The sequence below is a fragment of the Panthera uncia genome, chromosome E3, assembly GCF_023721935.1.
Source record: "Panthera uncia isolate 11264 chromosome E3, Puncia_PCG_1.0, whole genome shotgun sequence".
Classification (NCBI taxonomy): Eukaryota; Metazoa; Chordata; class Mammalia; order Carnivora; family Felidae; genus Panthera; species Panthera uncia.
Window position 1 is genome coordinate 25,321,478 of NC_064815.1, and position 70,212 is coordinate 25,391,689.

The 70,212-nt window shown below is 49.7% G+C and overlaps 3 protein-coding genes across 3 annotated transcripts in view; 1 reads left to right on the top strand and 2 right to left on the bottom strand.

Annotated features, from left to right (window-relative positions):
* Window positions 1-4,785: 4,785 nt before the first annotated feature.
* On the top strand, window positions 4,786-6,295 carry HSPB1 (heat shock protein family B (small) member 1). The gene is made up of 3 exons (XM_049639229.1): window positions 4,786-5,277; window positions 5,805-5,868; window positions 5,975-6,295. The coding sequence occupies exons 1-3, from the start codon at window positions 4,914-4,916 to the stop codon at window positions 6,162-6,164; spliced, it is 618 nt and encodes a 205-aa protein (XP_049495186.1). The 5' UTR covers window positions 4,786-4,913; the 3' UTR covers window positions 6,165-6,295.
* A 13,536-nt stretch (window positions 6,296-19,831) lies between these two features.
* Window positions 19,832-48,008, bottom strand: YWHAG (tyrosine 3-monooxygenase/tryptophan 5-monooxygenase activation protein gamma). Its single transcript, XM_049639226.1, has 2 exons — window positions 47,681-48,008; window positions 19,832-23,317 (listed from the first exon to the last, which is right to left on the bottom strand). The coding sequence occupies exons 1-2, from the start codon at window positions 47,765-47,767 to the stop codon at window positions 22,661-22,663; spliced, it is 744 nt and encodes a 247-aa protein (XP_049495183.1). The 5' UTR covers window positions 47,768-48,008; the 3' UTR covers window positions 19,832-22,660.
* A 21,397-nt stretch (window positions 48,009-69,405) lies between these two features.
* SSC4D (scavenger receptor cysteine rich family member with 4 domains) overlaps window positions 69,406-70,212 on the bottom strand; it is a 12,772-nt gene continuing 11,965 nt past the window's right edge. The window contains exon 11 of the mRNA XM_049639236.1: window positions 69,406-70,212. This exon is cut by the window's right edge and continues 328 nt beyond it. The gene's annotated coding sequence lies outside the window, so the exon portion shown is untranslated.

The window sequence follows — 70,212 nt, forward strand, 5'->3', positions numbered from 1 at the left end:
AATAGAAAACTCCAATTCTGCACCTGGTAGCAAGGGGTGGAGGGGATGGGGCGGGAGGAACCTCCCCAGGATGTGGGCCTTTGGGATGTTGTAGGTCCTCTCCTGGTCTCTCTGCAGATGGGGGCCTCGGGGACCCCTCTAACCTTGTGCTCCCAATACGGTAGCTGGGAGTCAGGCTGGGCAGGGCTTCCCGTGTTGCGTTCTGGTGGTGTTTTCCCTTCTTAATTGGTTTCCCGCAGTCCCAGACCCAGGGTAGCGAGTCACAAGAGTACACGCCCAGTTTGGGTGTCCCAGATAGTGTCTCCCATCCCCTGCCTCTCTGAGATGCTCTTGAAAGCCCCTTGGACTCGCACCGGCCTCTCGGCTGAGAGTGTGTTCAGCAAACAGGCCCGATCACAAGACACCTGCCCTTCCTTCACCAGGCCCCTCTCCTGCACTCAAGGACACCCAAGACATGAAGGCGCTCCGGCTGTAGGGCCTCCCACCTCCACAGACACCACAGGGGATGCCAGGTCCTCCCTCTCTGCCTCCCTCCACTCACCACACACACACCCCTTCCAGCAGTATTAGATGGCACAGCGGGCAGTGCGGAGGGGCTGGGGGAGTGAGGGCGAGTGGAGGAGAAACTGTTGATTCACCACGCTGGAAGGAGCCTTCGAGAACATCCAGTCCAATGGTCTCATTGTACAGATGAAGAAAATGAGTCACGGGAGCCGGCTGCTGGCCAAGGTCACAGAGCCAGAGACACTGCAGGTCCCCAGACTCCCAGACTAGACAGATTCTTTCTGCTAGACAGCAGGGCGGGAGGGGCCAGGGGATGGATCCCCAGCCCTCCCCACATGGCTCCTCCTTGGCCCCCTTTCAGTGGTGGTGGGGTGAGGTGACACCCAAGGTTAGCCAGAAGCCTAGGGGGCGGGCAGGTTGGAGAGATACTCCCAGAGGGGCAGTATCTAGATGCTTCCAGAAAGATCCAGTGCCCCCCACCCCCATGTGCTCTAATTACTGCTGCCCATATTTTTAATTCCCAGTAAGCCCAGCGACTGGTACAACCCATCAGCTGTCAGGCCTCTCCAGGGAGCTCGGGCAGCTGCCTGAAGACTCTCGAGCTTTCTCTAAGGCTGAGCCAGGGAGGGAGGGGCTGGCTCAGCCACAGTTGGCAAAGGCCTGTCAAAGGTGTGGCTAGTGTGGCCAAGGCCTTGGGCTCAGTGCCAGGCAAGGAGGCTCCGAGGCTGGTCTTGGGTTGCTGCAGAGTACCGCAGACTTCGGGGCTAAGGATGAGGGGAGGGGCCCCTCTGATCAAGGAATCCCAGACCCTGCAGTGCCAACCTCCCCCCCCCCGACTCCCCTTGTGGCTACTGGGAAATCTCTGGGGGTGGAGTTGTCCTCTTAATCCCAGAAAGCCTAGCCCTGGCAGCTCAGTGCCCAGAATGATACAGTAGAAGATTGTCAAAGAATATTTGGGCAGGTAGACAAGTAGGGGCTGACATTCAGCCTTTGCTTCCCTTGCCCTGTGCCCAGGGAATAACGGTGTGACCTCCCGAAAGGGGGCCTGGTCAGGGCAGCAAGGGACTCCAGAGAGGCTGGCCCGACCTTCCCTCCCCCTTGGCTGCACACCTCCCCCTGCACCCACAAGCTCACAGACCACAGCCCTCCCTGGACAGCTCGGAAAGTCTCTCCCCTCAGTCAGGAGGCTTGAGTTCCAATCCACTCCCCCACCACCCCCTCCCGCCCCCTTACCAGCTTTGTGACCTTGGGGCAATTCTAACTCTGTTTTCTCATCTCAGAAACGAGACTTTGATAAGATACTTGGACCTGCTCTAGAATGCATACAACTGGGTAATTCACATTAGCCTAAATCTCAGTATCCAAAATGAAAGGACCTCTTTCCTTAAAAACAATGAGCACTTACTGAGCGCCAGGCACTTTCTATACATTACTACATTTGAGATTCACCACCGCCCGGCAACGCGGGTGCCTTATTATTGCCGACGCTTTGCAGATGGGGTCGGCGGGCTCAGAGAGGTCACCAGGCCAGTGAACAGCAGCACCCAGATTCAAGCCCAGCCTTGTCTGACTCCAAAACCCACTTTGTCCCCCACTCCACCCCCTTACCACCACCCAGAGCCACCCACGTCCCTTCCCTTGTGATTGGCAGGGTCCCTCAAGAACTGACCCGCTGAAGATTGATATGAACTCTCAGTCCTGCCCTCCCCCACCCACCATGGGCAGGGTGCTAGGAACTGTTGGGCCCTGGCTTACACAACTTCCCTGGCTGGGGCAACAGGAATGGACCCTCCCCACCCTGGCTTCGGGCAAGATGCAGGGAGCTACGAAGGGAGCTTCTGTCTACAAAGTGTTGGCAGGGAGGCAGCCCAGCAGCCCCCACCCAGAACGTGGCTGGGCCGGGCAGGACCACACTTGAAAGCATCCATGACCACATCTGACAGCTCCCTGTAGGGTGGGGCTCCTGGGCTCCAGTCTGGGCCAAGGTGGGCAAGCAGGGGCGGACAAGGGCCCTCCCTGGCTCCTGACCTCACCTCCACTTTACAGAGCTTGGGATGGGTGGGCCTGGGAGTGCCAGGGAGTGAAGGCCTGGGGCTCGCTAAAGCTGAAACCCTTGTGGGCCGGGGGTGGGGGAGGCAGCCAGTAGCTCCCAAAGGAGACCCACTGGGCCCATGACATGACCCAGCAAGGGAGGTGGAACAGAAACAGGGGTTCCATCTACCTTGTACCCTTGGCCCACAAAAGTCCCAGGAGCTCAGAGGTGACCAGAACAACCTCAGACTCATGCCCTGGCCCCTGCTCTTCCTAGATGGGGAGGAGATGGAAAAGAAAGAAAGAAAGAAAGAAAGAAAGAAAGAAAGAAAGAAAGAAAGAAAGAGAAAGAAAGAAGGAAAGAAAGAAAGAAAGAAAGAAAGAAAGAAAGAAAAAGAAAGAAAGAAAAGAAAGAAGGAAAGGAAGGAAGGAAGGAAGGAAGGAAGAAGGAAGAAGGAAGGAAGGAAGGAAAGAAAGAAAGAAAGAAAGAAAGAAAGAAAGAAAGAAAGAAAGAAAGAAAGAAAAGCATCCAGGAGCTCTCTCCTGAAGAGGAAACACAGAGAAGGCATGAGATTTGTTGCTACCCTGAGCTCATTAAAGCAAGTGGCTGGAGTCTGGCTTCTAGTTTCTCAGGTATCTACAGGGCTCCCTGTAAAACTGGTTGGGGTTCAGCCTCAGCACAGCCCTGGGAAAGGGGCATTAAGCAGAGTGGGCCTCCTAAAGAGCAGAAGTGGAGGACTCCAAAGCAGGAGCCTCACAAGGGTAAGAGCTAGGGCACTAGAGAGGCAAGAGGCTCACTGTGCTAGCGTCTCACAGGAGACAGTACGCCAGTCACTATATCTCTTTGAACTCCAGTTTCCTCATCTAAAAAGGAGGGATAGGGGCACCTGGGTGGCTGAGTCAGTTAAGCATCTGACTCTTGATCTCAGCTCAGGTCATGGTCTCATGGTTTGTGGGTTTGAGCCCCGAGTCGGGCTCTGCACTGACAGCATGGAGCCTGCTTGGGATTCTCTCTCTGCCCCTCCCCTGCTTATTCTCTCTCCCTCTCTCAAAATAAACAAACATTAAAAAAATAAAAAGGAGGGATAATAGGGTATAAATCAGGAGAAAGAATGGAGGGGGGTCATGCCTATGAAAGCAGGAGACAGGGAATGTCAGGATTATGGCAGGAGCCTAGGTGCAGCACCCTCTCCCAGAGGTGGGAGGTGGGGGCCTGGATCTCACAGGTGGTCAGACAGGAGGTAGGGGCCCAAGGGCAGGCCTCAGGCTCCAAGCAAGTTTGAGAGAAATGTACCGCCTAGCGCTCTCCCTCCCTTGGTCCTGTGGGAATCATAAACAAAAGGGACTTTGAGATAATAATCTACAAAAAAGGAAACTGAGGTCTGGAGAAAGGAGGGGACTTGCCCCAAATCACAGTAAGTCAACAGCAAAGCCCAGGCTAAATTCAGAGTTACTGCCTTTCAAGTTCCCGGTCCAGGGCTCCTCGAGGAAAAATAAGATATATGGGGGGATTTGCAACAACTTTCCTCCTGACCCCCTGTCAGCACTGGGTTTCCGACCTGGGTCACTGCCTCTGCAACAGAGATACATAACACACTCTCCTTCCTCTTCCCCCCTTTAACTGCAGATAGATAAAATAACAACAATGAACAATGAGCAGGTACCAGGCCCTGGCCCTGGCCTAAAATCTCTACTTGCTTTAAGTTGCTGAATTCTCACATCAACCCAACGATGTAAGCATTTTTATCATCATCATCATCATCATCATCATCATCATCACCATCTCCATTTTCCAGATAGGGAAACTGAGGCACAGAGTCTGACTTGGGCACATTCACCCAGTTAGTGGCAGAACCAGGATGTGAAGTCAGACAGCCTGGCTCCAGAGCCCACACTCTCATCGACGACACCACACTGCTTTTAAAGACATTATTTCATAGACACCTTGTGGTTCAAATCCCGGCTCTGCCACTTTTAGATACCCGTGGCCTGGGACAAGTAGCCCAGCTTCTCTGGGCTTTGTCCTCCAGGGCAAAGGGATAGGACTGACCACCAGCCGCGCCACCCAGCGCTTTACCGTCCAGGCCCGCGAGTGTCCGGCAGCGGGCACTGCACCAGCACCGGTGCTCCAGTCATTTGTTTTGTCAAACAACAGAAGGTTCCAGATGTGGGCAGGGCCTTCCTCGGCCCGCCCCCGCCCCGAGTGCAGGGGAGGAATGCAGGGGGAGGGGCTGCCCCCAGCCCGTCATTGCCTTTAATAGAGACCTGAAACACCGCCTGCTAAAAATACCCGGCTGGAGACGCATAAAAGCGCCGCGGGGCCGCCGCTCCGCACTTCTCTCTCCAAGCCTCAGCCAGACGCGCGGAGCAGAGCCAACATGACCGAGCGCCGAGTGCCCTTCTCGCTCCTGCGGAGCCCCAGCTGGGACCCTTTCCGCGACTGGTACCCGGCCCACAGCCGCCTCTTCGACCAGGCCTTCGGGCTGCCCCGGCTGCCCGAGGAGTGGGCGCAGTGGTTGGGCCACAGCGGCTGGCCGGGCTACGTGCGCCCGCTGCCCGCGGTCGAGGGCCCCGCCGCGGTGGCCGCGCCCGCCTACAGCCGCGCGCTCAGCCGGCAGCTCAGCAGCGGCGTCTCGGAGATCCGGCAGACGGCCGACCGCTGGCGCGTGTCCCTGGACGTCAACCACTTCGCCCCCGAGGAGCTGACGGTCAAGACCAAGGACGGCGTGGTGGAGATCACCGGTGAGCCCCCGGCCCTGCGGGGACCAAGCGGGCGGGGTGGGAGGTTGAGCCGTGGGCGCGGGGGAACTGGGCAGGGAAACTCCACCAAGGGACCCGGAAGACTTGGGACTCACCCTGCCCCCAGGCTCCGGCTCCGGCTCTGGAAAGGGGACTGCGTGTGCTTCCTCAGGGCCCTTCTGGCCCGAAAAGTGCTCTATTTGAGGGAAGAAATGGCCCCTTCCGGAGGAGACCTCCAGCCCCGCCCCCAAATGACCAGATCTCCGCGGGGCCACCCGCAGGCCCGGGGAAGAGGGAACTGACTGGCTCTGGCCCTGCTGCTTGCCCTAAGCCCGGGTCCGCAGAGGGGGCGTGTGCGCTTCCTTGGCGCCGAGCCCAGCCCCACCCTACTTTGAACCCAACTTTCCAGAAGCTTCTGAGGGGCCTTGGGCTTAGTCTGGCCACTCACTGGGGCATGTGTGGATTTGGGCGGGCCCCTCCCCGCAGCTTCTGACCTCCTTCTCTTCCCCCCCCCCCTCCTTCCCCCCTAGGCAAACACGAAGAGCGTCAGGATGAGCACGGCTACATCTCCCGGTGCTTCACTCGCAAATACACGTGAGTCTTGGCCCCAGATTGAGGGGGGCGGGAAGAGGGGTGCGGGGCGGAGGGGGGCAGTGAGGCATGGGGGTGTAACTCTTGTCTTCCTCCTCTGTCTGTCTAGGCTGCCCCCTGGTGTGGACCCCACTCTGGTCTCCTCCTCCCTGTCCCCTGAGGGCACGCTCACCGTGGAGGCCCCCATGCCCAAGCCAGCCACACAGTCGGCAGAAATCACTATTCCTGTCACCTTCGAGGCACGTGCCCAGCTTGGGGGCCCAGAAGCTGGGAAGTCGGAGCAGCCTGCAGCCAAGTAAAGGCCTTAGCCCTGCTGTCCACTGCCCCCTGCCTCAGTAGCCATCACTGACCATCCCCACCCACCAACCTGTATGCTCTTTTGATACGTTAACCTTCTGTTTTTCTCAAATAAAGTTTGAAGCAACTGCCAGCCTCTGCCTCTGCCTCAGATCCAAGCTTCTCCAGGCCTTTCCCTGATTTTCAGTTGGGCCCTCTCTAATGGCCTGGGGTTCCGTGCCATTTGCTGGCTGACACACTGATCACTTTTGCCCAGGGTCTCCTGTGTGCCGAGCCCCATGCTAGGCCCTGAGTCCACGAAGAGAGAAGAAATGATTGTAACCAGCTGTGATGGGGGAAACCAGGTCCAGGCTTGGGCAGTCAGGGACTCAGAGGCTGCAGTCAGGTGCAGAGGGACAGAGCAGGGCGGGGGGAGGGGAGCTTCTTGGGAGCTCGGAGTCCCTTGCTGACTTCAGTGAGACTTCACTATTCTCCCCAGGAGGGGCAGGACCTTGTAGAAGGTATGGGAGGTGTAGCACTCCAGGTGACTTTCTGAGAGGAGGTTGACCTTGTCGAAGTTTCCACCCCCCCAGTGCCCACGCACGCAGGAAGCAGGCCTGGGCTCTCAGGTCAAGGGCGCTCTGCAGACGGTGAGGGCAGTGCGGCCCAGGCTTTGATGGAAAAGAGGCAAAGACCCTGACAGGGAAGACGTGCACTCCAGGAAGGGCCTGCCTTGACGAGCCCAGGTAGGAAGAGTCACACCTACCTGGGTCCTCTCCTTGGCCCTCGTCCTACCCACCACCCTCTCATCTCACCTGGCCCAAGAAGGGTTCGGAGGGATCTGGGAGAGGAACAGAGCAGATGGGGGTTTGGGAGCCCAGGGTGAAGTCTCTGAGAACTTGAGAGATCCCACACCATCTCCACCTACAAGGTCACGGAGCCTGAAGCTGCGGCAAGACACTGTGACATTCTGAGCCCACAGCCCAACTTGCCCGGGGTCTGTGAGAACAGCCACGCGCACACATACACACGAGTGCGTTACCCTCAACACTGCGCAGCTCCTTAATTGCCACTGCTTGGTGCGGGGCTCCCTGTTGGGATACCACAATCTGGAGCAGGCAGGAGGCCAAAGCGGGTCCCTGGCTTTGAAGGCCTCGCTGGACCTGGAGGGCAGCCAACAAGGGAAATAAATAAACACATGGAACGAGGATTGTGCTGGCCCGGCTGGCAGCACAGGTCTGGGCCTGTTGGCCAGGGCACTGCCCCATCTACCCAGCCCTACCACTATTCATTTCTTGAGCTCCTATCTCCTCAATCTGCCATCCTCCTCCCTGACAACACGCATGCCGCATCTCAGGTGTCTCCTGGACGTGTCCACATTCCTGTGGTCCCAACTGAATCAGCCCGTCTGGGGCTCGCCCTCACTCTGCTCGCCAGCTCCCATCTGGCTGGCAGCAGGATGGCCCTGGCCTCCAGGGGTGTGGCTGCCTCCTCACGTCTTGTCAGAGTGGGAGCAAGGCTGCCAGCGAACTGGAAGTGTGGGAAAGCTGGTGCCAAGCTTTGACAAGGTAATCCTCGCGTCAATCCCCGAGTCAAGAGGTGTGGCTGGTCCTGCCTTCCACCTGGGCGCCGCCAGCCTCAAAGAAGTGAATGGACTTGCCCGGGTCCACATGGCTAGTCCTGGGGGGGGGGGGGGGTAGGGACATCAGTGTGGCCCTGAGGCAGGGGAGGGCAGATTAGCTCAGACAGGAAGGCTGGAGAGGAGGAGGGCATATGGAGTTGTCCCACACTTCAAGCTTGAAGTACAACCGAAAGAGGCTCGGTGGGGCCACAGCAGAAGGGGGATGCAGTGAGCCTAGGGGCCAGGGCTGCTCGAGGGGGCTGAGGGATCCTAGTGTCCAAGGCCATGTCCTGGTGCAGGTAGAGGTCAGCGCTCAGGGGACTGTCAGTGCCTACCACAGGAGTGAGTCCAAGGGCAGCAGCTTTGAGGTCTTGAGGGTTCAGGCCATCACTTGGGACACAGCTGGGCACAGGGTAGGTGGGCGGGAAGGGATTCAGTTCCTGCAAAGGAAACAGGCCCCAGTTTCCAGAGGAAACGAAGTAGAAGACAAGGAAAACTGTAGCCTGCCTGGGCCACCATGGGGCAGAGGCAAGAGGGGAGTCCGAGGCTGGGCTGGCCCTATGCCCAGAGCACCACCACTCAGATATGGGGTCTGGGCCAGCACCCCTGGGTAGACTGGCTGGCTCATGTCTGCAGGTTTCCACCGGGACAGGCTGGCACTGGGCACTGGGACACCCGCTGTGGTCCAGGAGCATTTCCAAGCTTCTCCAGGCCTTTCCCTGATTTTCAGTCGGGCCCTCTCTAAAACCCTCGGATGTCCTTCAGGTCTGCAGACTCCAGACATTGGCCTTGATTCAGTGAATGCTAGCAATAGGGCCCCACTGCTCAGCAGAAGGGTGCCTGAGAGGCAATGCTCTGTGCTCCAGGCTAATGAGGACCTCAAGTCCCCGTGGCCACCTCTCACCAGCTCCAGCCTCCCTAGGATCTGTGGAGTGCACAAGCCATCCTCAGTTCCAGGCCAATCCCTGGGTCTCTCCTTTTCTCTCTCCCTCCCAGTTGTGAAATCTGCATCCCTGTTGGCCCTGCCTCTGGGCATAGGACCCAGCCAGTCAGTCTGAGTCTCTGCTCAAGGGACCAAATGGAGGAAACCTCTCAGTGACAAGCAGTATTATACCGTTAGAGATGGGGTGGGGGGTGGGGGGGCAGGACATCCTGTGGGGTCTTAGTGGAGTAGGAAAAAGGGATTTCCAGAAGTGACCCTCGGATAGGCAAGGGGGAATCACATAGGCCAGGGCTGGCAAACTGGCAAGGTCAGGCTGGAGGAAGGAGAGCAAGAGGGCAAGTGAGGGAGGTGAGTGGGGCCCATCTCAGAGGGCCCTGAAGGCCACGCTAAGTGTAGGCAACCACAGTGGAGAGGTTTAAACATCCTGCTTTATTTATTTATTTTTTTAAGTTTATTTTATTTCTTTTGAGAGAGAGAGAGAGCGGGGTGGGGGCAGAAGGAGAGAGAGAGAGAATCCCAAGCAGGCTCCGTGCTGTCAGCACAGAGGCGGACATGGGGTTCGATCTCACAAACTGAGATCATGATCAGAGCCGAGATCGAGAGTCAGACGCTTAACAGACTGAGCCACCCAGGCGTTCCCTAAGCATTCCTGCTTTAGGAAAAAGGGTCCAGATCTTAGAGGAGAGTGGTTGGCAGGAACCAGTCAAAAGGCAGGGGACAGTGTGCTGCTGAGGTGTAGTGGGCATGGGTCCCGCCAGGGGGAGAGGGAAAGGAGGACAGATGTCAGGATGTGGCAGCAGCAGGCTCCGTGGTGTGGGGTAACAGACCGCAGTGTGGGGATGTGGGGGGCAGGGAAGAAAGGGATCCGCTGAGGCTCTGAGCCCTTGACTCTTGTGGCTTCCTGCCCAGATTGCTGATCTCAGCCTCCGTAAGTCCAGGCAGACCCCCAGACCTCTGCTGCTGGGGAATGAATTGTTTCCAGATAGCATCATCTTCCTTGCTACAAAATCGACTCAGGCAGGGTTTGCCAGGCACAGACTTCTCCATGGAGACGTTGGGGTGGGAAGCAAAAGCCCGAAGAATGGCTGCAGAGGACCCTAGTGCTGGGTCCAAAGGGCATGGTCAGAGCACCTGTGTGATGGGGAAGGGGCAACCAGGCAGAGAAGGGAGAAGGCAGGACCGGAGCCTGGCCCATGGTTGATAGAGACCCCGGACCCACTGGTCTGTTGGCAGCCACCCAAAGTCTCCTGGCAGAGCCTAAGACAGGGCAGGGCTCAGGCTGGTCAGGGTCCTATTGGCTCACTTTACCTTGGACTCCCCTACACCTCCCTACCCTGCCCCACCACCCCATGCAATTGGTGGGACCTGGGAATCTGAGACAGCTCCGGAGCTCAGGGCTTGGCCTCTGGCCCAGACTTGCACAGCAGCAGTGAGCTGCCAGCTCAGGACCAAAGCAGGGAGGAAGCTGCATAGGTGAGGGCAAGCCTAGGCTGGTCTTAGCCAGAATCTGGCACTGGGCCTGGCAGCTCAGACCCAGTGAAATGGGGGCTAAGCCCCACTCCCCCTCCCATGCTGCCCTCCCAGGAAAGTGGCCCCCCACCCCAAAATATATACTGTCTGTCCACCAGACAATGCCCCTGTGTGCCAGTCCTGAGGAGCACAGGGTTGCACGGGGGGAGACCCACACGTGAGCAGGAAATATCTCCATCCCCAGCACAACCCTCTTAGCTAAGGGCTCTGGGTCCTCCCTTCTTCCATCTGGCCAGGTGACTTTGGATTTCACTGCGTGCATCTCACTCTGTATCCCAAGGATGAGCCATGTTCTCATGGGCTTCTCACGAGACAGTTCTGCCAACCATTCCTTGTGCTGGGAGAGCTGGCAGCGTGAAAAATGCCAGGAATCCCAGGCTTGGTGAAGAAGGGACAGCTTCAGATCAGTAACAGAACCGCTGGATGGTTTCATGTAGGAGCATGGAGGGCAGAAGAGCCCTGGCCAGCCAGTCACCTCCTTCTCTTCCGAGGGGCAGACTGAGGGCAAAGGAAAGTCAAGTGCCCAGCCAGGGCTCCCAACACCCAGAGAGAAAAGGTCACGTCTGGGGACCCTGGGGAAACCCACCAGCCCTGGGAGGAGTCTCTGTAGCATAATGGCCCCTGCCACCCTTCCTTCCAGCCTTGTACACCTACCAGCCTGATATAACCACCCTGTCCAGACTATGGTGGCAGTAATTGGATCAAGATGTGGCACCAGTGGTCCAGGGGGCTGCTTCAGAGGAAGAAAGTCTACCCCCGCCCCTTCCCCTAGGCCAAACAGGGCAGAACTTACTAGGAAGGCTTGGATTAAAGAATGGATTGAGGGGCGCGTGGCTGGCTCAGTCCAGGGAACATGCGACTCTTGATCTCGGGGCCGTGAGTTTGAGCCCCGAGTTGGGTGTAGAGATTAAATAAATAAAACTTAAAAACAAAATGGATTGAGGTGGCATAAGCAGTTGTGTTCAGGAAAAAGCACTGGGCTGAGGCCAGCTCCATCCCTGTTGGAGATATGGTCTGGGGCCCACCCTGCTCTGGGCTCAGTTTCCATTTTGAGAGTCTGGGTGACCTCTGAGGCCCCTCTTGCCTTGGGTTGTCAGTGTTGTCAGCCCTATGCAGAATGGGCATCAAGGGAGAATCGTGAAGATTGGCAGCTGCCCAGGGTCTCCTAACAATGGTAGGAAGGCCAAAGTCCCAGGGGCGCCCAAGGATATAAGGACAGCTCTCTGCAGGACCAACAAGGCCTGGCATGGGGAAGGAAGGCCTTCCTTCAGTCTTGGCCCTGACTCCAGGGCAGGTCCGGCTAACCCTTCCCTTCTCACATCCTTCCCCTCCACAAGATAGTTTGAAAGGTTTTCTGAAAGTCCCTCCAGGATGGCTGAGTCTGAGTGTTCATTCAGGCTGGCAATGGGACAGGGACATTGAGGACTTACTTAGGTGAATGAATGACCAGAGAGGTCAGTGAGCCCTCTCCCCTAAGCCCCCTCTCTCTCTGAATTCTCCCACCCTCTCCCAGACCCTTCCAACCTTCTGCTGCCCTGCTGGCCTTCCCTGTCTCTCTCACTGCACCCCCCCCTTACTCAGACCCACCCCTCACTGCATCCCTCCCCACCCCCAAACCCCTTCTCCAAACCTCCCCCCCTTTCTCAGAGTTCTTCCATTTTCACTGAACCCCCACCCTCCATCGCTGTACTTTCTCACTTCATCATGCCCCCTTCCATTCTGAGCCCCTCCCCATCTGAACTCCACCCCCATCTCTCTCTGAGCCCTGGTGGGTAAGCTATCTTTTGTACAATCCCCTCAGTGGGCCTGCTGAAAACCCCCTTCTCTAGGCCTGAGCAGCCTGAAAGCCTTGAACCCTAGGCGTGGCCCCACAGGCCAATCTTTCAGCAGGGGTCCTGGAGCCTCCTGGGTAGAAGAGAGGTTGTAGAGGAGGAGAAACCAATCCCCACCAAGCATGCTGCAGGCCCTGCCAGCTGGGGCCTTGGGCTGGTGGTACTGGCCAATTCCAGAAAGGAAGCCCAGCCTAGGCCCCACCTGGGAGGGGGGACGGAGCCAAGTGCCAAGCAAGGCAGGCTCTGACTGCCCCCTGCCGGACCTTCTGGGGCTGGGCGTCCTCACCCTCCCCTCCTCCAGGCCCAGAGAGGACAGTCAAGGACTGCCCCCTGGTGCTCTCCCAGAGAGCCAACACTGCCTACCCCAGAACCCTCAGGAGTCTCTGCCCTCGTTCTAGGTCCTGCCAGGCCCAGAGCAGAAATGGGGCAGGGGACTGGCGCCCTCAGCTCCGCGCCTTCTGTACCTTTGGCCCTGTTCTCTGCTCTGGGCCTCAGTCTCTGAGAGCCCTCAAGCCTCCTAGAAGCTCTGGTCTGGAGGACCCAGCTCACCCCCAGCCACCCCTTTCTCTGCCTTTGCAGGGTTTGGCAGCCAAGGCCTGGAGGCCCCTTCTCTGCCCTGCCGCATAGATACTCGCCACCATTTCTCTTATCACAATTGGCAAGCACTGGGCACCTGCTAGCTGTCAATCACTGCTTAGCTTAGGAAACCCTCGGAGCAACCCCATGCCACTGAGAGGCAGCAGAGGATTGTGGTTACGACTTCTGCCTCTTGCGTCAAAACTGCCTGGGTCAACCCCTCATTGGGCCCACATACTAACTGTGGGAACTCAGGCAAGTTACAAAGTCTTGGTTTCTTCCTCTGCAGAGTGAAGCCGACTACACGGACAAATACAAGTCTTGGACACCCAGCCACACTAGGCATTTTTATGAGGTGGACTGTATTAGTCCCATTTTACAGATCAGGAAACTGTCGGCCTGAAAGGCTAAGGGACTTGAGAGATTACACCACACAGCTAGGACGGGGTAGGGTGGGCATTCAAAGCCCGGCCTCCTAAGCTTTCTGCCACTGACACAGCCCTTCCTTTTGGAACACGACAGACATGGCTGAGCGACAGAAATTTCACCTTCGAGAACCGTAGCCAGCCACGCTGAAGCTGACCCAGCCGTCTCCCCTCCCAGGCCCTCAGGCTGAATTAGCTCTTTGCTTGGGGAGATGTTTGGGGCAGAGATTGGGGTGCGTGCCCTCCTGAACCTTTCCAACGTCCGATTCTGGGGCTGGCCCTGGGCGGCCATCACGCAGTTCCAAGTTGGGCGTCTCTCTTTAAAGGCGTTGGGAAAGAAAGGGCTTTTTCAGGGGTGGAACAAGCACTGGCCGAAGGAGGACGAGGCTGTGACGTGAGGCGGGCGGCAGGTGAGGCTGGAGAAGCCTTGAACGCCAAAGACAGGCCGGGCGGGGGGGGGGGGGGCGCTTCGTTGCATCTGGACGCCAGGTTACGGGGCCACGGGGCCAGCATGTGCCAGACCCAAGTCGCCACCAGCCCTGAGCCCTCTCTTCAGCTGTGCGGGTCGAGCCGGCTGTGTCGAGCCCGGCTTCCTCCTCTGCAATCTGCGGGAAACGTGGCCCGCTGGGGCCGGCGCCGCATGACGGCTGCGGAGGAAGACAGCACCGCAAACCCGCACAGGGCATCTGCGGTCGTGCCGGCCGTTCACAAACTGAGGGGCAGGCACGGGGTCAGGGGGAAAGCTGACGCCTGAGGCCCTGTCCCCTCCAACGCCCTCCCTCCACCGACCGCGGCAATGGACAGGGCCCGGAGACGTGACCAATCGCCTACACGGCCTCAGAACGCCCCGCACAGCCCAGACCCCCCTGCTCTCTGGGTGACGACCGCGCACGAGGAGAGTGGAGGCGGGCTGGGGGAGGGCGGAAGAGGGAGGACCGAGTGGGAGGGGCGCCGGGTCGGGAGCGAATCGGACCTGGGCAGCTGCGGGGGCAGATCGGGGAGCGGGGCTAGCAACAGGCCGACCATTGGAGGAACGGGACAGACCGGCCCGTGATTGGCTTTCGCCACTGCCGGAGATTGGAAGGCGGGCCGTGTCCCGCCCAGCTCCCATCCGGGTATCTGGCCGGTCCTGGAACCTTCGCGATTCCTGCTGGTCAGACGCCCTCCCCCTCCCCACCCCAGTTCTTGACAGCGCGCGCGGGCTCGTTCTTAGTCCCGTGGCGGGACCGTGGTGGGGGCGAGCACCTGCGGGGGGCGCGCGGGGCTGTGCGGCTTACTCACGCGGCCTCGCCCGTGTGCCCGCGCAGAACTGAGGCCTGGCGGGCCCGGGTGTCTGGGATGGGAGGCGACCCGAGAAGCCGGAGGATGGAGCTCCTACGTGGGTTGGCGCCGAGGCGGCCCTGAGGTCTGGGTCCAGCCTCGGTGTCGCAGAGGCTTGCAAGAAGCAGAACCCGGGGGGATCCTGGCGGAATCCCGGGGTGGGTGGGGCTCCGTAGACGCGGACCTGCTGCAGAGCCGGGCGGGGCCCAGTTGGGGACAGCGCTTAGGCGGGGCCGGGCCCAGGTAGATGCCGAACCCTCCCCCACCCCCCAACCCGCTGCCGCGCGCGCGCGCGCGCCCCGGGCACAGCAAACCATTCAGCACCCCAAAGTAATGGTGCGAGAGCGGCCTGACCACTCGTCGCTGGTCAATTCTGGGGGGAAGCCGTGAGGGATGGGCCAAGGTTTTGTTTTTGTTTTTGTTTTTGTTTTTTACTTCTGCTATGCAGGCTTATTTTGGCCCTTTCCCCACCAGGCTAAAGAATACTTCGGGGAGCAATTATTATTGCTCCTTTTGCTTTTGCCCAGCAGTGGGATGTAGTAGATGGTTGGATGTTGGGGATCTGGACAGAATTTACGGAGACTGCATGGGAAGGGACTCCCCCCAAATGAGTCAGCCATAAAAGCTGCTCGTCCTTTATACCCGGCTACCCAGCCATTATTTCCTACATCTCTCGTCTCTATTTTCAATGCGATCTTCAAATTTAGGGCAAGAGAATTATGTTTCACTCTCAGTCTGCCTACAATCCAATGCCCTGCATCTTGGAACTCATCACTGAGGGACCACAACATTCCCCAAAAGAAATGTTTTCAGGGGCACCTGGGTGGTTCAGTCCGTTTAAGCGTCCAACTCTTGATCTCAGGATTCTGAGTTCAAGTCCCACACTGGGCGCAAAGCCTAAAAATTAGACTGTTTTAAAGACTAAGCAGTTTGCAAATGGAGAAGGCAAAAACCCTGTAAACCATGATGACCTTATACTTCCATATTTGGGGAGGCAAGGACTTTTGGAAGGCAATATGCTTTGATAACCTTATGGAACCCAGAATCCCACTAGGCTTTAAGGAACCCACCAGCTATCAAAACCCCATCCCTAAAATCTGTATGGGCTTAGTGCCTAAGAGGTAGAAGGAAGGGTTTGAGGTCTCTTCCTGGTCCCTAAGAGTCAGTAAGTAGGGGAACTTGTCCATCATTGTAGGAAGAACCAGTTTATACCAAGGTTGGTTTAAAACGAGTCTAGATTTATTCTTCTGATGTACATTCATTCAGTATGAAGACAGCCTCTCAGACATGCCTGCCTGTTCCTGAGAACTCCTGGGAACATGGTGGGCGACACTGTTTTGCCACCTTCCCCAGGCATAGGGGGAGAACTGCAGACCGCCAGGACTCACCCTGTGGGGTGCATGTGTGCTGGCTTGCGAAGTCAAAATGAGACCGGGTGCCTACATAAGACTTTCTCCATCTGGGGGAGGCAAGAGAGGGCTGAAAGGAGGCAAAACATCCTAGCCTAGAAGACTCAGGTTCCCTTGGGCAGCAGGCACTCCCTCTCAGGCCCTGGTGCTGGCTACTGCTTAAGATCACCTGATTCTCAGTAGAGCACTATGAGGCTCCCATTTAATTTCACGTAAACCATTGAAGACTGGACGGAGGGGCAAAGCAAAACCCTTGTGCAAGGCAAGTGCCCACACAGGGCTGGGAACAAGTTAAAGGACACAGGAGGAAACTGGACAAACCTGCGATGTGGGACATTCCATAAGACCATCTCTTGAGGGGCACCTGACTGGCTCCATCAGCAGAGCTCTTGATGTTGGGAGTGGTAAGCTGAAATCCCACACTGGGTGTAGAGATTACTTAAATGAAATCTCTAAAAAAGACCCATCTCATGAAGATGCCTGGTTTCTTGAAAAAGTCATTATCCTAAAAGAAAAGAGGTGGAAGGAATAGAGGCTAAAGAAACCTAATAATGAAATCCAGTTAATGAATTAATTAGATCCGAGCTGGTGGTGGGGAAGGCATTGTGGGGATAACTTAAGGAAACCTGAATATGGGGTGACATTAGCAATTATTGATTTCCTTAGGTGTGATGACAATGGGGTAGCCATGTGAGAGCATGTCCTGATATTTGAGAGAAATATGAATATGGGGAGTAAATGTCATTACTCTCAAAGTTCCACAAGATACAGTGGGTATTTGGTTATACCATTCTTTTCAGCTTTTTTGTCTGAAATTTCTCAAAATGCTGGAGGTTCAGTGCCCCACCCAACACCACCTCCATTTAAATGGAGTTATATCTTTAGAGTAATTCCCCCCCCCCCCAAGCTTACTTATTTTGGGAGAGAATGAGAGGGCATGATCAGAGGAGGGGCAGAGAGGGAGAGAATCCCAGGCAGGCCCCACGCTATTAGCGCAGAGCCTGACGTGGGGCTCAAACTCACAAACCCTGCGATCAGGACCCAGCCGAAATCAAGAGTTGGATGCTTAACCGACTGAGCCACTCAGGTGCCCCTAAACACGGTTAAAGTATCCAAGTAAGAAGTACTCACTGAGATCACCAGATTTCAATTAACCGTATTTAAAATCACAAGGCAAAACCTTCTTTGGACCAATAGTCACTGCTCGGAAGCAGAAATCCTTCCATCTCAAAGCCAGAGTCAACTCTACTGTCTCAAACTGAGCCAGGTAAGAATAGAGAACAGTGGTTTACCTCTAAGAGGAGGAAACGGATGGCTGGGAAAAGGGTGTGGGAGAGTGAGTTATTGATGAACCAGGGGTCACCCAACTACTAGCCAGATGGTAAACATTTTAAGTTTCGTGGGCAATATACTGTCCCTTTGCACTTTTTTTACAACCCTTTTAAAATGGAAAACCAGTCTTAGCTCAAAGACAATACAAAAGCCTGTTTTAGACTACACCCTGGTGTACTTTCATGTGCCTGCACTACCTACTGATATAAAACCCCCAAAACCAGCTAATGCTCCCCAAATTCCTGACTTTCCTCTCCTGCAGGTGGATAATTGAATGCCACCTCAGAGTACTACTTAAAATGGGAAATCCTGGCCCGTTTGTCTTGCCAGGTGTGGATGAAGTACAAACACAAGATACCAGCAAACTTGACCTGGTACTGAAGGCTCTTGTCACCTTGACCCAGCCACTCTTGCCCCCGCCCTCCCTCTCACGGACCACAGGTGTCTGGTTCATTAGAGGCAGGGTTTGTGGCCGTTCCCATTCTACCATTTATCCCAATCCATACCAGAACTGTAAAATTCAAACCAGCAGACTAACGAGCAAGCTGGTATACCACACTGTAATGTTCTGATTAGGCTGGGTTACCGCTCACTGTCAACTCCGAGAATTAGACAAGTGTTACCCGGCTACTTTTCGGCAGGCTGTTTTTCCACGCTTGGAGAACTGTACACCCAGGAGGGGGCCGCCACTCTCAGCCACTCCGATCAGCCAGCGTTGGTCAACACGCAGTCTCAGCTGACCAGCGCAGAGGCCAACGCGTGTGGTAATTACACATAGAGTGCGGGAAAACTGCACTGGCACCGAACAGCAACTCGCTTGCTACACTCAAGTGCCCTGCCACTAAATCTCGTTTGACAGCCCTTCCGCCCCAGCCTTGGAATGGAGAATTCTGCTTTACGGGGACGCCCCAAGTAGAGTGGATCCACTCTTCCTAATTGCTCTCCTACCCCTACCCATCACCGTTATTTAATTGCTTCACACGATGTTGTTTTTAACACTCTGGAGTGCACTGAGGAAGAGGACTTCGATCATTGGTGCCTCACATGGGGCATCCTTCAGTTCCTGACCTCTTTAAGGCCATCCACTTCCAACTACTTCTTTTTTTTTCCCTTTCCAAATACTTCAGCTCAAAAAAACATCACAACAGATCGAGTGCAGGAGCAGGTATAGAGAGTCCAGCTGACCTCTACTAAGAGATCAGGAAAACTGTAAAAACAATGCTCTTTTTTTTGGCGGGGGGGGCACACAATTACTGTTCTTGAAGTTATTACTTAACATGTCATGGGTTTTTATTAAACAAATGAGTTATTTTTAATATCTGGTTTTTGATATTCTTCGAAACTGGATAGAAATGCAGCAACAGACAGCGTCCTAGCTCAAGAGAAATTTAAGTGTCCGTCCAAGTACTCTGAGCAAATTCCAGGCACTCATAATGGGAAGTTACACAGAAGAAACAGGAGTATAATGGCAGCACCTTCCAGGAGCTAACCCTTCTTTCTGATGAGCCTTGGTGAGCCTGTTATACTTAGCCCAGTTTGACTGCTCTGATGATGCCCGAATCTCTACTGTCCTATTGGCAAAATGTCGTCTGATGGTCTATACCCTCAATATCTCCTGCACTGAAAGAGCTCAATCACCATGTGCTGATGCTGGCTGACGCTCAGTTTCTTGGTCTTCCTGGCTGAGCAAAAGCAGCCTGGTGTTTGTAGGCCAAGTTCAGGAGGGCCCAGGACTGGGGCTGTGACATCTTGGGAACTTGGGCACGGCAGCCACTTCTATTTCCACAGCTATGCCTGCGGGGGCACTCTCAGGGTGGTTCTGAGTGACAAACGAGCCAACAGGGGTGAATTCATCCAGCACGTGGCAAAAACTCGGTCACACAAATTGTTATTCCTAAAATGTGAATTCTGATTACTCAAAAAGTTAAAACAACAACAACAAAAACCCCACAACCCTCCACCTCTTTCCTGGAGCAAACCCAACCTGACGAGGAAAGCCTTTGTCCTGGCATTCTTCCTTCCTACAGACAAATATCCCTCCCCACAGTGATCAAGGCAGGACACACCCCACACACCCAGGGATGCAATTCTCATGGTGGCCACACTCTGACAGCTGCCATCAGCCAACAGTGGGCTACTGAGAGCTCAGCCCACACCAACTAAGGCTGCTGGCCACCTCAGAGGGGCTAAAACCACAAGACGGTTTTACTTACCAACACCTTTAAGTGCAAAGAACCACCTCATCTAAGACTTCATGAGATCTCCAACAATACTGGGAAACTAATGGAGTTACCAAACCAGGCACGTGACCCAGTTTTCATTCACACCCACACCCCCCCCCACCCCCAAAGCTCAGAAGTTCTGTAATTTGCCCGAGGCCCAGAAGGGAGCCAGATTCAAACTCAGGTCTGTGCTTCTACCAAATGATACCCCCAGAAGGACCTTTAGAGATCTACTTGAACGTGCTCGTTCTTGTAAGAGAAACAACGGAGGCTCCAAAGGTGCTATGGTTTTTCAAGGTCAGCAAACCCGGTCTGACTCCTAGCTAGCGGCGCTTTCCGATACAGTCTTGTCCCTTGCCCCCAGTCCAACTTCATTCTTTGAGCGGACAGGGGGACAGAACCCCCCCCCCCCCCCCCCGCGTCCAAGCAAACCTTCAAAGGCAAATTACACTCATTAAATAAAACTAAGTGGCACTGACATCAGATCTGTAAGTTTATTTGCTCAATGTACGACAGCTACATAATGACTCACATTCATGATATTCCATCACTGAGGAAAACTGCTAAGAATGGTCCGTGTGTGAAAGAATTCCTTAGAGAAACACGGAGTTGGAAAAATAATCACTGATTAGACCTTAAAAATAGTTCACTGCATAACATGACAAAAAAGCACAGAGGCTCATTCAGAGAACATCTTCATTGTTCTCCTACACTGTAATAGTTATAATTTCACCATGACAAACACCAGACATTAAGATTAAGCTAACACTGGTGTTTCTTTTGCTCCCCCCCCCCTTAAAAACAAAATATATAACTGCATGTCACTATAGCAACATCCAAAACAGATCAATTTGTTACGATCACTATTTGGTAGAGCAAACTGTACCCCCAAAAGGAAAAATTAAATTAAAAAAACTTTAAAAAATTTGAAGACTTAATTTTTTTTTGTCATAGGAATACATAACACCTACAGTATAAGTTAATAAATTTCAAGCTACTGTATAGAAATACAACACTAGCATGCACAATATTGTATCAATAGAGTAATGGAGGAGTAATCATTTCACTGGAGAGACAGTATCAGAGGCAAGTGCATTTCTTTAAAAATAAAGAAAAGAAAAGAAACCATTCAAGCTGCTTAAATATCAAGTCTCCCATCCCCTCTTCATTTTTAGCCCTCGGGTATAATTTTATCTTGCATTATTCTAAAAAGCAGCCAGAGCCAAAGCTGAAATTTGAAAGAAAAAATAGGTTTTGTAATTCCAGTAAATCATTTCCAAATGCTACAAGAAAGGACACAACACTGCTCACTGGACATGAAGATAAGTTAAGGAAAAGCCCCACCTACCCCCTCCCCCCACCCCCAATCTTTTCCCATCCATGGCATTGACTTTAGGCCCCAGTGATGGCACAAAAGCTGTACAGCTCTCTTCTAGGAGTTTACTGCTAGGGTTCAGTTAATTGGGACTTCTGCTCTAGCGTATGGAGGGAACCTTCTAAGGAAAGTCACGCTGTATAAACTGTGCGATGCCACAGAGCATCAATTCGTCGTACTTCTGGTCTTCACGGTCACCTGGATCCTGTCACACGTATCCATTTCCTAACCGTAAGTTCAATTTTGGTAACAGCAAAAGCAACGGTCAGTGTTTCCTCAATTATTACTCATACCTCTCCTTGACTAAATAAAACAAAAGAAACAGACAAAACAAGTCTGGCGTCATTACCTGTCTCGGGAGTTCACACGGTTACTGATCTTCTAAAAAAGACTGAACACATACTCAACGGTTCGCGTTTTCAGAAAGATTTTTTCCAAAATGAGAAATGAAGGACCGAAGGCTAACTGAGAACAAATTTGTGGAAAACAGCAAGGTCGTTTCCCTTCAATTCCAAATCATGCGTCGACCACGCGCGAGAGAAAAGGACTCTCCAGCTTCGATGCTTTCGTTAAAAAGAAAAAAATATAGATATATAGAAAAAGTTTTGGTCAAGTAGGAGTTATTTATTATCCGAGGATGATTTTAGTTCATCTTCCTACAACAATTACTCAGGGAAGGAGTGTTTTCGGGGAGGAAAAGACTGACATGCTTACGGAGGCTCCCGCCATTGGACAGAATGTGTATGACTAGAAGAGCTCTTCCTTCTGGATTTTTCTACCAGTAAGCTTCTAGCACCTGAATTTTCACACACTGCACCGCAGACTTTCTCAGGAGGACGGCCCAGCCTTTGCAGCCCCACAGCGTCTCCACCCCCTGGGCGCCGCCAGCAGAAGGTACAGTGGGGAGCACTCAAGTGAAGAGTGAAATGGCAGCATGATCCCTGAGGAAGGAGCTGTGGCAGCTTAAAAATCAGGAGTTCTCTGAAAATATCAACACAATAAATGACATACAGACCTGAATTTTCTCTATTTTTGTGGTGTGTAACGTTTCTATTAAAGCGAGTAATCCATTTTTGTGGCGGATTGAAGTTAAGAGGAAAGAAAGACAAAAATCCCACAGCCACCTGCCAAGCACCTATTAACCAAAACCTAAAGTAGCTCGGGTTCTCCTCAGGCAAGCCTTTTTGGCCTAGGAGACAGGGAACAGCAACACCAACCCGGGTAAAGGCTGACTAAGGACGGAAAGCCAAAAGAACCAGCAAAGAAAAACGCACACTCGATGGCTTGATGTTACATATGGCTGTCATGTAGAAATACTGTAAACTGCAATTTAGTGTTAATACTGTCGACTAATCGGAGACTTCAGAAAACTGGCAAGGCCTAAAACCACAAGGATAAATATACCTTCTGTCCCAAGTCTGTCAGTTTGGGATTTAAACTATTCCCTGGCTGGTCGAGTGCACCCTGAAAAAAAAACACAACGGAACAAAACAAAAACGCACGGCTAAAAACAGATGAGCTAGGAAGTACCCAGAACTTAAGATTAAGAGCGTATGTACATACAAATCCTTACTGGAACCACAGAACTTCCTGAATGAGGGCCATTCCATTTTTCAGTTTTCTTTTGGACTCCAAACCCTACTCTGGCAAGAAGTTAGACTCAAGACAGACAGCTCCACCTGCATTCATCTCCAGAACAGTCCGTATGCCAGTGTGAGGCTGCTATTCCAATACCAGCACAGCTAACCTGACTTTCCACTAGTGGTGTTTTGGCAAAAACGTCAAAGAGGCGATCAAAGACAGGACAGGTCGTGGGCTTCTCCCTGGGAAGGTCGTCCCTCCCTTCCCCTCCCCCACCCGACCCCCCACTCATGGGAAAAAAATAAAGACTGCGGTAGGAGCATCAGCGTGCGCTGCCAGTCCACCTGGGGGCCTTAGTTGTTGCCTTCTCCGCCGTCGTCGTCTTGCTGGTCGCTCGTCCAGAGCGTTAGGTTGTCGCGGAGCAGCTGCATGATGAGAGTGGAGTCCTTGTAGGAGTCCTCGTTCAGAGTGTCGAGCTCGGCGATGGCGTCGTCGAAAGCGGTCTTGGCCAAGTGGCACGCCTGCTCCGGCGCATTCTGGATCTCGTAGTAGAAAACGGAGTAGTTAAGAGCCAGGCCTAATCGGATGGGGTGAGTAGGCTGCATGTGCTCCTTGCTGATCTCGTGGGCCTCGCTGTAGGCCTTCTCAGAGGACTCCACGACAGTCGCCCTCTTCTCTCCAGTGGCCACTTCAGCCAGGTAGCGGTAATAGTCCCCTTTCATCTTCAGGTAGAACACTTTGCTCTCGTACTGGGTCTCGCTGCAATTCTTGATCAGGTAGTTATCCAGCAGGCTCAGCACGTCCTGACACACCGCTTCCAACTCCTTCTCGATCTTTTCGCGGTAAGCACGGACCATCTCTATCTTCTTCTCATTGCCATCTGCAGAGGTCTTCTGCTCAATGCTACTAATGACCCTCCAGGAAGAGCGGCGGGCCCCGACTACGTTCTTGTAGGCCACGGACAGGAGGTTTCTTTCTTCGTTGGACAGTGGCTCGTTCAGCTCTGTCACCTGTTAGGAGGAGAGAACGAGGAGTCGTTATGGTCCAGATGACGGCAGTGGATTAATCCTATCTCTGTGCCACTAAAACACAAACAGACTCGTCGGCTGATTAAAGTGATTAACAGCCGAGAACTGAGGCCGTGTGGGTGTACGGAAGGGGATGGAGGCGGACCGAACAACAAAGAAGGAAAACACTGCTGCTCATCAGTGGTGCCTGAACCCCTGCTTCCTCCCCGGGAAAGGACACATGCTTAGCACATAGCTGTTCCGAAGAACGATCAAAGTCGAGCTCCTAGAGGACAAACCAAAATTTGATCTACGTGGCAAAAGGTCAACAGATCTCTCCTGTAACATTACATACCTACCTACCAAATCCCGGGGGTCGTTAAGCACAGGTGGCCAACCTACCTCAACAGTTTTTTAGGAAATCAGACTGACCCTTTCCTTCTAACCTCGTCCTGTCTACTCAGTTCCGTCCCTCTTCAGGGAGAATATTGTGAGTCAACTTCAAGTTGACATTTGAGAAATGAGAAGGCTTTTCTGCTCTTGTGTTAAGACCGTATGAATTACAAATCTCAGAAGGGAAATCAAAACCACCGGGGGCAAGGGACTGAGTCTGGCCACGGAGATACGTCAGCAACTGGGAGAACACGGACCTGTTGCTGTGTTCGGCCTAATGCTACGAGCAACACAAAAGAATGGAGAGATGAGCAAGGTATTTCTAAGCTGAGGTGGCCAATAGGAATTAATGCTTCTTTCCATGTGGGCATTTCGACAAGTTTCGATCTTCATCACCCCAAAGATTAATCACCCTGAGGAAGGTAAAGCAATGTCCCACCAATGATCTGTATTTTTAGGACTAGCACACAACTGCTTAGAATAAAAAAGTCAGTAACACTGCACTGACTTAATTTATATTACCTGATGTCTGTCATATCAGAGCCAGACACCGCTGTCTGACAACATGTGAAATAGAAAATTTTACAAGGATAGGGCTTTTTATTCCTATCCAAAGGCACATTTTTTATTTGTCTGGCTATCCTATCTACACTGGTAGTTATACTAAGTCAATGGCTAAGCCACAACATCAGGAACCACGATTCATTCAGTATTTCATAAAGTCTTACAGAGGACCTTGTCCCGTCCTCTCCTACCTGTGGCTCCAGTCATGACACCTTAATTGCAACTAAACAAAACAAAAACTTCGCACTTCTGCCCTTTGTTCTTCCCTCCCTGAAATACTATACAAGTGTCAAGAATCCAAGTTAAGGGGCGCCTGGGTGGCTCAGTTGGTTAAGCATCCGACTTCGGCTCGGGTCACGATCTCACAGTTTGTGAGTCTGAGTCCCACATTGGGCTCTGTGCGGACAGCTTGGAACCTGGAGCCTGCTTCGGATTCTGTGTCTCCCTCTTCTCTCTGCCCCTCCCCAGCTTGAGCTCTCTTTCTCACAAATAAACATTAAAAAAAGTTAATATCCTCTATTCGTATCCTCTCTGAAACCTTCCCCGTCTCTCCCTCCAACCCCAGTTAAAACTGGCCACTCTAGGGGCACCTGGGTGGCTCAGTCAGTTAAGCGTCCGACTTCGGCTCAGGTCATGATCTCGCGGTCCGGTCCGTGAGTTCGAGCCCCGCGTCGGGCTCTGGGCTGACGGCTCAGAGCCTGGAGCCTGTTTCAGATTCTGTGTCTCCCTCTCTCTCTGACCCTCCCTCGTTCATGCTCTGTCTCTCTCCGTCTCAAAAATAAATAAACGCTAAAAAAAAAAAATTTAAAAAAAAAAAACAAAAAACTGGCCACTCTACATAGTGTTATATTACTTATAGATGTGAGGAGTGGGGGGAGGACATAATCCAAAATGATATACCAAAACTATTTTGAGGAGTTGGGATACCAAGAGACTTTTTCGTACGTGTGAATCATTCACATTCGGTCTGTATGGCACTTTTATAAACTGGGGAGGTGGGGAGGGTTATGCTTAGTGCAACTGGTTGTATAAATTAAACAGTATCTCTGAGGAGATAATTAAATCAGAACACAAACCAAATCATGCATATTAATTTACGGCAAGCAATTCATTCTTTGAAAGAATTAATCACGCTTTGCTCGCTAATTCCCACAATATCCGGCAAATGACCTATCTGCAAGTATTTCTTAAACTCATCAGCCGCTTTTCTTATGTTACCCTTTTGCTATGCATTACTGGTTCCCCATTATAATGCTGGAGAACAGGACCTTCCCCAGACATGGCCTACATGAGACAGAGTGAGGAGACAGGGTTTTTGTGCAGAAGGAAATCAGGACACAGGTGCTTTCTGTTCCATGACCTCTGACCCCTGTGGCCCTGTGGAAACTCCACTTCTCCAGAATAAGGTGGCTTGTATCGTCTCCCGTCCAATTCTTTATATGTTCTAGGCTCTGGAGACACTATTCTCAGCCCACAGACCACACTGTCACTCCTGATGATTTGAGGCATATTCAGATAACCCAGAAGATTGGGGTTTTCCCAGGCCCACCATTTTACTAAGTGACCTTGGGTGCAAGCATTTCATCCTCCTGGGCATCTCATTTTCTTATCCGTTAAAATGAGAGTTCTGCCTCTTTCATAAAATTACTATTAAGAGTGTATCAGATGAGGGGCGACTGGGTGGCTCGGTCAGTTGAGTGTCTGACTTGGTTTCCACTCAGGTCATGCTCTCACGGGTCACTGCCTCGAGCCCTGTGTCAGGCTCTGTGCTGGCAGCATGGAGACGGCTTGGGATTCACTCTACCCCACCTCTCTCTCAAAATAAATAAAACATTAAAAAATTTTTTTTAATTTTTTTCAAAATTAAAAAAGCCTATCAGATGAACGGTAAAGTGCTCTTGACTCAATAAAGTGACAAAGAGGTGAGCAATTACTTTTGAGAATGCCTTGAATAGTTTTCCATTTTAATTCTCAGCATAAGAAGCCTCTAAATTTCTTACATAACAATCTGCTAGCTTACATCCCTCTATCAAGTATCGCTTCTCCATTTCATCCTGTTCTCTGTTCAAAGCTGAAATTTCTTTAGCTACCTTACATCACTTCCTTTCCAGAAACTTCAACATCATATAGCCTGAAAAAAAAACAAAAACAAAAACCTCCCCAGACTGGCTTTCAAACAGGCAGAGGCCTCCGTAAGCCTCAGGCACGCAAACCATAGGACTCCAGCCTATATTCACTGGACACTCGCCTCTAGTGCAACCTGATAACTGTCTCCGATGCAAAAAGAAGCCAGAGTGCCTAAGGCCATTGAGATCCAGTTCTGGCCTTTCCCCTAAATCATGCTGTCCTTATTTCCAGAGCCGGCAACTATTTAAAGCTCAAATGACCTCACCAGTACCCTATACTGTCAGGTCTCCTGCTGCAAATGCAGTAGGGCTGCAGAGCCCACGGGCAGCAATGTGCTTATGTCAAGACGGCACGGTTGCCCCAGACGGGCACACGGAGATTATGAAACGGCAGTATCGCCCTTAGATATAGTAACTCGACCACATTTGGAACATACCCAGATGTTCTCTGCCACTGAAGAACTAAGTTAGAGGGAAAAACCTTGAACTCTTAAAAAGTCCGCTCAAAGGAAAGATGAGGTTCCTCTAGGAGCCTTAAACAAGCACTTCAAAAACTCCTTAAGATCAAAATGACTTGTGTGAGAATTAACCTGTGATTTTTACGTTCAAACAAGAGATCCCAAACAGGCTAGTTTTAAGAGTCAAGAGAACTTTTGAAAAGGGGAGAAAAAAAATTATTCTCATAGTGTCCAAAAAAAGGTTTAACCAAGATAGAAGGAGAGTGTTCGATGTGGGAAGATAAGAGAGATGTATCATCTGGGAAGGGAGAGACTTATTTTTCAAAAACAGTCACTGAATTGTTTCTACGAATGCAACACATTTAAATATGGTCCCCAAAATATACTGTCACGGCTGCTGGAAAATGTAGAAAGTCTGTATTCTCTGGCGTGTCACATGTTCCGCTTAAAAACAAAATGAAACTTTCTGTCTTTTCAACTCCTAGGATACTAGTCCAAGTTCAAATTTCTTTCGGTGAGTTCAAGATAAACAGAGGAGTAAAAAGACCCAGAAAATCTGGTATTCTCAGACAGGTTAAGAACTAGAACTCCCCAAATCCCAGCTGCTAAGGAATCAGATATTAATTAGTGTCAACTGTTCTCCCCTAAGAGTTGATGCAGAGACTTTTCAACCAAAGATCAGCAACCCTCAAGATTCTTGGAAAGCTATTTAGAGGACTTTCTGACCCCAAGATTCAGAGCACTGAGTCATTTACAATTTCCTCAACTTCTCTATCAAGGACCTTAAATTGTAATGAACACAACTTCAAATGTTTAATCTTCTTAAATAAGAAAAAACTTGAATCAGGCTTACTTTATTTAAAATCTATTTCTATTGGGGCACCTGGGTGGCTCAGTTGGTTGAGTGTCTGGCTTCCACTCAGGTCATGATCTCATGGTTTGTGGGTTCGAGCCCTAGATCAGGCTCTGTGCTGATACCTCAGAGCCTGGAGCCTGCTTTGGATTCTGTGTCTGTCTCCCTCTCTCGCTGCCTCTCCCCTGCTTGTGCTCTCAAAAAATGGACAAATAAACATTAAAAAATATATAAATAAATAATATCTATTCCTATCTTGCAGAAGCTTACAAAGAAGTTACAAAACAACAGTTATGCGGGGCGCCTGGGTGGCTCAGTCGGTTGAGCGTCCGAGTTCAGCTCAGGTCACGATCTCACAGTTCGTGAGTTCGAGCCCCGCGTCAGGCTCTGGGCTGATGGCTCAGAGCCTGGAGCCTGCTTCCGATTCTGTGTCTCCCTCTCTCTCTGCCCCTCCCCCATTCATGCTCTGTCTCTCTGTCTCAAAAATAAATAAACATTAAAAAAAAAAAATGAAAAAAAACAAAAAAACAACAGTTATGGTGGTGACCACAAGACATCTTGATTTAAGAAAGCTGAAAATCTCCAGAAAGAACTGAGTTCACATCCCCAAAAAATAAGACAGAAGGGATGAACAGGTGGAAAAAAGGATGTTTAGGGCATGAAACTATTCTGTAGGATACCCTAATGGCGAGTACATGTCATTACACACTCGTCAAAATCCATAGAACATGCATCACCGAGAATAAACCCTAATGTAAACAAACCATGGACGGTAGGTCTAGGCCCACTGACTCTAACAGACCAGTCAAAAGACACTGACAGCACAGGACACTGTGCAGGCAGGCGGTGGCAGGGCAGGTAGGGGGCACATGGGAACTCTGTGCTTTCCACTCAATTTCGCTGTGAACCGGAAACTGCTCTTAAAAAAAAAAAAAAAGAAAAAGAAAAAGTCTATTAAAGAAAAGTAGAAAGAAAAAAGAGGGCTAGCAGACACTAGGTATAACATTTGGCCCCGTCTTCCATTTTTTAGGGCCCTCAGGTGTGGAGTACTAACCACCCAGAAGGGCCAAGAAGAAATGAAAAAGATAAACACAGTGACTGCTGTATAGGAACATCCTATGCCAAAAACAGAAAAAAACAAGGTGACAACGTGCAGGACGGGCATCAGCGTCCATGTAACGGACACAGTATCTATATGTTGTACAGACAGAAGAATAAACCATTGGAAAGAAACACTTTCAAGTGTTCTGCTTGAATACAGAACTAATCCTGTATTCTAGAGATGACCAGTCTACTAAATAACTACAAAAACTTTACAAAATAACCTGAAGCTATGTCTCGCCTGAGTAAAACGCCTTTAAACTTGAAAAACTTGAATTATAGTCTGCGTGGAAGAGTTAACTGGAGACTGCTATCTTTAGAAAGGTCTGCTGGCAAAGCTGACCCCTGGCTGGCATCTGAGAACTTGAATTTTGGAAGGGTTCCCATCATTCCCAGATAAGAATGGCTCCCTGTCCCTAAACTGTTTGCGCAAACAATGTGGTTCATGGTAAACACCTGTTTTCCTTCTAGGAGTCTTCATTTTTGGTATGTGCTAGGCAGGAAGTACTATGTGAATAGTCCCAGTAAAACCCGTGGTCACTAAATCTCTTATGAAACTCCTTGGCAGACACCATTTCACACACACACCCTACGTAGGAGTCCCTAGCAGGAGTCCCCTGGGGGAGAGGATTCTCGCTTGGGCCTGGTTTACTCTTTGCCCGAGGCACCTTTTTGCTTTGCTGATTTCGCTCAGTATGGCTTCACCGTAATAAATCAACAGCCCTGAGCACAACTGTAGTACACTCATTCTGGAAAACTTGATAGAACGTGTCCTGTAAGGTCTGATGACAAGGAAAATGTACTGAAAGCCATGCATCAGATAATCCACCAGACATTTGTTGAGCATCTATCTAGCACGTGTCCCACGCCACCACTCTGCGAAGACAAAACAGACATCCTGGAGGGGGCACACACTTATTCACTTTACGTCACCAGCCACACAGGTGGATCTTCTGAGAGTAGCACGCTACCTGGGCAGTTTAGAGGAAATTTTAATTAGAAAATAACATCAGCTGGGCTTTAAAAAAAAAAAACAATCCTACAACAGTCATGTAACTTCATATTCATCAGGGCCAACTGCAAGGTCTCACAGGTGACAGGAGAGCTGGCCAAGCACCGGGGCTTTTCTGACAGCCACCAAGTCCTGAGTTTTTTTTCACAACCACTCTACAGAGGCGGACATCACACTTACTTCACGGGTGTGAGGCAGAGATACGAAATGATTTTTCCCCCAAAGCACACCACAAACACACAGCAGAGACGGGACATAAACGTGGGCCCTGTGGCTTCAAGCCCTGTGTTCTTTGACGATATAAACGTTGCTGACACATCACAGAGAAAGGGCTGATTTCTCTAATACAGACCTAAAAATGAATTTCAGACCAACCAGCAACAGCAAAAGGAGTAAAAGGAATGGACAGTTGAAAGAAAGGGAAACACAAGCAGAGCACCCAAACCTCATCCATCACAAATGTTCGTTTTTTCTCTGATCAGACGGGCAATATCTCAAGTCAGACGACTTATGAAGGTGATGGCATGGGTAAAGCACTCGCTTACAGTGGGAAACTATAAACTGGCAAAACCTTTATCGGAGGGCAATCTGGGAAGGACTATCAAAATTACAACTGCTCAACAACTTTTGACTCTGCAGCCCCCACCCCTCTTTTCAAAGTAAGCTCACAACCCCAAAATCAAGAGTTGCGTGCTCTACCGACTGAACCAGCCAGGCGACCCTCTGCAATTCCCTTTCTTGAAAGGGATTCACTGCGTTATTGCTAACAGCTGAAGTCTGGAGCCACCTAAATGGTCTTCGGTAAGAGACTAGTTATTAGATTAGGACACATCCATACAGTGGAATTAAGACAGCCAATCAGAAAGTATTTGTGTAGGGGTGCCTGGGTGGCTCGGTTGGTTAAGCGGCCCACTTCGGCTCAGGTCATGATCTCGAGGTTCAGGAGTTCGTGCCCCACATCGGGCTCTATACTAACAGCTCAGAGCCTGGAGCCCACTTCAGATTCTGTGTTTCCTCCCTTTCTCTCTCAAAAATTAAAAAAAAAAAAAAGTATCTGTGTATTCTCAGTGTACTTTCTAGAAAGGTCTGAAAACAGAGTGGCTGGGAGGCAGTCAAGATTGAGAAGGTTGAATTTTGACCCATTACGGTATACCCAAACAAACCCGCTCCACAATTTACCCTGTTAATCAGATCTACAATTAAAGTTTAAAGCCAATTCTGAAAAACGAGTTTAAAAAAAAAAAAAAGCTGAAGCCAGTAATTTTATATAAACTAGTTTATTGATATAAATGATTGTATATCTGCTGGTTAGTGCTCACTACCCCACCCCTACCAAGAACAACTTTTTTCCATTCATTTTAGTTGTATAAAAATCTTCCACTGTATCTTTATACAGATTAGGACCAGTATATAGTATATATACCATAGATTTCAGCCCTGTCATTAAACCAATTATTATTTCGTATATTTTCCCATTTTATTCCCTACATAATCTTTGTTAAATCCAACACTTTTCTGAATTTTTAAAAAAATATTTTAATGTTTATTTTATTTTTGAGAGAGAGAGAGAGAGAGAGAGAGAGGGAGACACAGAATCCGAAGCAGGCTCCAGGCTCCGAGCTGTCAGTACAGAGCCCGATGCGGGGCTTGAACTCACGAACCATGAGATCATGACCTGAGCTGAAGTCAGACGCTTAACTGACTGAACCACCCAGGTGCCCCTATTCCCTACATAATCTTCTGGTTTCCAAGTGTCACTCTCTTTCCCGTAGTTATACTTCCTATACTTGTAATCACATCTTCCTGCATGCACAAGGGCAATGTTACTATCGCTGATCATGGGCATCTTTGTTTGGTTGTGAATTTAATGGAATACTTCCAGTGTTTCATTCTTAAATACTCACTTTCGCTTTAAAAGAGATTTCTCTACCATGTTGAGAAAGTATCCATCTATTCCGTATCTTTCTAAGTAACTTTCGTCATATCAGAAATGGGTTCTTTACCAAATTGTAACTTCTATTTTGGTCCTCCAGATAACGCTTTATGATTTAGTACTGTTATTCCCATTTTAAAGTTAGGAACATTAAGGCTCAGGGCCCCAGAATGGAACCCATACCTAATGGCTCAAAATCCTATATGCCTTCCACTATAGGCCTAGTTCTTAACCAAGGAAGGGGAAGCTTTTTTAAGGTATCTCCCTCCGCAGCCCTAACCCTTGAAGACTCAGTAGTGTGTGGAATCCATACTTGTGTTTCTCCGGGTTAAGAACTGCGGCACAACGTTCCTCAAAATGTGGAGTTACCACGTGACTCAGCAATTCCACCCTTTGGTAAGTACAGAGGAGAGTACCGACAACATAACGTCCACACAAAAACTTGTAAACAAATGTTCACAGCAGCACTAGTCAAAACAGCCCCAAAGTGGAAACAATCTCATTGTCAGCTGGTGAGCAGACAAAATTAAATGCAGTATTATCCAAACGACAGAGGAGGGACACAGGCTACAACATGGGGGACACTGGAAATGCGATGCCGAACGAAAGAAGCCCCTCACAAAACACCACATACTGTAGGTTTCCAGTTTTAGGAAATGTCCCAAACAGGCGAATCTCTAGAAACACAGACTGCTGGGTAGCTTAGGGCTCGGGGGTTTTGGGGGCAGGGGAGTAGGCAGTGACTCCCAATGGGTACAGGGTTTCTTTGCGGGGAATGACAATATTTATTCCAGGACTCAGACACTGGTGCCAGTTACACAACCCTGAACATGCTAAAAGCCACTGAGAGGTGTCTGGGTGGCTCAGTCAGTTAAGCGTCCGCCTTCGGCTCAGGTCATGATCTCGTGGTTCCTGAGTTCGAGCCCCAAGTTGGGCTCTGTGCTGACAGCTCGGAGCCTGGAGCCTGCTTCGGATTCTGTGTCTCCTCTCTCTCTGCTCTCCCCTGCTCGTGCTCTTGCTCTCTCTCTCAAAATTAAACATTAAAAAAAAAAAAAAAAAAAAAAATCACTGAATTGTACATTTTCAATGGGTGACTGGTAGGTGGATTTTACCTCAATAAAGCTATAAAAATAAAACCGCTGCACTGTATCATAGTCTACACAGCACTTTCACACATACCAGCAATTAAACATTAACTCACATGTTTGAGGAGTTCAGAATTCCAGATACTTCGTGCTTCATAATACATGGGCTTATACAAAGGAAAGTAACTATAACAGAGCACAAACCTTGTGTTTTTAATTCTCCTCAAAATGAGAACAAGAGTACTGTGTTATGTTTATTGCTCACGCATACTTACATAAACCTGAAAAGGGCTAAGAAATTTACATTCCCTACCACAGGTTATCTTTCCATTATGATAATAAGCATCCAATCCCGCCATTAGGCGAGGGAAATGCCAAGGAGAGAAACACACTAAGATTACTTAACTTCCCGAAATACAGACAATCCACACGAATAGCAAACCAGAGCTCCCTTCCCTCTTACAGACCGAGTGAATGTCTTCTACCCTCTACCTGCATGCTTTCCGGGAGAACTCAGCCTAAACCCACCTTTAGAGATTCACTTCATGTTAAAACCTAGTTCATCTCCCTACAACTGCCACGGGCTAGCCTTAAGAATTTTATCTTTTGGGGCCAGAATCAATTCCTCATACAGGTGAAGAGAGCCCTCCTATCTCTGGATCTCGCCTGCTTACTATTTTCTATGATCTGGATACAATTCCCCTGCCCATCCCGACTCTCTTCCCCCAAAGAGGCTCCCTGGTCACTGCCCTTCAGCCTGCTACTTAGAATACAAGACTGCAAGCTTCAGCAAACAAATGAGCTAATATTTATAACTGCTGCTTTTACGACAGATCTGTGTTTTGGTGGGAAAGGGGGAACTCCCCCAGCTGAAAATGAAACAAACTGGCGTGTATGAAAGTGCTGTATAAACTATGGTACAGCACAGCAGTTTCTTGAAAACCACTCTACTGAGATATTACCTATCGGGCAAAGGCCAGAGATGCTATTGCCACACAATATTCAGGACAGCCATCCTACAGGAGCGAAGAATAATACGGTCCAAATATCGATGTAGAAAAACCCTGCACCAAGTTACCGACACTCGGGTCATGATATTCACATTCTTCCTCATACCACACACTTCTGTGCTCTCATGCTTTTCCAACCACCTAAACACACTTCCAGAACCCATAAAGAAAAATTATATATCCAGCAGGTCCTAATTCAAATACTACATACGCTTCTTGAAAAATTCTCAGGCAGCTCTAATCACTGCTTACTCTGTGTAACTTTTACCTTCCACCTTTTATACTGGGTTTTTTTTGGTTTTTTTTGTTTTTTTGGTAAATTTTTATTTATTTATTTATTTATTTTTGAGGGCAGGGGGTGGGGGAGGGCAGGGGAACAGAGAGAGGAAGACAGAGAATTCCAAGCAGGCTCCGTGCTGCCAGTGCAGAGTCCAACACGGGGCTCAAACTCATGAGCTGTGAGATCATGACCCGAGTGGAAATCAAGAGCCAGACACTTAATCGACTGAGCCACCCAGGCGCCCCAACATGCTGCCGATTCCTAACGCTTTGTACCGTTAACTGTATACCTTTCCTTTCCCCAAGAAGACTGAAGTCCTTAAGGGGCAGGTACCACCTTGCACTCACCAATGAATCACCATGTTACCTAACAGTCACTTCTGAATGTGTAAGTGACATGAATTTACACATGATGTATCAAGCCCAGACTGTTTGCAAAAGTGGCAATAATATTTCTTCCCAACCCTGTACACATCTTCCTTTTCACTATCATTTTGTAGCTCCTCCTATGAAGAAATGGAATACAGTTCTCCACCCCATAGGCTGCACTCGGTCATGTGACTTACATTAACTAGTGGAATATTATCGAGTATAATAAGGCAAGCAAAGGCCTGAAAAGTGCTCGAGAGTCAGGAAGGGCTTGCTGCTAGGAAACTTCCACGGCCACTGTAGTTTCATCTGGCCAAACTGAGGCTGGCCTAAACCAAAAATACTTGGCCAAACAAAAGAATCATGAGAAATAAGAAATCTTTGTTTGGGGTAATCTGGTATCAACAAAAACTCACTTATATACTTGTTTTAATATTATCTTGCAGTGTTAAATTCTGCTTAAATTAACTTCTGAAAATCAATCAGACTGAATTCCTACTGCGATCTCAATCAACACCCTAGGTCTCTTTGCCCCCAACAGGTGCGATTGTTAAGTGCCATCTGCACCACATGGAATAATGAAAAGCTGAATTTGGGGGCCAAAATACAAGACTTTAAGCAAAAAAAATAAGGCCATTTCATTACCCTAGATTCCACCCACTGCTCCAGTCTGATCTCACTTTCTAACAACTAGGACATTTGTCAAAACTTTGCTGTGTAACCCCACATAGGAGGAAAAACACCTGACCTGAATGTCTTGAAAAAATTCAGGTATACATATTCCAGTGTTCCCTTGGCTGGTAGTCAAATAACCCTATTCTAAAAAGTAATTCAATCAAAATTAGTTAAAAATTAAACAGCTTCTTCTACAAACCCATACTGACTTTCTTTTACAATAAGTTCCACTTTTAGGCCTTTTCTTTGCTTCTACAACTTCTCCCAGAATCAACGTCACGTTCACTTTCGTTGGGATTGTTCACCTACGTCCATATCTCTTGTTCCACCTCCATTATCCAAGGCTATTCCCCCAAATCCATTATGAACAATAGTTCAGCTATCTCATCAAATTTGACAACTTCTCACCCAAGCTACACCCTTGACCTCTTTGTTCAGAATCACTCACTTTATTTTTTAAGTTTTTACAAGTTTGCTTATTTATTTTGAGAGAGGAAAAAGAGCACAAGTGGGAGAGGGAGAGCCAGAATACCAAGCAGGCTCCATGCTGTCAGCATGGGGCCTGATGCAGGGCTCAATCCCATGAACCATGAGATCATGACCTGAGCCGAAATCAAGAGTGGGACACTTAACTGACTGAGCCACCCAGGCGCTCCAGAATCACTTGCTTTTTTTTTTTTAAGTTTATTTTACTTGTTTTGAGAGAGACAGTGCAAGCCAGGGAGGGGCAAAGAGAGAGGGAGAGAGAAAATTCCAAGCAGGTTCCATAATACCAATGCAGAGCCTGATGTGGAGCTCGAACTCACAAACCATGAGATCATGACCTGAGCTGAAACCAAGAGTCAGATGTTTAACTGACTGAGCCACCCAGGCGACCCCCAGAGAAATCACTCACTTTTAAAATCAAACTCTTACAACCTCCAGTAATACCAGTCCTCACTCCCACCTACTGGCACTCCCACTGTGCTCTTGAATCCCATCCTTTCTCTTCCCCTTCAGACTTTACTCCTTTCTTCTAAGATTCACCAATTCCATTGTTTTTGTTTAAATATACACTTTCCTGTGCCTTGTCCTTCTGTTCCACGAGCTCTAAAGCATTCAAATGCGCAATCAGTCCAATCACTCAGCCTTTTTTATTCTTCCACCCAAAACTGAAGCGAGTAAAGACAGGGAGGGAGACCGAGAGAGACACCAAGAGAAGACCAGCCGCTGCGCATTAGGGTTTTTCTGACCCTCTGCACTCACTGCCTAGCGATCCTTGCTTACCACTGCCTCTTTGTAGAGGAAAGCGACCACTAGGTAAGCAGATTCCAAAGCCTTTTCTTGGCAAACAACTTCTCCTATCGTTGCCTCCTCCCTATGCGCCAACTAAGTGTTTCTTCCCTCTATGTGCCCAGTGGTCAGTCATTCTCTCCCCTGTATGTTCCCTCCTCCTCTCCTGCTCTTTCCCGTTAACATATAACCCAAGTTTAGGGTGAAAATAAGTGATGCCTTTTAATCTCATTTTTTTTCCATCTCTTTATTTCCTACAAAATCAAGCTTCTGCGAGTTCAGTCTAGGGGCGCCTGGGTGGCTCAGTCGGTTAAGCGTCCGACTTCGGCTCAGGTCACGATCTCACGGTTTGTGAGTTTGAGCCGCGTTGGGGTTGTGCTGACTGCTCATAGCCTGGAGACTGCTTCAGATTCTGTGTCTCATTCTCTCTGCTCCTCCCTGACTTGTGCTCTATCTCTTAAAAAATAAATAAATGTAAAAAAAATTTTTAATAAAAAAAAGAAAGTAAGCCTATACTTCCTAGCATTTCCTCCTTTCGTTTACTCCCCACCTCTCCACCCCTGTACCCATCTAGTAAAATGCCATTAACTATCCTTCCCGTTTCTTTTTTTTTTTTTTTAATTTTTTTTTCAACGTTTTTTATTTATTTTTGGGACAGAGAGAGACAGAGCATGAACGGGGGAGGGGCAGAGAGAGAGGGAGACACAGAATCGGAAACAGGCTCCAGGCTCCGAGCCATCAGCCCAGAGCCTGACGCGGGGCTCGAACTCACGGACCGCGAGATCGTGACCTGGCTGAAGTCGGACGCTTAACCGACTGCGCCACCCAGGCGCCCCCCTTCCCATTTCATATCCCTAACCAATGTTCCCTTAAGCCAACTTAAATTTTTATTCGTAAAGGAACCCAACACTGCCGACCACTCCCCCTTTCTTGACACGCTCTTCCCTTCGTTAGCATTCTTTCCTGGTTTTCTGCCTTCATCACTACCAACTCGGCTTCCTCATTCTGGTAACTATAGAAGTGCTATTCCCCAGGGTTACATGTTTTGACTCCAACTCTCTGCTTTCCCTAGGTGACCTTACTACGCCTGGTGTTAACCACCATGGATATACAGTGACCCCCACTAGAATGGCAGTTCTAGGGGGGGAATGGGACACATATTCTCCAGCTCTTGGACCAGAACGTAGTCTTTAGTTGGTCCTAAAAAAATATGTTTACTTGGGGCACCTGGGTGGCTCGGTAGGTTGAGTACAGCTCTTGGTTTCAGCTCAGGTCATGATCTCAGTTTGTGGGATTGAGCCCCACATCCAGCTCTGCAGAGCCTGCTTGGAATCCTCTCTCCCTCTCTCTCTGCCCCTCCCCTGCTCGTTCTCTCTCAAAATAAATAAAAATATTTAACATCTAAAAATACACACACACACACACACACACACACACACACACACACACACACTTATGCTGTGCCAGGCACTACTCTAAGTGCTCCTCATGTACTGTCTTGTAGCCATCATCTTTTATCTACTTCCACTTAAATGCTTCCCCAAACTCTGCAGGACAGCTGCATTCCTCTTCTCCATCATTTTTCCTTCTTCCTCTTTCTTATTCTATCTCTGACCATCAAGTTGTCTCTGATCTACCCTCACTATCCTTGTCCAGGTTCTCCTCCTTCAAACTAGACCCCTTGCAATGCTCTAATTAGTCTCCCTCCCTTTGTCTCACTGTCCTTGAGTTTCCAAATCTCTCCAGGCCAAAAATCAGATCACGATCCTCCTCTGCCTAGAATCCTTCCATGACTCTCCAGAGCTTAGAGAAAGAACTCAAACTCCACAAGGCCCTTCAATAAACTGGTTCCTACTTACCTCTTTGGACTCCTTTGCTAATATTCCCTCAAATGCACAGTACTGCAGCAACCAACAGTGAATCAATGAATCCCGCACCACACTCTGCTCTTCTGAACCTACACATGCTATTCCCTCTCCCAGGACAGTCCTTCCTCTACATGTTCCCCCCTCCCTTGCAGTCCCCCAAGACACTATGCCAGCATCACTTCTTTAGGAAAGAGCCACTGAAGTCCAGTGTGACTTCAGTGCCCTGTTACTCCATTACGCCGTTACTATACCTGTTTGAAGTTTACCATATTATTTTCCTTTCCTCAATAAACGGATCCTGTCCCAAAAATCTCAAGTTTTAACTGCAGGACCTTCAGACGGCAAAAAATAAATAGAACGGCAGCATATCCGTCTAAATTACTGCTAGCATCATTAGATTGGTCCGCTCCATACTTCTGAGCATGGATTCAAAGCCAGGCTGTCTGGGCTCAGACAGCTATTACATATGCTATCTACCCGCCCATGCACCCCCACACTCAGCAGGACACTGACCTTAAGGCAAAAAGGATTTTTTAAAAATGCCTGGCAAGTAACAAGGCGAAACAAAAGCAAAACGTGTTTACTTGCATCATCCTCTGCAAGTTCATTGGGTTTTAGCTCTTCTGTCAGAAGAATCTACCTCCCCCACCCTAAAGAAAAAAGGCAGCAAGAAAGGAATCCCAGTCCTGTAGTGATCACACTCTTACCCCACAGATAACACATCACCTGCATGTCAACTGAAGAGAAGCACCTTAAAATCAAGGGAAAAGTGACAATCAGCCGCCATCTGGATTAAATGGTTTAAGCAAGAAACTACTTTGCAGGGTGCCAAATTTAAATAAATGTAGGGAGACCCTACTGCTAACTTGACCATTTACAGCAAAAAAGGGGTAATTTTAGGTCGGTAAGAAGCCATCTTCCAAGATGGTAAATCCCAAGGGGACCAACCAGTAGGCTTGTACGTAGATAAAAAGATTGACTACTATGCTGCCACCTGGTGAAGCAGGTTATGGGGAGGTTTACTCTGCTATTCATCTCAACAAATGTTTTGAAAATTTTCATATCGTTTTCTTTTTATTTTTTAAAAATGTTTATTTATTTTTGAGAGAGAGAGACAGAGCACGAATGGGGGAGGGGCAGAGAGAGAAGGAGACACAGAATCTGATGCAGGGCTCGAACCCATGAACCACAGGATCATGACCTGAGCCAAGGTCGGACACTTAACCAACTGAGCCACCCAGGTGTCCCTTCTTTTTATTTTAACGTCCGTTTTTTAGAATAATCTCTACACCCAACGTGGAGCTTGAACTTACAACCTAGAGATCAAGAGTCCCATGCTCTTCAGACTGAGCCAGTCAGGTGCCCCCAGGGTTTTCTTTTTAAAGGCAGTCATTCCAACCAGAAAAAAGTAACAAAAGGGAGATCTGTTGAGAGCAGATGTCTTCAGTTTATTTTTCTTCATGTAGTAAAAAGGCAACAGGGCATCCTTGAATTTTGAACCATGTATATGTTTACCTATTCAGTTACATTTTTCACTACTTTTAAGAACACGCAGTACTACTGATGATTTCAAAAGGCTTAAAATTTTATGCTTTCAAAAATTCCACTTTTGGGTCTCGGTCCTAATATATAAACTGTGGTCAAAGCTTTAGCCACAAAGATATTCATGGCAATTTTACCACAAATTTGCAAAGAGCATGGATGTTACATAAAAATATAATTAAATTATGACCCATCCACAGACTTATTCAGCCATTGAACATACTAGTAACAGAAAAAAAAAAAAAAAAACAACTCCTTGAAATAATGAATGTCAAGGGAGAAGGCACGGTACAAAAGCAAGCCTAAACCCCAAGGAAAAAAAAGACATGATGGACATATACCCCTGCATGGGGAATTATGGGGATACCTATCTTTTCCCCCCAAATTTTCTAGCATCATAAAGGTCAGACGTTTTTGTCATCAGTCATCACTCCCAACGATGACTCCAAAGACTCCCTCAGAAATTAACATCCCAGGGCCCGTAGGTGGGTGGCTCAGTTGGTTATGCATCAAACTCTAGATTTTGGCTCAGGTCATGACATGATCTCAGTTTCACGAGTTCAAGCCTGGCACTGGACTCTGTGCTAGCCGTCGGTGCCCCTCCCCAACTTGCGCGCGCGCTCTCTCTCAAAATAACTAAATTTTCAAAAATTAAAAAAAGAAAAAAAAAGGACATTAACAGCATCCCCAAATTCAAGATACTCTACCATATTCCTTCCCAAAAGAAAACAAATTAGGGGCGCTTGGATGGCGGCTAAGCGTCTGAACTTTTGTTCAGGTCATCATTTCAGAGTTTGTGAGTTCAAGCCCGGCATCGGGCTCTCTGCTGTCAGCACAGGGCCTGCTTCAGATGCTCTGTCCCCCACTCCCCACCCACCCTCTCTCTCTCTCTCAAAATAAATAAATAAACTTAAAAAAAAAAAAATTAGGGGCACCTGGCAAGCTCAGTTGGTGCAGCATGTGACTCTTGATCTGAGGGTTGTTAAGTTTGAGCACCCACGCTGAGCGTAGAGATTACTTAAAACTAAAACCTTTTCTAAAACATTTTAAAAAATTAAAAAATAAAAATTAAAAAAAAGGAATATTCCTTCTCTACTACCCACTTGTTCCCAACTAGCTTGTCCTTGCTTCAGGATGCTCTTTTCTGAGCCTATCCCATGAATTCTCCTTGCCCTTCTGGACTGGGTCATTTTCGACTTAGTAGAAAAAATTTAGTGTCTAACGTCTATTTCTATTACACAGATGTAGTTACAAAGACTAGATATAGGTCGTATGTGAAGAGCGGGGCATCATTTGGCAATAGCTTCTATCCCACCCAACCTGTCCAGCTCAAGCAGGAGAACTGCACCGGCAGGGGGCGTGGGATTACCTGCAAGGCTACCATCCATGCTGGGCCACCAGGGCACACACATACTCATTTGCCAGTTCTTGTTAGCTACAAAAGGAGCGCTGTATTCAACTGAAGGGTCCTGAACTGGAACAATTCAGGCAAAAGAAAGTTTATTTCCACATCCTTAAAGTACCGGCCCCAGAGACCACGGTTTCCTAGATCCAGGTTATGAAAGTATGGGAGCTAAGGTGTTGGACATTTAAATGATATATCTCAAAACAAACCTGCGTCTTTAAAAAAAAAGCCTTCCTCTTGGGGCGCCTGGGTGGCGTCCAAGCTTGGTTTTGGCTCAGGTCATGATCTCAGTTTGTGGGATCGAGCCCTGAGTCCGGCTCTGCACCGACCGCGTGCAGAGCCTGCCTGGCATTCTGTGTCCTTCTCTCTGCCCCTCCCCCACTCACTCTGTGTCTCTCTCAAAATAAACAAACATTAAAATAAATAAAAATGAAAGCCTTCCTCTGATTACCTCTTACCCTTCTCTCCACCGCCACAGCTGCCCTACACACTTGGCTGTGGGGGAGGGCGGCTAAGGGATTCCTCTTAAGCTCCTGTCATTACATGTGCAGCTGCCCACTGCTGTCACTGTCCTATTCCCAGCTCTGACACCCCCGTTCTAGTAACAGAATTAAGAGGAGAAAGCTGACACTACACCTGGGTCCTACTCAGTTCAGCTTTCATCCATCTCTCCAAAAATACGGTATTGCTCCAAAGATTAGGAGGATAAGACCGAGGAGTTTCTTTGGAAATTTATTTTCTAAACCTCATGTTTAAAAATTTCTGTATGTGGGGTGCCTGGCTGGCTCAGTTGGAAGAGCACGCGACTCCTGATTTCGGGGTCATGAGATCACTTAAGTAAAAACTTAGAAGGGGGGAAAAAAAATCTGTGTATGTGAGAACACTCTCATTTCCATTTACCTAGTCACAACTGAATTAACGTTATGCAGCACATTAACGGTATTCAATTTATACAAGGAAAAGTCTCCCTCTGTAGGACACACCCTTACAGGTGAAATGCTGATGAAAATTTAGCTTAGACTTCGCCAGTTCTTTAAAAAGGAAAGAAACAAAAGACTCATGCCAAGTCCTTAAGATGTAATTTTTATTGTTGCTGCAAGATCGTGGGACCAGACCAATTATTTAACCATTTACCTTTAAACTAAAGCTCTCCTTTGGGAACTTCTACTGATCATTTCTCACAGAACGGTTTTGTGCACTGTTCAAATTTATAAATTAGAAAAAACAAAACTCAAGGATCTCTACAAGTGCCCAATTTAAAAAGTAGGATGATGTGGTGGTAGTGAACCAAACTCAACAGCTCACACCTAAAACAGAATTTGGGGAGAAGAGGAAAGGGATTATGAAAGGCAAGGCCAAAAGGCAGATGATATTGGCAGCCTTCACAACCTACAAAGGCAGCAAACATAGCATCCTCTGGTTATAACCTTAAATATCTGGTTAAGCACTAACAGAACTTAGAAAATAAGACAAAAGATGGGCGCCTGACCGGCTCAGTCGGTAGCACATGTGACTCCTGATCGCAGGGTCCTGAGTTCAGGCCCCACGTTGGGCACAGAGCTTACTCAAACGAACAAAAGACGGTGGTTTATGTGTAATTTTTTTCCTCCTTTGACTAGTAAGTACCTAAGATGGCCTGTGCTCTCTTTCTCCCACATCCCACGGAATCTGATAGCAATACAGAAACAGTCAGATGCCCTGCCAGATAAAAGGGTTAAGGCTGGTGATTATGGGAGGGAGAAGCTCCTGGCAGCCTCAGAAGCCCCCAAACGATGTGTGTGACATCATATACACAGGACTATCAGTGTAGCATCCGTGCTTGAACAGCTAACCCTCTCAGCACTGCGCGGTGCTCATTAGGGTGCCGTGCGGTGCTCATTAGGGGACTGCTGCCACACAGCAGAGAAATCATTTACAACGAAGTCAGCACTGGAGTGGAAAATGAGTCCTAGTACGAACCCAGCAAAATTTCCATAATCTCCAAATGATTAATAGTTTGTTCCGATTTTAGATACATTGTTATTTATTTGGGGGACCATCATATGGTTTTTAAGCTCTGGAACTTCCATGGAAATCTTAATCTAGCTGAGACAAGTCTCTTTTCTTTTCAATTTATGCCAAAAAGGTCCAGATGTTAGAAAACAAAGAGAAGGATCCCGATTACCAGTGGCTGTAAGCTGCTGTGGTTACTTCATTATTGACACATTCCTGAATCAGTAATGTTTTGAAATCCAGCCAGTTATAGCCAAGCCATCATCCTTTTTAGAAACGGCATTCTCCCAGTTTTTCAGCTAGAGGGGACGGTTGCACAACATTGCGAATGTGCAAAATGTTACTGAACCGTACGCTTGAAAACGGTTTGCTGCATGTTACGTTGACTTTTACCTCAATAAAAACAAAATTATTTTTTCTTCTTAACGATTAGGAGTTAGGCTTAACAAATAAATAAGGCTTCCTGCCAATACTAGGGGATGAAACTCCCCCCACGGTCTGCTGTTAACACAAAGCTCTGTTAACAAGAATACACGTTTAGCAGCACCTTTTATCTGGATAGAATTCAAAAGATCCACGGGAGGTTGCTTTTTTTTTTTAATAATTAGAAAAGGCACTTAATCGTCATTTCAGTTACTGCAAAGACTACTACATAAAAAGCCAACTGTTATCTGTATCCTTCCCACCCCAAAGAAGAGAACAATTGAAACCACATGACTTAGAATAATGGCTGGCAGAACTCCACCTCTGAAGTCTACAGAGGTGTCATTACTCCATTAGTGATAATGGCTATTGATCTGGCCCCTCCTGGAAGGGCTAGTAGGAAAAACACAATATTTAAGATAGGAAGAATTTTCAACTATATTGATTCCAGCAAGACTTTTTTTTTTTTTTTTAAATAGAATTAAGAAGGCCTTTTGCAAGCAAACCCCCCAATCGGGTCACTTCAACAAGAGGAGCCCAGAAGCTTTTCTCCCTCCGGAGGCGAATACTAGTATCCTACTTAGATTATTAACTTCTCTTCAGAGGCTATTAAAATCCGAAGGACAGGACAGAACCATCTAACAAGAAACATCTAGGTGTTCCCTTTCCCCTTAAATGGAAGACTACACACTTCTCTTAAAAATTAAACCTTGGGGCGCCCGGGTGGCTCAGGTGGTTAAGCGTCCAACTTCGGCTCAGGTCATGCATGATCTCATAGTTTGTGAGTTCGAGCCCTGCGTCAGGCTCTGTGCTGACAGCTCAGAGCCTGGAGCCTGATTCAGATCTCTCTCTCTCTCTGCCCCTCCCCCACTTGCATGCTGTCTCTCCCTCTCTCAAAAATAAACAGTAATAAATAAATAAATAAATAAACTGGCTGTCTCATTTGGAAGCGTGTGATTCTTGCTCTTGGGGTCCTGAGTTCGAGCCCCACACTGGGCATAGGGATTACTAACACAAAAAATAATAACTTAAGGAAAAAACCCAACCCTAAACTTCCCTCTTTCTTCCTTTTCAAAATATTGCACGCCGCTTTTCATTCCTATTGTGTTATGTCACCCACACACAATTTATTCCTCCACACAGGCCCCAGTGACATTATTACTAGGATAATTTCATTAAATGCAAATAGTCTTAATCCCTCTATCATTAGGATTTCAGCCTTAGAAGAACACTCATTTGAGTGACAGGACAGAGTATTTTTCTCTGTATCTTTCTGTCTTTCCCAAATTCTCCATGAGGAGATGACTCTCATAAACAGGGGAAGAATCAAAGTTTTAGAAATAGTTACTATTTTCGAACACCTACTAATTTCTTTTTTATTTTTTTTTTCAACGTTTTTTATTTATTTCTGGGACAGAGAGAGACAGAACATGAACGGGGCAGGGGCAGAGAGAGAGGGAGACACAGAATCGGAAACAGGCTCCAGGCTCCGAGCCATCAGCCCAGAGCCTGACGCGGGGCTCGAACTCACGGACCGCGAGATCGTGACCTGGCTGAAGTCGGACGCTTAACCGACTGCACCACCCAGGCGCCCCAGAACACCTACTAATTTCTTAATCCTCACACCTTTTTCAAGGGGATATTGACCTATTTCACAGATGAGGAAAATGAGGGCCGGAGAGGTAAGCACACTTCCTCAGTAAGTAGGTTTGAAGAAAGGTCTGCTTTATTTTACAACTGCCCTTTCCTCCATACTGACAAGGACCAGAGGCACAAGAGAACTTTTGCCTTGTGTTTTGTAACCAGTTCTCACTCTCTAACATTACTGAAAACGACCCAGTAGGAAGTCAAGAGTTTTTTAAGGTTTTTATTAACACCTGCCAAGTTAATAATCTGCAAAAAACTCAAGTATACAGCCCACCCCAGCACTATGATTAAGACATATTCTTGTTTAAAATTTCTATCTTTATTCCATTATTGTCCAATTTTAACAATGAGACAAATGTTTAAAAATACAAATGTAGCTTATAAACTTTTGTGGGTAAACTAGAAATTGGAAAATGAATTGGCATATCTAGAGGTCACTGCTCTGCATGCCTAAAGGTAAATGATTATTCTTATTTTCTGGACCAATTCTTATCTGGTGGATAAGATGAAGTCCTCAATTCCACCTGCTTATCTGCTAATTTCTGCATTACCTTGGACAAATGCCATTTGCATACTCCCTACCAGCCCTTAGGTGCATTGCAGCCTCTGTGTCATTGTGTGTGACATCACTGGGTTGCTATGGATATAGGTGCGAGGTCACTCACTTTCCTGTGAAACTAGAAATATGGAAAAATTAGAAGAGTCTAAATAACATGAACTAAACATATTTCCAACACTGATATCTATTAAGAGCAGAACTTCTCATTTGAGCTTTAAAATGTTTTAAGGTAGCATCTGTGGCAATACATTAACACGGCAATAGTCCCCATTTCAGAATCAAGTCTCTTCCTTAATGAGATAAAAATCTTTTGGTAAGGTAGCCGGCTTAAATAAAAAAGCATCAGCATTGTTATCTTTTATGAACCGGCAAAGTTGTTCAAGGATTAAGCTGGGATACCTACATTGCTTCATTAAAAAAAATTAACACGCAAGATACACTCCTGAATCCACTTCACACTGGAGATGCATTTTAAAAACCTTTGTTACATAAGACAGGAAGTTAAATGTTAAGACAGTGGGAGACCTAAATCATTAACCAGGTAATTTCCCATGTTTTATTTAATAATGCTCAATATTTGCCCCCTCCTCTAATATCAAACTCTTTGATAGCCCATTAGATAAATGTAGTGTTACTGACAAAATGGTGCAATACAGACAGGAATCTGCATCCCAGACAAAATGCGACAACTGGCGATCAGTATTCTCTTTTCATCAGCATGAGGATGCGCTAGCTTTTTTTTTTTTTAAGCCTCGGATGTATCTAACAGAACAAATTATTAAAAAAAAAAAAAAAAAGACTTTTTCCTCCTTTAAAATAACTCCTCCCAGCCTCCACCCAGTCTAGGCTCTCTGCAATATGACAAATGCAGAATCTTCTAGAATGACTTGATACTGCCTCCCACCACTGCTTTGTTTGCAATATCAGATTAGGGAGAATATTTTTTCGACTTATAGGAATTTCAACAGATGTGTGCCTATTTAAAAAAGAAACAGCATTTGTCACAAATTAAACCAGTCAGCTAAATGCATAACCTTTATTTTAAAGACAATACCTACCCTTTTCAATACAAAACACGTTAGGAAAAAACGGAGATGACATGTCGAGAACGATCAATGAAAACGCTAGCGAGAAATACGTTCCCCGCAAGAGGACGTGCTTTGGGGTATAGAGAAAGAGGAGCCTTTTGTTAACAAAAACGTGAGAGCAGCAAGGTTTCGATTTTGCACCATTGAGCCCAGGTTTTCAGGAGAGCCTACGTTTTTTCTGTGGAGGTTCTAAAGGATCTGTCAGGAGAGGCAAGGGGGGATAGGGGGGGGGGGGGGGTGGTATTAGAAAACCAGGAGACCTGATGAGTGAATGGGAAAGGCGCCGCCCAGACACCAGGGAGAGAAAGAGGAACCGCATCCATGCGGTCCCCCCGCCCCCACGCCCAGGCTGGGAGGAGGGGAAGTGGGGCACAAAGGATGTTCACGGCCCCCGCTCAAGTCCCCAGCGGACCCGGAGACGCGGGGGCCAGAGACCCCGCTCCCGAGACCAGCCCTGCAAGATCCCGGCCCAGCCCGAGTCCGGGGAGGGCCGAGAAGGCAGCGCCGCCGGCCCTGGGGGACGCTCGGGGAGAGGCCGCGTCACAACCCGGGTCCCTATCGCTGCCGGGGCCCTCCCCAGCTCCCCGAGTGGGTGGGGAGGGGCAGTCAACGCTGCAGTCGCGAATGGCGACTAGTCCCTGGGCCGTCCACGCGAAGGCCCGCGTCTGCGAAGGGACTGGGGCGAGGCGGGGGGAGGGGAGGAGAAACTCACGTTCTTCATGGCCGCGGCCATGTCGTCGTAGCGCTCCGCCTGCTCGGCCAGCCGGGCTTTCTGCACCAGTTGCTCGCGGTCCACCATCTTCGAGGGCTGGATCGGGCCGGGTGAGGAGACCGGGGCGGCCTGAAGGACTCGGAGGGCAGCTACGGCGCGGCTGGAGCCCGTGTGCCGGAGAGACCGACCCACGAAGCGAGCAGCTAAGGCGACGGCGACGGCGGCGGCGCGGAGGCTGCGGCTTGAGCTGCGACCGCGGGACCAGGCGCGAGGCGGCTGCGGCTGCTGTGCGTGCCGCGGGCGGACAACCCCCTGCGGCCCCGCCCACGCCGCGTGACGCAAACGGTCCCGCCTACCCGCCCGCGCACCCCGCCCCGGCCCCGCCCCGGCCCTTCCGCCTCTCGGGCTTCTCCTCCCCAACTCAGCTTACCTTCGCTTTCTGGGCGTCCCTCCCTTCCCCGCTGCCCCCCCGACAGTGCTCCCCGTTCTTCACTTTACCCCGGTTCCCGCGCCTCAGCTTCTCCAGATCACCCCCAACCTCGCCCCTCACACCGCCCCCCGCCCTGCCAGGTCCCCAGCGCGTGGGCCCCTGGGAATTGTAGTTTGCCCGGCGGTGGGGTGATATGTTGGAGAGATCAAGGACAAAGGGGCAGTTAGGACTACATCTCCCAATGGTCATAGCGCGCGAGCGGAGGTGAAGGGAGGGGTTCTAATTCCGCGGCCACGGGGGACCCCTGGCGGGGACTGAGGCTGCTTCAGTCTTAGCGAGTGCTGATTCACGGCCCCGCCCCATATTCTCCGGGAAATTACGAGGTGAGGGGGCCAGGACCTCAGCCCTGGACCCCATCTCAGAGATAAAGTAGCAGCAGGCCAAGGAGGGACAGAGGAGAGGACACGCGTCCACCGTAGGTCCAAACTTGCCAGGGTGGTGCCCGCCGGCTGGATGGGTTGAATTACGGAGCTTAATATTGGGAGCTAAACTGTCACCCTCCCCCACAGGCTTCCATTTCCCCACACGCACTTTGAGATTCTTGGACCTGATGAGGTGAAAACATGGAGGGACAAATACTGGCCGGGCATACTGGTTAATTTACAGAAAGGATGCAGCTGTCTTCAGGCTGATCCCCGGGGGAGCTCCTTCCTCTCCAGGGTGGAGTGTCAGAGATTAAGTTCTGTTGCCAAGAGCCTACTGTATGCTTCACATGAGGTTGTTATCTGAGGGTTGACCGACCCTTCTCTCCCCACCTAAGACGCACACACTGAGGTCGGGCTGACAAATTCTTGCTCATATGCTTCCGTTTTCAACATTCCGTGGAGCTTACACATCCATAGTTTTGACTGCACATTTTATTGGCTTCATTTTTTTTCCCCCCCCGGCAGTTATCTGTTGAGCACCTACTGTGTTCCAAGCACTGTTCTAAGCAATGGGGTACAGCAAGGAACGACACGAAAAAACCCTACCCCCCAAAAAACAGGTAAGATAAAGATAAATATGTCGAGTATGTTCGGAAGTGATAAGGAGTTAAAACAACAACAGGATATGAAGTGTTGTGTATGAGAATCTAGAATGAAGGAGTCTCTGTGAAGGACTATTCAGGCTCTACGCTAGATGGTAGAGGAAGAGGGCACAGAATCCTGCCCTCAAGGAATTTAGAATGTTTTAAGTGCTGTTAAGTTTTGTTTGTTAATTCTTTCGGGCTGGATAGGAAGAGGTTCTGAAAAGCTTCTCCAGGAAGGTTGGTAACATTTCCAACCCAGCTCTTAAAAGGATGTGTAGCATTTGAGAGCATGGAAAGGACACAGGCAGCAGGACTCAGAGGCACGTTTTCCCCTGACATATTTATTGTTAGGCAAAGAATCCAAAGTGTGTGTTGCCTTAAGTGACCGGGAGTGGGGTTGGGGATGGAGTCGGGAGCCAGAACAGGAGGAGCCCTGAATGGCAGGCAAGGGAGTGAAGTCCTTATCCTGAAATAAGTAGGAAGCCTGTGAGAGATTTTAACGAGGGCAAAAAATGATGAGATTTGCATCCTGCGTCCATCATCGTGGCCTCCTCAGAGCACTGCACGGTGCCTGGCACACAGTAAATCTGTAGAATGTATGAAATAAAGAAATGAATTAATGAATGCATGCACTTCAGGGAGGCTGCCCCGGCAGAAGTGGAGGAGATGGACTGAGTGAGGAGAGGGTCTAGAAATTGCTCTCCCCACCACTGACATAGCACAACACTCAGCAAAATGCAGTCCTGGGGGGGCGCCTGGGTGGCGCAGTCGGTTAAGCGTCTGGCTTCGGCTCAGGTCACGATCTCGCGGTCCGTGAGTTCGAGCCCCGCGTCGGGCTCTGGGCCGATGGCTCGGAGCCTGGAGCCTGTTTCCGATTCTGTGTCTCCCTCTCTCTCTGCCCCTCCCCCATTCATGCTCTGTCTCTCTCTGTCTCAAAAATAAATAAACGTTAAAAAAAAAAAAATGCAGTCCTGGGGGTGAATAAACTCTCCCCCTTCTCCTGTCTCCTACATGAGTGTTCACCAAGTCATTCCTCTTCCTCTCTCTTCCTCACTGGTCCAGGCCTGGGCATCGCAGGTCCGTGGCAATGAGCCCTCATAGCCAACCCTGCTTGTCCTCCTGTGCATTAAATGTGTCAATGATTCAGGCCCCAGATGCAAAATCTTGGGAACTTCCTGGCTCATTTCAGGCTGCCTCTCTGACCTTTCCACATCAGTTCCTTCCCCCACCGGTTTAATGTGCATTAAAATAATAATTATTATTATTATTATTATTATAAAAATCCAGGCCAAATCTGGTTGGGAAAAGAAAGCAGATGCAAAGAAAAGGATGTTCCAAAGCCAAAGAGGAATGACATCTGCAGTCCCCACATCAAAGCTTCCCTCCAATGGTGCAGGGGAGAGCTGGCCCTGCCCTCCTTTCCTTTTTGATTTTTTTTTTTTTTTTTGTGTCTTTATTTTTAGACTCTAAGCTTAAAGCTGCAGCAGCCCAGCCATGCCTGGATGTTGAGAGGGCTGCTTCAGAGGTATAGCAACATTACACAGAACAAATGGCTTAATCTTCTGGCTTCTTTCGCCACTGCCTGGTACTGCTGAAAAACACCTGGAGCAAGGAGGTGGAAAACTAGCATCCTGCCTTCTGCCTGCCCCCCCCCCCCCCCCCCCCCCCCCCCCTCCCCCCCCCCCGTGTGCAAAGCCTGCCCCTTCTCAGGGTTTTAATTTCCCCAACTTTGAAGTGAGAAATCAAACGAAGTGAGCGCTAAATGCCCCACCCAGCCGCGACAAGACAAAGTTCTAGATTCGGCTTGTTCCTCTTCTTTAGCCTTGGCAACAGGGAATCTGTACCTGCAGACCTGGGAGATGATTCAATCCCAAGGATTGAGAGGCTCAAAATCGTCCCTGTTTTGTAGATCAGGAAGCTGAGGCACGGAGAGGCTGTATGACCAGCCAAAGATCACACATCAGTGACTGACTCAGATGATCAGTGACTGAATTCAAACCCAGGGAGATCGTCCAGACTCCCAATGGCAAGGGCACCCTTCCCTGCCCAGGCTGTGAGGACCTACCCTTTGGCATCTGCTCAGGAAGGGAGGGGCCTTGCCCTCTGGTGATGGGCCTGACATGAGGGCCCTGGGCAAGCACCCTGTATGGCTGACCCTCTGCCCCATCTCCAGCCCTGGAGGACGTGACCTTTAGATCCATGCTCTCTGGCTGAGCTGGCAGACAAGTAGGCCGGCCAGAGACATTAGTGTCCTGCTGTTTCTGTGCAGTCATAAATCACTGCAGTCCCATCCCCTGGCTCCTGGCTTCCTCCTGCGGCTAGAAAGCTCCCTGATTGGCGGGGAGGCGGCAGCAGCGGTGGCAGCAGCAGCAGCAACATCTTCTGAAGCAGGCAATACTCCCCGCCCTGTCCTCTGGGAACACTTCCCTGTCACTCTCCTCGAGGGTTGGGCTGTGGTAGGGGCAGAGCACGTAACAGATTCAGAAGCAAAGGACAAAAAAGAAATCTCAGTGGGTGGCCCACCCTCCTGAGGAGAGTGGGGCAGTGAAGGAAGCCTGTGCTGGGAGGCAGGACCCACAGGTTGAAGCCTTGACTTTGCTATTGATCTTGCTGGGTGACCTTGAGCAAGTCACTTGACCTCTCTGGGCCTCAGACTGTGCATCTATAAAAGAAGAGAATTAGACGGCTGCTTCTTAAGATCTGCCAGCCGGTAGCAACAGCCTTTCAGCTGGCCCGCCTCAATGTCTTCCCAGCCTCTCCAGTAAAAGATCTAAAAGATCTTTCCAAATAGACATCCCATCTTCTCCTTCCCTTGCCTTGGCTCCACCATACATGTCACTCCCCTTGCATATGGGCCAAAGTCACTTTGCTTTAGCCTGGAGTTAAAGGCTTTCCTAAGGGCCCCTGCCTACGTCTCTAGCTTCATTTTTCACAGGGCACTCGATTGGCATTCCCTAGCCATGTAGTACCCTCGTCCAACTCCGGGCCTTCTCAAAAGCTATGCCTTCTGCAGGGAACTCCTTCTACTCCTACCCCTATTCAATCCTTACCTCCTATCTTTCAGACTCAGATACTGTAAGTTAAACTGAACTGCTCCCTTTTGGAGCCCCTACCGGCTCCTATGCTACAATACTTCCGGCAAGGGGGTTAAATCTCCTTATTACCCTTATATGTATGAGTCTGTCTTTCCCTGAGGTCTTACAAACAGGTTCCTCAAAGACAGAGCTCCACCTGAGCCACCTCTGAGCTCCAAGCCTAGCGTGGAGCAGGTTTTCAGGGCAGTTTGGTTCAATGAAAGGGACTCTCCACTTCGAGAAAGGATTGGCCCGGTGATGGTCTAGCCTCTTGAGGGGGATTTGAAAAGTTTTACCCCAAAAGCAATGGTCATGGGCAAGTTGCAGCAAAAACTCGGGAAAGCAGAACCGTAAATAATCCCAGGAACAGATAGGGCTATGGCCAGAAAGGATAGTTTTGAAGAGCATCCGTACAGGATTTCAAAGAAGGGCCTGTTGACATGGGGCTCACTACCAGCAGAAATTCTCTGTTCTGCCTCCCTGGAGGCTGACCACTCCTCACCAAACCAGCTTCCCTACTCCAGGACCAAACTCTCAAATCCCCTAAAATCTCCTATGAAGAGGAAGAGATTGAAAAGTCTAATAGATCTTTATATTTTTTTTGAAGATTTCATTTTCTTTTTTTTTTTTTTAAGTAATTCTACATCCAATGTGAGGCTTGAACTTATAATCCTGAGATCCAGAGTCACATGCTTCATCAACTAAGCCATCCAGGTGCTCCTGACATATCTTTACATTTTAAGTTTTGCATTCCCCTAAAAAGAACCAAATTCAAAATTTACCACACCAATGGAATGTCTGTCACAGTAAAAAAAAAAAAAAAAAAAAAAGGGTCATTGTCTCAAACAAAGAGATAAACTGTGCCATTCCCACGAGATGGGCGTTCCTGGCGCACCTGGGTGGCTCAGTGGGTTAATCATCTGACTCTTGGTTTCAGTTCAGGTTGTAATCTTGCGGTTTGTGAGTTCGAGCCCTGTGCTGGGCTCTGTGCTGACAATGTAGAGCCTGCTTGGCATTTCTCTCTCCCTCTCTCTTTGCTCCTCCCCAACTTGCTGTGGTGCACTTTCTGTCAAAAAATAAATAGGGGTGCCTGGGTGGCTCTGTTCAACTTCCTCTCAGGTCATGATCTCATGGTTCCTGGGTTCGAGCCCCGCGTCAGGCTCTGTGCAGACAGCTCAGAGCCTGGAGCCTGCTTCGGATTCTGTGTCTATCTCTTTCTCTGCCCTACCCTACTCATGCTCTCTCTCTCTCAAAAATAAATAAGCATTAGATAAATAAACATTAAATAAATAAATAAATAAATAACCTTTAAAATAATAATAATAAAGTAAAAAGAGATAGGTGTTCCAGAGCAGAGGCGCCTGAGCTAGGATCTTCTCCCAAAACTCAGCTATGTAAACTTGGGCCAAATGCTTCACCAATCTGGACCTCAGATTCCCTACTGAATCTTTTTAAGTTTATTTAATTTTTTGAGAGGGAGTTAGAGCACGAGTGGGGGAGGGTCAGAGGGACAGGGAGGGAGAGGATCCCAACCAGGCTCTGCACTGAGCCCAACATGGGGCTCCAACAAACTCATGAAACATGAGATCATGACCTCAGCTGAAGTCAAGAATCAGATGCTCGGGGCGCCTGGGTGGCTCAGTCGGTTAAGCCTCACTTCAGCTCAGGTCACGATCTCACGGTCCGTGAGTTCGAGCCCCGCGTCGGGCTCTGGGCTGATGGCTCAGAGCCTGGAGCCTGCTTCCGATTCTGTGTCTCCCTCTCTCTCTGTCCCTCCCCCGTTCATGCTCTGTCTCTCTCTGTCTCAAAAACAAATAAACGTTAAAAAAAAAAATTTTTAAAGAATCAGATGCTCAACCACTCAACCAACTGAGCCACCCAGGTGCCCCTCCCCACCGAATCTTAAAGAGAAATCTCCACCCTGCTCTCTGAATCCTACGATGGCAGGAATATGTTCTTTGACTTGGTAGAGGGGTCTGAAGCAGCGTTCTGAGGCTTCGAACTCCAACGGAGGACTCGTGGGAGACTGATAGTGATGAGGCGGTGGCAGCCTGCCTACTGATCACACGGAGTGAGGTGGACCTTTCTATCTTTGGAGGATTGCAAGCTTCAGAGAGCCCACTAATGCCTGCTTATCTCAAAGAAGCAATTTCTCCATCAGCTGGAGCTGTATGGTGATGACATGAGCGGGTCTGGAGGGCTTGGGACAGGAATCGGGGGTCAAGGGTCAGCAGATAAACAGTGATTCTCAAGCTGGCTGGACATCACTGCTTCCCAATACCTGGGGTTGGGGGAGTGTGTCGAGAATATAGAGTCCCAGGTGCAGCTTAGACATCCTGGGTCAGAATCTCTAAGGGTGGGGTCCGGGGAACTGTATGCTTTCAAAGCTCTCTGGGGGATTCTTCCTATCACCCATGGTCTGCCAGGGTAACCTCAAAAGGCCCTGGCAACTTTGAAGGAGGCGAGGCTGGGTTGCCTGAAGAGGAAGTCAAGCGGCCGTGAGGCCTTCTGAGAACCGGCTGGGAGAGGTGGGGGAACTGGCATTTTCTCGTGTTGGCCATTCTGCCGAGTCAGCCCAGCACTAATGCTTCCAGAGTGCAAATCCCACTCGGTCATGTAATAGGAACACTGGTGCTGACGCAGCAGGCAGTCGGGAGCCCAGGCTGCACCAGGGGACAGACACTCCGCACCAACTCCTCACTCCGGGCCCCGGGACAGGCAGGGGCCAGAGGCACTCCCTCCATGCCAAGCCTCGAGTGAGCCAAGACGACTCGAGAGCATGGGGCCTGCACCGTGCTCTGAGTTTCGGGCCCAGCCAGGCTTCCTCTCTGTCTTCCTGGAGTTTGGGGTTCATAATTGGAAGGGACAATAGGAGGACTCCTGTTAGTCCAGGAGAGGAATCCCTTCCTTACGCGGCACCCCACCTCCTGGGCGTCGGCCCTTGCTAGCACCCCTCCAGCCACAGATCATTTGCTGTTCTCCTGAGGTCGCCCTTCCTCTTCGGGACAGCACTCCTGTTCCCAGAGCATCTGTCCATTGTTCCTCATTCTGCCTCCCAGCATTGCAAGAAGGAGGAGAACGCTTCTCCCCAAAAACCTTTTATGTGTAAGGCCAGAACGCTGAAGCCCTGTGGTCTCCACACTGGACGGTTTCCCCAGCAGCGGAAAGTAGGTTTGAGCACATGCTTTTCTGCCTCCAGAGTGCCTGATATGCGATGCAAACGGAAAGATGGCCAAAAAGAGATTCCCAGGACACGCAGTACCGATTCCCTGCGCACAGAGGCTTCTACGAGGCCGAAGGACACTTTGTGACAAAGAGGGGTTTGGTCTCCAACCTCATGGCAGCAGCACCCCTTCCCCCAACCCAGGCTGGGTGCCCAGCTACATCCAAGTCTTACCTGGGGGTCTATAATCGATGCTCCTCCCCCCAAGTCCTCACCTTAGTCTCTAATACTCAGAGAACCGGGAAAGGCCAATAGGTGAGAAAAAAGAACAGGAGAGCGGATGTGATTGTTCCCATGCCCCTATAGACACTAGAGAACCCATAGCACAGATGAGGAACCCAAGGCACACAGAAGGTAAGTAACCTGTCCAGGTCATACAGCTAGTAAGTGGAGGCTTTGGGTCATAAAGGAGGTTCACGTGTCTCTTACTCCTTATCCACCATCCAGAAGCACCCAGCTGGGCCTATTTCTTTTCTTTTTCTTTTTTGATGTTTTTATTTAGTTTTGAGAGAGAGAGAGAGAGAGAAAGAGAGAGAGAGAGAGAGAGAGACAGGGTGTGAGCAGGGGAGGAGCAGAGAGAGGGAGACGCAGAGTATGAAGCAGGCTCCAGGCTCGGAGCTGTCAGCACAGAGCCTGACGTGGGCTCTAACTCACAAACCTCATGAGACCATGACCTGAGCCGAAGTCAGGGGCTCAACTGACTGAGCCATCCAGGTGCCCCTCTTGGTTTTTGTTTTTGTTTTGTTTTGTTTTTTTAACTTTTTTCAATGTTTCTTTGTTTTTTCAATGTTCCAATGTTTTTTTTTTAACTTTTTTCAATGTTTATTTTTGAGGGAGAGGGCGCACAAGTGGGGGAGGGACAGAGAGACGGGGACAGAGGATCTGAAGCCGGCTCTGCACTGACAGATGCAGGGCTCAAACTCACAAACCGTGAGATCATGACCTGAGCCAAAGGTGGACACTCAACCGACTGAGCCCCCCAGGCGCCCCCAGCTGGGTCTGTTTCTAACGGAGGGAGGAAGTAAGTGACTTACTCACTCATGGGAAGGAGTGTGGTCTCTAGGGGAGTGAATCAGAGCAAAGGCCCTCCCAGAGAAGTTGGAGGGACCGCAGTTTCCAGGTGTACAGCCCACGGTGGTGGCCATCCATGCTGGGTTCCGGGCCCTGGGACAGTGAACAGAACTGCTCCGCTAATGACTTGCTGAATAACTTTAAACAAATTACTTCTCTTCTCTGGAACTCTGTCCCTCCTTTGCCAAATGAGGAACCAATGACTCATGACGCATCAGGTCAAAACAAGCCGCTTGGGCTAATACTAAAACCTTTACATTTTGATACCTTCTCTAAAATGATCTGAACTCCGGTTCTCCTGTGCAGATCAGAAGCACCCAATGATGTCACGGGGCTTTGCTGGCTATCTGTGATATCACGGGGCTTTCCTGGGTTTTAGGGAGGAGAGAACAAGTAAAAAGGTGCCAAGAGGAACCAAGGTTGGGAATCTCAGAAAGGACCAGCCCTTCAGAATCTTCAGCTAGGAGAGGTTTCACGCAAGGCAGAAAAAATTGGCATTTTAGAACACAGGCACTGTGGCAGCTGGGACAGAGGATGGACTGGATGGGAAGAATGCCAGAGGGAGGGAGACCACTTGGGGGGGTTCCTGTGAGAGGTGGGAGGTTGGGTCAGGGCCGGCCGTCATAGTGGCTGTGGGAGGTGGGACATACCCAGCCTGACTCCCAAGATGATCCCATTCTCCAAGATAGAACAGGCTTAAGGGAAAGGTGATGGGCTCAGTTGGGAAGTGACAAGTGTGAAAGCGTATCTAGGGGCGCCTGGGTGGCTCAGTCAGTTAAACGTCTGACTCTTGGTTTCAGCTGAAGTCAAGATCTCACAGTTCCTGAGTCTGAGCCCTGCATCCGGCTCCGCCTCACATGGCAGAGCCTGCTTGGGATTCTCTCTCCCTCTCTCTCTGCCCCTCCCCCACTCGTGCTCACTCTCTCTCTCAAAAATAAATAAATTTGAAAAAAAGAGTATCTAAGTATAGGGTTGTTGAATCATTGTATTGCACACACGAAACTGATACAGCACTATATGTATGTTAACTATGCTGGGCTTAAAATATAAAAACCAAATTAATAAAATTTAAAATTTTATTTAGTTGAAAGAAAGAAAGAACATCCGAATGAGATGCCCAGGTTGGGGCCGGAAGTAGAAATCTGAAACAGCAGGCCCTCACACATGGGCTCAAGAGGAGACCTGGAGGGAGCACCAGGAAAACCAGAGTTCCTGTGTCTCAGGGATCATGGAATGATGTGATCACCAGATCCTCCTGGTGCTCTATGGCCATGTTGCTAGATGCCTGCAGAAAACTCATGTGAGGGCAGAAAGGAAGACCTTTCTTTCTTTCTTTCTTTCTTTCTTTCTTTCTTTCTTCCTTTCTCAATATTTATTTTTGAGAGAGAGAGAGCGAGCAGGGGAGGGGCAGAGAGAGAGGGAGACAGAGGATCTGAAGTAGGCTCCACACTGTCAGTGCAAAGCCCGATGCGGGGCTCAAACGTACAAACCACGGGATCATGACCTGAGCTGAAGTCGGACATTCAACCCACTGAGCCACCCAGGAGCCCCAGGAAGGCCTTTTCTTGAGTTAGGGCGTCCTTGTTGACCTAGGCCAGCAATTTGGACAGCAAGGGGTAAAGGGGTGAAGAGTTAAAATGTGGGGCCGACTGCTTTCATCAGCAATTTAATGGTCAGATGAAGGAGAGAGAAGCCTATGTTCTGGCAGCTCAGGCAGAGGGAGGGTTTTATTTGTTCCGGAGGAGGCTGAGGGTTGTTTCAATGCTCAGAGGAGAGGCTGGGGAGAGTGGCTGGAAGAGGAGAGGACTGGGAGGGACAGGGGGGTGAGCTGAGGTGGGAGAGGGCAGGGTCCCCGGATGAGGGGTCATCTGGGATGGCAGGTGGGTGGATGGGTCTCTGAGTGAAAAGCAGGGAGGTTCCTGGGAACCTCTTTCTCTGAGAAGGAGAAGCTGAAGTCATTCGCTGCTGAGTCATGAGAGGAGGAGGGAGGTTTGAGGAAGTATCTGGGGAGGATGGGGGAGTGAGCTGGGGAAAGACCGGCCATTCCAGGACTGGCTGGACCCAGAGGCCACCACACAAGGCCCCTGTCCGCACAGACTTGTGCTTTTCACCTGCAGCCCTGGCAATGTGAGTCTTAGCTAAGAAGGCGAAGGTCAGATCACCTGGAGCAGGCAGTGGTCAGCTGTGGCCAAGTTGTTGAGGGGCCAAGGGTCTGGGGGACAGGGAGGGAGCCTGATATAGCAAAGGAGTGAGGGCCCAGATGGGCCAAGGACTGAGCTAGGTAAGGGAAATAGAGGCCAGGAGGGAGTCAGGCACGGGAGGCCTCAGGGACAGGGAAGAGCAGGGAGTGGGGAGAAGGGAAGTGGATGTGACACAGGAGTGTCGTCATTCTCAGAGGACCCCCAAGGCCTGAAGAAAATTCTGGGGAGTAGTCATGGGTAAGGTTAAAGGTTAAAGAGCTTCCCCCGGAGGCTCTGATGCAAGACACTTGTCCTGTGGATGCTGGAATCCCAGGAGGCAGGGCCTGGGGAAAAGGCAAACTCGCATCAGGCCACAGGCCTCAGGAATGCCACCGGGGACCGGCTGTTTGGGCAAAGGGACGAGTCACAGAGCTGCAAGGCCCGAGCCCCAAGGAAGGGGACTTGCTCGAGGCATTTGGAAGGAGCAGAACTGGCAGGACACCTCATGGCTTGGACCTTCATACCTCTCCGTTCTGCCTGGCACAGAGGTCTGCCACTCACACATCTTGTTCCCCTAACTGATCTCTGGGGCACACTTCCGCCTCCGAGATGGGTACGATTCAGGCCCTCTTGGGCTTCATAACAAAGGGAAGAGGAAGTCAAGGGCTTGAACAAATAGGAGCGTGACCACGGTGTACCCTGCTTGGTCGTTTGTGGGTTTTTGTTTTGTTTTGTTAGGGTTTTTTTTTGTTTTTTTTGGGGGGGGGGAGTTGTATTGTTTTTTGTAGTTTTTTTATCCACTGGGTTATGCAGAGTAGAGAGCATTCCCAAGGGGCTGGATGTCCTGGGGATCCTCCCAAGGCAGGGGAAAGAGCAGGGAGAAGGTCCTGAGGCTGAGCTCCGTTCCCCCCTACCCCCGAAAAAAACAGAGATTAGAGAACAGTAATGACAGAGAGATAGACACACTGTGGTAGAGACAACAGACCCAGAGAGAGAGAGAGAAGGAGAGAGACAAGGATTCAACAGAGGGACGGACAGGAAGACAGACCGCCTGAGACAGAGACGGGGAGAGAAGGTGCTGAGCAGGCTGGCCAGGTGCCCACGGCTCATCCGGGAAGCTGCTGGGCTGGACCTAATCAGTGCAAGATGGATGGCTGCTTTGGGAGGGCGAGAGGCCGCCAGGCAGGGCAGCTGGGCCGTCTCTCCCATCTGCACGACGCGCTGCAGAAAGCCCGGCCAGCTGACCCTGTTTCCCAATAGGCCGATGGTGGGGTGCGCCCTCGGAGCTTCCTCAAGGACAGCAGGAGGGTGAGGAAGGGCTCTGCTTTGGAGACACGGACCCCAGCTCTGCCTCTCACTAGCTGTGAGGTCTCGAGGCCATCGAGTTCCCTGGGCTGTCTTCATTCCCAGCTCTAAAATGAGAACCACCACCCCGGTCCTCAGTGATTCTGACATGTTTTCACCTGCTCCGCAGAAACAGGGACCTGGGTGAGCTGGGACGTCACAGTGTCCTTCAGGTCCAACAGGAACATGAAGGGAACAGATGCCTTCTGTGCCTGGCACCCTTTGGGGCTAGTTCCGAAAATCTGGCCAAGCAGTTTGGGCTGAAGGTGGTGGTGAGTCAGGAGAATAGGTTGTGATCCCAGGTCCCAGAGTTGCACAGCTGATAAAGATCCCACCAGTAAAGGGCTCCTATCCAGCTCCCCTTACTTCCAAACCCCGGCACTTATGCTCGGTGCCAACCCCCACAACAACAGGGAAATAGACAGGGGCAAGTTTCATCGTTCTGTCCTAACCATCCAAGGGCTCTACTCCAGACAGTAGCCCTCAGCAGCAGGACTGGGAGAGACTCTTGCTCCTGGTCACCAAGGCCACCTGCACACTAGCCTCATCCAGTCTCTCTGCCATTCATTTACCCCTACATTCACTCAAACGTTGAACGTCTACCAGGTGCACTGGTAGGTGTGATGAGCCCAGGATGCGGGAAGAGGACACAGAGGGGATCAATCACCCTCTCCCCACCTATCCAAACCCCAGCTTAAATGTTCCCTCTTCCAGAAGGCTTCCCATAACGTCTACTAGGATTGAGGCCTTTTTCCACCTCTGAGCCCATAACACTTCTCCAAAGACCCACACCCTGGGGTCTTACACAAGGTCTAGGAACGTATATGCATTATATCCCTATAGATGGTCTCCTTTCTGGAGGCAGAGCCCACTCCCCGTTCATCTTTGCCTCCTACAGAGCCCAGCACAGTAGCAAGGGGTCAGGGTTCGAAGGATACATATTTGCCAGTCTTTGAACCTCAACGATGCATCATAATTACTGTCTTTAAACCTCAGTCTTTTCACTTGTAAAGTGGGGACAATAATCTTCACTTGCCAGTGTGGCCAGATGGATCAAATGAGATATTGCATGCGAAGTCCCCTGGCAAGCTGGTGGCCCTATACTCCTTGCAGCCATGGGCTGTTGCTAATAATATAGCAATCTCAGGGCCGGAGCTGGGCTCAAAGAGGCAGGGAGCAGGCGCCCCTCTGTCTGCAGCTTCCCCTGCCTGATGGTGTGGAGGGGTTCTCTGAGCCTGAAACAACCCAAATGTGGGCAGCCAGACTGCAGGGGCAGGAGAGAAGCCGTGGGAACCCGGATACCCAGTTTCCAAGTCTGCCTTTAGCTCAAGGTGAGTGACCTTGGTCGGGGTAGTCCCTTTTCTGAGCATGAGGTTATCCATCTGCCAAGCAGGAATAGTAATTCCGGGCTGGCAGCAGAGAGGAGCCGAGGCCCCGGTGAGGGCTGCAATGCATAGGAACCCCCACATCAATGTCCAAATACTGTGCACTTGCGGGGTCACAGAAGAGGAGTGCGCCAACCCCTCTGCAGACATCACCTCTTGCCTTCTATCCTGACTGTGTCAGACAGCAGCCCCTTTCCCTGGCAGACTGGGCATTCACTTCTGGGCCAGAGTGGTGCTCAAATACTTGCTGAATGGGAGAATGAATGAATGAATGAATGAATGAATAGGAACCCAAGAAGCATTAGAGCTCCCTTTAGACAGGTCAACAGCTCATCCTGTGCTCACTGTCTACCACTCCCACCAGAGTCCAACCACCCTCACCTCCCCTGCATTAATGCAGCAGTCTCTAGTCTCTACTTCTGTATTATTACCCGACAAGCTCTCTCTTCTCCATAGGATGCCCAGGGTGATCTTTATAAAATTCAGATCTCATGTCTCTCCTCTGCTTATAAACCGCTAGTTAGCCAACTGGTACCCTCACGATAATCTCCATAATCTTTAATGAGCCTACAAGGCTCTCCTCCCTTCTAAACCCACCATCTCGGTTGAACCTCCATTCCAGCCATCTGATTTTCCTCCCACCCCAATAAGGCCAGCCTCCTCTTCCTCTTCTGAAAAGTAACTTTCCTCTCAAAGTTTTCCCTGGCCTCTCCCCCCAGTATAAACTAGGGGCCCCTGTAACCTGACCCTCACTTAACACTGTTCTTTCCCATTGCCATGCTCATCAGGCTTTGATGGAATCTTTGCTTCATCTCCCGCCCGGACTGTAAACTCTTGAAGAGCATAGACCTGGTTTGCCCTGCAATGGAGCTTTTCATCCCTGCCTGGCACAAGGAAGGGGCTCAGAATATTTGATGAGTAGCTGAGTGAGCTGGAAAGAAAGACTGCAAGGAGTCTTTGAGAGTAAGTGCAAGCAGGAGCAGAGGCCAGGATGGGTGGCTGGAGAGAGGGGCAGAGCCAGCCTCCGAGACAGAGCATCTGGCCTTGACTATGAGTTTGAAAATCCACTAAGAGCCAGAGATCACCTTCCCAGCCTTGCCTATATCACGAAAGCCCTGAGAGCCAACTCCAGAGACCACATGGGCCACATCCTCAGAGTATGACCCTGCGCCCCCCGGTGCCTTTCCTCGGGTGCCTCTAAGAGCGCGGCTGGTTAGACTCTCAGTCTAGTGTGCATGTCTGGGAGTGTTCAAGGGTGCCCTTCTCTAATTTGTTCACTCAAAAACTGGCTTTACAGTTTTAACAAGCCTCTGTAGGTTAATCCTCCCCTCTGGAAACAAGAGTGGAGACCCCAGCCGGGCCCGAGTGGTGGGCCAGCCTTTTAAGCTGCGAAAGGCCTCACAGAGTAGAAAATGTCGCCTGCGCTCCAAGCTCCCGGCGGTCATTCCCCATCGTTCCTTCCCACGCCGCCGAGATAGGCTGCATCAGGGCTCCCTGGCCCAGGTTCCGGCCAGCCCCACCCGTCCAGGGGCCAGGGCCGAACACTCCCAAAAGCTCCAACGGGTGCGTCCGGGAGGGGCTATTTCCAGGGGAGGAGAGGGCGTCTCCTTTGCTTTAGGTTCGTCTCGACGGCACTCGCAGCTTGCTGTGATTGGCTGTGCCGTTCCCAGGCTCTCCAATCGGGAGGCTAGCGCGGAGCTAGGGGTGGGGCTTCAGTTCCCACGCGGGACGGGCTCCTACTCGCTTCTTCTCCTCTGCCCGCCACGCCCCGCCAGCGCCAGGGCGGTGACTCAGCTGGAAGGCGCGACCCGACTGGGCCGGAAAGGCCAAGCCGTGCCGCTCCCTCCGGGCCCGCGGCACTGAGCACTGAGCGGGTGGGACTCGGGCAAGGATTTGTGGGTTGGGGTGGGAGTCCCTACATCTGATTCCCCGATCTTTCTGTGTGATCCGGAGAAGCTCCAGAGCCTTCTCTGTAGTTTCCCTTTTCTGCAGTAGAGATAAGAATACTGGGAGATCTTGAGACTAGCTAGGACTAGCTAGTTAGTAGAAAGAGCGTGGGGCTTTTGGGAATTTACTCTGGTTGCAAATCCCTCCCCCTAGTTAACCAGTTGTGTGATCCTGGCCAATCGCCAAAGACTCGTGTGTAAAATCAGGGAAGGATTTTACCTTCATCCTCTGGTTGTGATGGTGAAAATAAGACAAAATGACATAGATACACAGAAGGCAGCAAAATTCCAATTAGGACAGCCAGCTTTGATGAGCAAAACAAAAAGGGCAGTTTTGGAAAGCTAGCCCTGGAGGCTAGGCTTTGGATAAGATAGCTAGACAGTTCTGCATGAGAAATGAGCAAGAACCCAATTGAAGAGTGGGCAAGGCCTTGAATAGACATTTCTCCAAAGAAGATATATAAATAGCCAATAAGAACAAGGAAAGATACTCAACATAATTAGTCATTAAAAAGGTGTAGGGTGCCTGGCTGGCTCAGTCAGTGGAGCATGCGACACTTTTTTTTTTTTTTAAGTTTATTTATTTATTTTGAGAGAGACAGAGACAGCATGAGTGGAGGAGGAGCAGAGAGGGGAGAGAGAGAGAATCCCAAGCAGGCTCCACACTGTCAGCCCAGAGACTGATGCCAGGCTTGGCCCCATGAAATCGTGAGATCATGACGTGAGCTGAAACCAAGAGTCAGACACTTAACTGACTGAGCCACCCAGGTGCCCCAAAAATGTTTAAAAAATAAAGACGCAAATCAAAACCAGGAGGTACCACTTCACAACCATAGGCTGGCTAGAATTTCATTTGTTTTTGTCTTAGAATTTTTTCTTTTTTTTTTAAAGGGAGGTAATAACAAGTTAGCAAGGATGTGGAGTGTTGGAACCCAGGTCATTGCGGGTGGGATGTAAGAGGTGCAACCAGTGTGGAAAAGTTTGGTGGTGCCTCAAAATGTCAAACAGGGAATTACCACATGACTCAGGAATTCCCTTCCTAGGTACGTACCCAAGAGAATTGAAAAGAAATTCTCAAATGGATACTTGTACGTCAATATTCACAGAGCATTATTCATAATTGCCAGAAGGTACAAACAGCCCAAGTGTCCATCAACAGATGAATGGATAAACACAATTGGCTGAGTCCACACAAAGGAATATTATTCCACCAGAAAATGAATGACGTCCGGGGGACAAAACAGAAGAGACTCATAAATATGGAGAACAAACTGAGGGTTACTGGAGGGGTTGTGGGAGGGGGGATGGGCTAAATGGGGAAGGGGCACTAAGGAATCTACCCCTGAAAACATTGTTGCACTATATGCTAGTTTGGATGTAAATTTTAAAAAATTAAAAATTAAAAGAAAAAGAAAATGAATGACGTCCTGATACATGCTATAACGCAGATGAACCTTGAAAACGTTATTTATTCTAAGTGATAGAAGCCAGACTAGAAAGGCCACCTACTTATTGCATGACTCCGCATCTATGAAATGTCTAGAATCGGCTAATCCACAGAGAAAGTAGATTAGTGGTTGCCAGGAGCTGGGGGAAGGGGAATGAAGAGCGATGGCTCATGGGCATAAGGGTTTTTTGGGGGGAGGGGTGACGAAACGTTCTGGAGTTAGGTGGTGGTGATGGTTGCACAACCCTGTGGATATACTCAAAAAACCACTGCACTGTGAACTTGAAAAGAGTGAGCTTTACGATAAGCAAATTTTATCTCGATGAAACTTATTTAAAAGAGAAAAAAAAAAAAAAGCACAATGACCAAAAGGCAGGAGTCAGAGGGTTTGCAAAACAGAGAGGAGAAAGAAAGAAGCATAGTAGGGGAAAGGGAGGGTTTCAGCACTGGCATAGGCCGTTAGGGCTAGAGTGGAGGAAATGAGTAAAAGTTATCTGGGCATGTGAATGTGTGGGGTGGTGTGTATGAATATAGAAGGGCTTTGTCAAAACAAAGTATCTGCTTCTCAATTTTCAGTTGGTTGTTGGGTCCTTGCTCCAAAGCATCAGCCAAGTGTGGTACAGGCACAGCCTGGAATTGGTGCCACCAGGAATGAAGGGCTTAGTGAACAGGAAAAAGGAGAGTCACGGTGGAGGCAAAAGCAGATGGAAGTTTCAGACATCAGCGAAAGTCAGGAGTGCTTGGCAGAATCTAAGCTCCTGAAGAATTCCTGAGGTTTCTGGTAGGGATGCTGGGTGTCCCACTGTAACAGGAGACACGTGGCTGGGTCCTTTTAAGTAAATTTTGAGAGGCAAGGTGCACTCAGCAAGTTGAAAGACGTGGAAGATATCCAAGAGGCTGACATCTGGGGCACCTGTATCACTCATTTTCCAATGGATTCCCATTGCCCTTAGAAAAAAAACTTCTCCCCACAGCCTAGAAAGCCCCAAGTGATCTCACCCCCCGCCACTTTTTCCTGACTCCTCTCTTAGCACGTTCCTCTTTGCTCCAATCATAGAGTGCCCTTCTCTCTGGCCCGTCTACAGCTCAGGCTAAATCCCCACTGAGGGATTTGGAATGTGTCTCCCCAAACCTTTTTGTGGCCAAAAGGTTCACGGCCACCTTCCTCTCATTACTGAGGCCCAACTCAAGCCTCACCTCCTTGGAGACCCTCCCTCACCACCCAGTCCCTAGCAGGACAGCCTGCTTTATGTTCTCTAGGGCACTTATCACTAGCTCAAATTCTTTCGACTATTTTTTTAAGTCATTTATTTATTTTGAGAGAGAGAGAGAGAGTGAGTGCCTGTAGGCAAACCTGTGCGTGAAGGGGGAGGGGCAAAGAGAGAAGGAGAGAGAGAGAGAGAGAGAGAGAGAGAGAATCCCAAGTAGACTCTGTGCTCCACGCTGAGTCCAATGTGGGGCTCGATCTCACAACTGTGAGATCATGACCTGAGCCGAAATCAAGGGTCAGACACTTAACTGACTGAGCCACCCAGGCGCCTCTCTCTCAACTATTTATATGTTCAATGGCTTATCACTGGTCTTCTCCTCTTGAAGGTAATCCCTGTGCCATGCAGACAGGAAGCTGCTTTAGATTTCTTCTTGCTCTGGAGCCCCAGAGCACGGCACTGTGCTTGACCTAGCACACAGGTGCTCCAGAAATATTTGCTCATGTCCTCCATTCACCCAACAAATATTGTTTAAGCAGCTACTATGTGTAGTCCTGTGCACGAAGTTGAGCACGACAGCCCCAGCCACAGCCCACAAAGGCCCCCTGAGCTAGGAGAGGAGACGGCCAAGTCAGCAGTCTCAGCAGGGGTGAGTGTTGTCCCCGGGGAGGTACAGGGTGCGATGTTGGCTGCTTCTAGTCCAGACCGAGAGGAGGTGGTATCAGAGAAGGCCTTCTGGAGAAAATGAAAGCTGAGACATGAGGCTAAAAAGAGTTGACTCAGGGGAAGGAGGGGAGAGGGTGACGCGTATCCCAGGCAGAGAGAACAGCATGTGCAGAGGCCCGGTGGGAAGAGAGCCCAGACATTAGAGGAATTGAAAGTAGTTCAGCCTGGTGAGATCCTGGCAGCAAGTGGCAAGAGACGATGCCAGAAACGCAGGCAGAGCCAGCCTGGACAGGACCTTGCGAACCGAGCTGAAGAGTTGAGGAAGAGCACTGGGGAGCCATGGGAGGGGTTTGAGCAGGGGAGTGGTACCATCGGGGTTGTAAACAGCTCACTGTTCTTGTGGCGTGGGGAACAGGCTAGAGACAGGGAGACAGTGAAGAAGCCGTAGTAAGAAATGGGGGGACGGAGAGAAGTGAACAGATTCCAGCAAGGTTTGGGAGATAGAATCAGTAACATTTGGTGACTAATTGGTTTTGACGGGTGGAGATTGTTGGGGATAACACCCAGGTTCATGGCTTAAGCTAGCGGTTGGTAGTGCTACTTACCAAACAGGGAAGCCCAGGTTTGTGTCGTTCTTGTTGTTTTGTTTTATTTTAGAGAGAAAGAGTGCGAGTGCATAAGTTGGGGAAAAGGGCACAGGGAGAGGGAGAGAGAATCTTAAGCAGGCTTCACGCTAAGCGTGGAGTATAACACAGGGCCCAATCCTACGAACCATGAGATCATGGCCTGAGCGGAAACCAAGAGTCAGACGATTAACCAACTGAGCCACCAGGCACCCCACTTACAAAGATTTGTTTCTCACTCACTCTAAGCCCATCGTGAGTCAACAGAGGCTTTGCTCCAGGTGGCCCTCACTCAGGGACACAGGTTGATGGGGCCTCCACTCTCTGGAACATCACTGGTCACCCTGAAGGAAGGAATGTGGCAAACTGTGCTCAGGTCCTTGAGGGTTCCTCTATGAGGGGTACTTCCATTCACATGTCATTGGCCAAAGTGTGTCACAGGGCCATGCCTCACTTTAAGAGGGCATGGAAGTACAAGCCCACCGTGTGCCAGGAAGGGGAGTATTGGACATGTTGGTGACCAGTATTGAGGCATCAAAATCTTAGGCTTTAAGGGGACACCTGGTGGGCTTGGTGGGTAAAACATGTGACCCTTGATCTCGGGGTCATGAGTTCAAGCCCCACACTGGGTGTGGAGCTTACTTTAAAAAAATAGAGAAATCTTAGGTTTTGTCATGGGAAACTCTGAGAAACTGCGACAAATCAGTTTCCCTCCCTGAGCCTCAGTTTTCCCTGTCTGTAAAAGGGGGTGATGTTACTTCTCTTGCAGGGCTGCTATGAGGGTTAATGGGCAGAGCATTGGTACTGATGAAAGCACTTTGTTTAGATGCGAAAGAGGAATCCAGGGATGGGAAGCTGTAACACTTCTCAGGATGAAGGAGACACACACTTGAAGGTGGGCGTGGCCGCAGTGGCTAAGTGGATCTGAGCGTGCTGCACTCAGATCTGGGGGCTACAGGCTGGCTGGTCCCTCTACCCCGACTCCCTGAGTCCTTAAGTATTTTCATTCCTTTCGTTGCTCGGATCCTCATCCTTCCAATGACACTGTGGGTCTTGGAGCTCCCTAACAAATGGAGACAAAGCCATTACTGCCAAGCGCTGATGGACTTTGGAGCTCAAGTGTCTGCCTCACTCCTTGGCTGGGAGCCAGGACCCGGGTCTGGAGCCTGTGGGAGGCAGAAAAATGCCCTCCCCCCCAACCAAGATGTCTATGTCCTAATCCCTGGAGCTCCTGAACAGTGTTATTTTAAATGGCTAAAGGGATTTTGCAGATGTGGTTAAGTTAAGGACCTTGAGATGGGGGGGAGTACCCTGGATTATCCAGGGTCTAATATAATCACAAGGGGTTTCAGAGGATGGAAGAGGGAGGCAGGAATGTCAGGAAAGGAGATGAGGCGGTGGAAGCGGAGGTCCAAGTGATATAACTGTTGGCTACAAGGAGGTCACGAGCAGGCATGGGAGGCAGGCAGCCTCTAGAAGCTGGAAAGGTAAGGAAACGGATTCTTCTTTAGACTCTCCTGAAAGAACACCATCCTGCCGAGACCTTGAACTTAGCTCAGGGAGACCCATTTCAGACTAGCGACCCCCCAAAACTGTAGGATAATAAATTTGTGTTGTTTTAAGCCACTCAGTTTGTGATAATTTGGTACAGCAGCCATAGGAAACGAGGGAGCCTGTGTGCTGGATGTGGAGGGCAGAGGCTTGACCAGGACAGTTGCTAAACAGGCAGGTCACCTACCCTGGGGCTGAGAGGGGCTCTGGCAAGATCGCCCACTTCTTTCTGCCCCTGGAGCTCCAGGTGAGGTGCCCCAAGAGCAGCCCCCGGGGACGCCCCTGTGCTGCTTTGCTCTTATCTCCGTACTTTTTCTCGAGTATTGCTCTAGTGCCTCTCCCACCTTGCAACGTGTCTTGGAGCAGACCCTTTCCTTCTGCAGGACCTAAGTTTCTCTACATGCAAAAGGAAAGCAGGGGTGGGCTTGGGGACCCTCCGGGGCCTTACAGGCCTCATACTGCGAGTCAGCACTTCCAAGACTGTGTGGGCCTGCTGAGAGCTCTCTGATGATGCTCTTGCACGGACCTCCATCCCCGAGCCGGTTTCCTCCAGAGAGTTCTAACCAGTCTTTGCTGCTGCCACAAATGATACACTTGTGCCCGCAAGTAAAAAGACAGGGGTGGGGGGGGGGGACAATGCTTTATTGACTTGGCACCTATAAACAGGTGGCTACAGGCCCCCAGGGTTCTTCGCTACTGCAAAGTGGAGGCTCTGTGGTGGGGGCAGCATAAATCAGAGATGTTGGTTCCAGCTGCAGGGAGGGGCCGCTGTCCCTGCTTTGGCCCCTCCAGTCCCCTTGTCCAGCCAAGCACCATCTGAGTCTGGGCCCTCACGGAGAAGGCCAGAGCAACGACCCAGGTTCTTCTGCAGCCACAGGCAGTCTAAGGTAAGAGCTGTGGGTCTCTCCTGCCTTCCCTCTTCTTGGGGCTCCCAATGTGGGTTGGGGAGAGGGGGGATACTCCATTTATAGAGAGCCCCTGAGCCTCCTGGACCAGGGTCCAGGAAGGCAGGGTCAGGTGTTATAACAGGAGCCCCACCGAAGAAAACAGTTATGAGTCATTCCCTTCCCCCCATTTTATATTCTGGCTGAGCAGCAAGTGGGAACTCTTATTGAATTGGGCCCACAATAACTGGTGACAGGTGATGTCACCTGGGTAGAGCCAGGCTCCCCCATGCAGGACCACACTCTCTGAATAGGCTCTCTCCCAGGCAAGAGGAGGGAAGGGCAGAGTGAACTGAAGTTGTCAGAGGAGGAGGGCTTCCTGGAGGAAGAGGGGCAGGCCACAGCAGGCTCCCGGAAGAGATGGTCTGCAG

Excerpts from the sequence above, each read along its gene's own strand:
- YWHAG (XM_049639226.1), bottom strand. The coding sequence starts at position 47,767 with ATGGTGGACCGCGAGCAACTGGTGCAGAAAGCCCGGCTGGCCGAGCAG. Across the intron at positions 23,318-47,680 it reads TGGCCGCGGCCATGAAGAAC|GTGACAGAGCTGAACGAGCC; the intron begins GTGAGTTTCTCC and ends TCCTCCTAACAG.
- HSPB1 (XM_049639229.1), top strand. The coding sequence starts at position 4,914 with ATGACCGAGCGCCGAGTGCCCTTCTCGCTCCTGCGGAGCCCCAGCTGG. Across the intron at positions 5,278-5,804 it reads CGGCGTGGTGGAGATCACCG|GCAAACACGAAGAGCGTCAG; the intron begins GTGAGCCCCCGG and ends CTTCCCCCCTAG. Across the intron at positions 5,869-5,974 it reads TGCTTCACTCGCAAATACAC|GCTGCCCCCTGGTGTGGACC; the intron begins GTGAGTCTTGGC and ends CTGTCTGTCTAG.